Source organism: Sceloporus undulatus, chromosome 3 (genome assembly GCF_019175285.1).
Source record: "Sceloporus undulatus isolate JIND9_A2432 ecotype Alabama chromosome 3, SceUnd_v1.1, whole genome shotgun sequence".
NCBI lineage: Eukaryota > Metazoa > Chordata > Lepidosauria > Squamata > Phrynosomatidae > Sceloporus > Sceloporus undulatus.
The window spans coordinates 114,728,764-114,800,852 of record NC_056524.1 but is presented as its reverse complement, the minus strand read 5'-3'; the positions used below and the strand labels follow the sequence as shown (position 1 = coordinate 114,800,852).

The 72,089-nt window shown below is 41.1% G+C and overlaps 1 protein-coding gene across 1 annotated transcript; it reads left to right on the top strand.

The window, feature by feature from the left end:
* The first annotated feature begins 31,368 nt into the window (after positions 1–31,368).
* EDNRB (endothelin receptor type B) lies at positions 31,369–62,882 on the top strand. Its single transcript, XM_042458662.1, has 8 exons — positions 31,369–31,538; positions 34,114–34,460; positions 43,678–43,790; positions 46,073–46,277; positions 47,848–47,997; positions 49,341–49,474; positions 51,496–51,604; positions 57,793–62,882. The coding sequence occupies exons 2-8, from the start codon at positions 34,122–34,124 to the stop codon at positions 57,922–57,924; spliced, it is 1,182 nt and encodes a 393-aa protein (XP_042314596.1). The 5' UTR covers positions 31,369–31,538; positions 34,114–34,121; the 3' UTR covers positions 57,925–62,882.
* Positions 62,883–72,089: the final 9,207 nt, after the last annotated feature.

Below are 72,089 nucleotides of genomic sequence, written 5' to 3'. Positions count from 1 at the left end.
TGTTTTTTGTGGGTTTTTTGGGCTATGTGGCCATGTTCTAGAAGAGTTTCTTCCTGACGTTTTGCCAGCATCTGTGGCTGGCATCTTCAGAGAATGCTTGCCTGGAAAGTACTTCTAGAACATGGCCACATAGCCTGAAAACCCCACAAAAAAAACTATGGATGCCGGCCATGAAAGCCTTCGACTTCATATTCTCCTATTGATCGGGGCAGAGCACACTGATGTTTCCACTCCCCTCCTGTCAGGGATCTCCTGTGCAAGGAAGAATTGCAATAGGGATCCTGGTTCTGATTGTCACACTGAAGAACACTGGAGGGAGTGTGGTAGAAACATCAGTATGTTACTCCCTGATGGACAGGAGAACTGGCCTCTGTCACTCACAGCAGCAGATGCTGGGTAAAGAAGGATTAGGGGGTGGATTGGCCAGGAAATGCTGCTTAGACTTCATCCACACTGCATAAATAATATGACCCCATTTTAATTGTCATGGCTCAGTGCTATGAAATTCTGGGAACTGTAGTTTTGAGACATTTAGCCATCTCTGTCAAGAGAGCTCTGGTGCCACAACACACTATAATTCTCAGAATTCCATAGCACTGAACCATGGCAGTTAAAGTGGGCTCAAACTGGATTATTTCTGCAGTGTGGATGCATCTTTAATTAGGTATACTAAGGGCCAGTACACACTGGCATGAATACCCAGCTTCCAGCCTGCTTGGGGGTGTGGAGTATGCGCAATACACGTCCCCATGATGCCTGGAAGCTGGCTTCACACTACCCAGCTCAGCAGCTGGTTTCTGGGTGCTCCGGTAGTGCGGCATTTAGATGCCACATGCTGCCAGAATGCCATAAAGCTGCAGTGGGGCGGAAAAAGCCGGATTTTTGCCAGCGCAAATAAAAAAGTGGCATTTTGCCACTTCTTTTTGGGCAGACAAAAGGTTGGATTGGGGCTGCAGCATGCAGTTGCCACAGCCCCAATCTGGCTTTCCCAGGGGCAGCTTCAAGCCACCACATTTGGGTGGTCTGTTTCAGCTTTCAGTTTACTAAGTACCTGATCTAGGGTACTTTGTACTTTTAGTAGACCAAACATGATAATTTGATGGCAAACAAAATTATATAATTGTATTATGTTATGTATATAATTCATTTTACTTTCTTAGAATAACGAAAGTGCTTTTTCATCTGTAAAGGATGCTAATAACACCTTTCAAAAAAAATTCTGAAAATATTATTTTTTCTCCAAACTTCTTCCCCCATAAAGTCCCCTCCCCTGGCTTCAAAATTTCTGGAAATTTAACATTTCTAACGACAACTCTCATCTCCAGCCAGTATAGCCATGTTGGCTGAGGATGCTGGGTGCCATACTGCAATACACTTAGAGGGCAGCAGATTGGAGAAAGTTGGGTTATTGTATAGGCAAAAGTGGTAAACCTTGTTTGGTGTTCACATTAGATACAATTCCAAAGAAATTATCACAGCCAAGTTCTAATGGTGGCAGGGCCAAAGGATGGGGCCAGAAATACCTTTATATTTTGTTTTAAAGATATTACTACCAGCAGCTAAGCTTCAGGAGAGCCATTTCAACATTTGAGCATGAGATGAACTTATGAAAAAGTTGTGATGGTATTGTAGGCAAGGGGATGCATCCATCTCAAGGTCTAGAGGTCCAGATATCAAGCCCAGAAGGCCCAGATTCTACCCCAAGACCTAAGGCTTCAAACCTCATGTATACAGCTTCTAACCAGCCAATAGAGAGCCTGAGTGGTTTGCATGTTGGACTACAATGTTGGCAATCAGGTTTGGATGCCCTGGTCAGCCATGGAAACCCATTGAGTGTTACTTTGGGCAAGTCACACAATCTTAGCCCCAGAAAACCCTTAGGGCTTCCACAAGTCAGAGGCTGCTGCCACAGTGCAGAATTAATGCAGTTTGGCATTACTTTAACTGTCATGGGTCAATGCTATGGCATCCTGGGATTTGTAGCTTGTTGTGGCACTAGAGCTCTCTGACAAAGAAACCTAACTCACAAAATTACCAACCCCAGAATTCCATAGCATTGAGCCATGGCAGTTAAAGCTGTGTCTAACTGGAGTCTACAGTGTAGATCAGCTGCAAGTGACCTGAAGGCTAATAACAACAACAACAACAACAACCAGCCAATACTTTACAGGTTGAATCAGTGAAGCCAAAACTTATATGAACTGGCTTTGTTATCACATGTAACATGTTAATTGCATTTTGAATTCTTTCAATTGGATTTCCAGGATCCCATTTTGAATACAAAATTATAGTACTATAATTTCACTTTAACTCTCATGTACCCATCCTGGGAATCCTGAGATATGCAGGGAATCCTGGGAAAGCAGCGGATATTCAGAATGCTCAGCCAGGGAGTTCCTCCAGTGATTCACCAAACTGCAGACCTCAAGACTCCATAGGACACAGCCAGGTCAGTTAGAGCAGAATGACAGCATCATCATTCTGTCATGTGAATAGGACCTGAGTCTCTTTTTGAGGCAACAGTGTAGCTTCACAGCAGTGGAGAATGGAAACCAAATGATCACTCTACTACAATGTATTGGTCTATGACTGCGATACAGTATTTACATACTTATATTGTACTACAAAGGTGAGCAATCTGAGGGCCACATGTATCCTTTGAACAAACCTCATGTAGCTCTCAGCAAAGTAATCACTTGAGACCTCTGTGTGAGAGCAATCTCTTCCCCAGCATGCTTGCTAGGTAGAGTGGAAGGTAAAGAAGGGGGAAAGGGAATGGGAGAGAAAGGGAAATGGGATAGGGAGTCCTTATGTGTCTGGCCTTGTGGAGCACATGCCATGCATACAGAAGTGCCCAGATTTACCCTGGAAGGTTTCAGATAGTGTGTGATGTGAAAGACTCATTGCCTGGAATCCTGTCAGAGTAGACCATACTGGACTAGATAGACAAATAGTCAGACCTTGTAAAAGCAGAGCTTGGGAAAGGTATTTTTTGGACTAATACTTTCACAGTTCCCCAATCAGCATGTCCATTCCTCAGATTGATAGATTTGTGAAGTTGTAGTCAAACATCTCTGGAAATAGTGCACATGCGTGCACACCAACACACACATACCATAATATGCTGCCTTTCTTATTTTAAAAATGCTGGTGTCCTGAATGGGACCAAGATTTGGGAAACTACCAGTCTTTCCCAAAATATTGGTAGGCTCTTAGATCTTGATCCCTTGCAGGAGAGGAGCATTATTTAAATAAGGAAGGTAATATATGATGTTGTAACTTTTTCTCTGGTCATCTGTATTTTCCCCTAGACAGAGTAGAGGGGCAAAACAGGGAAGCTAATATCTTAGCAAATCATGAGCTGTCATCATGTTGAGTGATCAGGGAAGTGTAGGAAAACAATGCAATTTATCAACTTACAGTAAGGACTTCATATTCAATCCATCTTCCTGTGCAAAAGCCTTCTTGTTCTCACTACCCTTCTGCCAGCCACTTTGCCTGCCTGCCCTGATTTATTACCAACGTCACACTTACAAAAATAAAGGTCTGTAATTTCAGGGCTTGTGAATGACCCCAAAGATGATAACCTCAGGCTTCTCTCACCGATTCAAAGTGGCCAAGTGATACAGTTACAGTCCCAAAGTACAATGGCAGGAATTAAGTTAGTAAAGAACAGAGCCTTTATTTCCCTAGAGATATACAGAGAAATATCATGGGAAGTGCAGTGACGTCCTTTGAGCTGTATTTATAACTGCTGTGTGAGTCACACCCTTATCTGCATTGTTTCAAGTGCTGTTACTCTTTCCTTGTTTTTTTAATGCCCTACATAAAGCTAAAGTAGCTTATTTGTGAAAATTTTGTTTGGTTTGTATTACCAATATGGTGTCCATGCAAACAAGTGTCATTTTCATGTATGCAAGTTTCTTTAGGGCAATTCCCCCCCCCTCCCCAATGTGGTGTGTTCCAGCCAGTTGTCACCTCAACATTAGGTAAAACATCCTGACAGTAAGGGCTGTCTGACAGTGGAACACATTCCCTCAGAGTGTAGTGGAATCTCCCTCCTTGGAGGTCTTTAAACAGAGAGTGGATGACCATCTGTCGGGGATGCTTTGATTTGGATTTCCTGCATGGCAGGGGGATGGCCCTTGCAGTCTCTTCCAACTCTATGATTCTATGGAGATTATATGTGTTGTAGTCTAGCACATCTGGAAAGCAGGTTGGGCAAGGCTGCACTAGGCTGATGCATTTAAACTTTTTAGTAGTCTTTAGCAGTGTTATATGTGAGGTATGATTTTACATGTTTTGTAAAATCATACCTCACATGTGTTTGCCTCTTTTAGCTCCTGAGAAAATAAGCCGAAAGTTGTGGCATAAACTTTAAACCACTGGCAACCGCGGGGTTGTTGGTTCCTCAGCTTTCTTTTCTCTGGGATTTGAGGGCCAAAACCTGGACCCAGGAGACCCTTGTAATGCAACAAAGGCCTTCTGCAACAGTTGCAAAAGCATGGCCTAAACCCTATTGTTACTGCCAAGATTTATTGAGAGATTTATTGTTGCCTTCCTTTAATGCTGAGAGGGTGTGACTTGGCCAAGGTTACCCAGTGTATTGCCATGGCTGAGTTGAGATTTAAACCCTGGCCTCCTGGCATCTTGGTCCAAAACTCAAACCACTGCATTACACTGGCTGAATAAAGCAGTGCCCCCCGCCTTTCTCCAAATGGCACAATGGGCCCAAATACCTGCATCTTCTGTCTCACTCCACGGTTCTCTACCATCCTCTTGCTCCTGGCCTTCTGGTAGTGCACAGATGCAGGACACTGGCCAATATCTTCACATGGAGCCAATGAGCCATAGTGTCAATGCAGTGTGGAGAGGAGATGGGCAAAATTTGCCTTCCTCCTAAGAAACCTAGAGAAACATAGCAATTTCCTGAGACATCAGCCTAAGACATGATAACTGTAGAATGCTCTGAGGTATTGAATGTAGCCCCATTTAAGCATGCATAGGAATTACAGCCTGCAGGATTATCCTTACATGAACATTGTAATGTGGGGTCTTTGTTGTGTGTGGATCCTTCCTGTGCTGCAAGCATACTGTAAGATCAAAGCTTTGAAAAGTTACTTTTTGGACTACAGTTTACAGCATCTCCCTGGAAATATGCAGAGGAAGGTTGGGAGTTCTAGTCCAAAAGATAACTTCTAAAAGCTCTAGGTAAGATGCCCAAACCATGTGGGAGGAGGCCAGAGTGGCTCTTTTCCATGTTAGCTTAAGATTTTTGAAGATACTGGGACAGCAATGGCATTGGGAAGAACTGAACTGGGGAGCTAAGAGCTGCTAATGTTACACTGAAGTAACAGTTAAGTGGGTTCCCTGATGCATGTGCGGAAGAACCTATTGACCTGGGAGTTTAGCACACAGCTAAATAATCCGGCTTACTTTTCCCAGTTTGTATCCTCTTCCAGGTTGCAGCCAGATATTATCATATGCATATTGCCGCCAATGCCACCTCCTGCCTAAAATCCAGTTCCCAGCTGTGCTCAGCCAGCTGATTTGCAAAGTCAGGGATGTTTATCACACTGAGGTTTTTGGAGGTTTTTGTGGCTCAGATCCGGATTGACTGCGGGTCCAATATGCGAATTCACGTCATAATGTGAATGTGTTATCAGACACATTTCCTTTCTATGGGCACTCCTTCCACGGCACTTCCGCAGTGATTCCAAAGTGACTCCTCATTTTGATGAATTCGAGGAAAAAGTGACTTCACAGAATTCACTTCCAAGCTCACTTCGATTTCACTCTGAATTGGTCTGGTGTGGAATGCAACTTTGATTCCGTCCCAGTACACCCCCCCCAAACCTCCAAGGTCCCACATTTCCCATGATGCTGTGCTGCAATTTTGCCCCATTTGCTGCCGGTACTCCCCCCCCCCAATCCCATTGCTGCCAAGGGGAAATGCTGGTGAGGAGGGGGAAAGCAGCTGTTTCCAATGCTGCTGGGGAAGGCTGCTTGTGTCACTGGAAAAAATGGAGCATATATCCCAGAGAAAGAGTGCTAGTTTGGGTGCCAAGACAGACTCTAAAGCCCATAGAATATGAAGCAATCTTTCACGTGAGGCTAGCATTCAGATCCAAAGGATTTACTTTCAAGTAAATGTGCAGTTTCTACACTGATTATTTTGCAGTGAATAATAATAATAATAATAATAATTCCATTAATCATCATCATCATCATCATCATCATCATCATCAATGGATGGGGGCTCTGATACAGAGGATAGATATAGATGTGGCTGAAATAGATGAGGAGAATGACAGGAGGATAGATGTAGATATAGCTGAAATGGATGAGGAGAATGACATCAGGATAGATGTAGATACAGCTGAAATGGATGAGGAGAATGACAGACTAGATGTAGATATAGCTGAAATAGATGAGGAGAATGACAGAAGAATAGATGTAGATGTGGCTGAAATGGATGGGAGCTCAGACATGGAGGACCCGTTTGAATTTGGCTGCCAGGAATGGGAAAATAGAAGGGAGTCGTTCATGTGAGGCTGTCATTCAGGTGAAAGTGGAACCAGGCTCCCTTCTTCACCCCGGAAGTGCAAAGGTTCAGGATGCGTTCAGACCCCCACTGAGTATGTGCAAGGGTCCCAATTTGAATCAAGTTGAATCTGCATGGTATGTACTGGTGTGGTAATACAATGTGCACTCACTCCACTTTGCATGAATCTACACCACGTGACTTGCCTTGGAATTGATTCCCCCTCGATTTGGAAGGGCAACCAGGTGCAATAAAACACGTTATAACATGAATTTGCACAGCTGAACAAGGAGTTACCCCAGATCTGAGCTGCATAAACCTCAGTGTGATAAACACCAGGAGCTTTCCAGCTTTGCAAATTGGCCAACCGACCATGGATTTTAGCTGGGATTTAGGTGGATTATAGGCAGGAGGCAGCATCAGTGGCAAAATGCACATGATAATATTCAGCTGCATCCTTGAAGAGGATTTAAACCAGGCAAGGTAAACCAGATTATTTAGCTGTGCGCTAAACTCCTTGGATAACTTGGACCAGAGTGCTCACTTGTTTTCCACCTTCTATTACTTCTGCCTCTTTAAGAAACATATCTATGTTAGTCTGGAATATCAATATGCAAAGGGACCAGGTAGCACCTTTGAGGCTAACTGGGCAAAAGAAGTTATAACATAAGCTTTTGTTGACTTGGTCTATTTCCTCAGATGCATAGAGTGAACCAGTGTCCAGGAAGTTTATGAAAGCTTATGTTACAACTTCTTTCACCTAATTTCAGAGGTGCCTTGTACCTCTTTCTTTTTGTTCCCCAATTAATTGGTATTGTAAGGCTTATTGCCTTTGATATAGCCAATACAATCAGTAGTCACTGATAGCCCCCATCCTTCATCGATCCCCATTTCAATTAATCTAAGTTGGTAAGCATCAGTGCATCTTGTGTTAGCAAATTCCATAGCTTATCTGTGTGATATGCAAAGAAATTCTTCCCCTTGACCTGAATCCTACCATTATGCTTCATTGGATGATTCTGGTATTATGCATAGAAGGCCTTCTTTCTATCCCTTTTATCCTTATCTTCAATAATTTTGCATTTCTCTTCAGTGTGGATGATTTCTGGGCCCACAGCAACTTAAACTCCCACCATGTGCTCATTTTAATGACAGTTGAGGGCAATTAGTACCTCCACAATCCAGCTTTGGGCTATCAGCAACAGTCATAGACCACACAAGATTGCCTAGTTTTATGAGTTTTGCTTGGCAAACTGTGTTGCCAGATATTTGGCTTAGTATATACTGTGAGCCAAGCTGCTGCTGCTGATTATTTTGTCTGTGGGCTGGGCTGGATTATAGTTCTTCTGTGTTTAGATACAGTTGTGGCTACCAAGCAGTCAAAATGTGCTTGTCTCAGAAGTGAAATACTGAGCTGAAGAGGGAGAGTGAATTCCTTTCTGCCGGTTGAATGAAAGCCAGACCATAGAAGCTCGTTTTAAACATGTTCTTTAATCTAGGATGCATCAATTTGGAATCATTCAGAGGTTGGTTGAATGAGACACCACCCTTCCTCTCCTTCAGAAAAAAAGAGAATTGCTTGGCTTTTATTGTTCATGTCTTCCAAATATCATCTCATTTCTACATATATAGGGGAAGGAAGGAAAGTTAATGAGTCTGTCTATATTAACATGTGTTCTTTTGAGACCAGTATAATGTAAGTGCCCTGGATTCTGACTCAGATCCCTAGGAATTATGGCTAGGTATGAGAAGAGAAGCTCAATGGCAGCATAAGAATTCAAAAAACTTACTACTGTGGTCTACAACTTACAGATTCTACTTCCAGTATGGTTCAATCTCTTGTATTTTAGATTTAAATATGGGAAGACTCCTATCTGAAAACTGAAACCATAAAGATTGAACTATGTAAGTCAAAGCACTGACGTAAGTCACTTTCTTATGTGGGGATTATAAGAAATCCATAAGAGAGACCAGCAAGCCCTCTCTTTGATGACAGTTTCTAGGGTTCCCCGTGAAAAACAAAATATCCCAAATACAGTTGCACTCTATACTGACTTTGTTCTTCATTTATTGTCTCTAGTGGAATCCTGCTCCACAGAGCAAACATATTATCTGAGGAAGGCCAGCAAAAGCTCCTCTCTCCGGGTCAGACTTAGTACATGAGAGCAAAATCTAACAAGCTGTTCTCCCCATCTGCCACTAAAAATACAGTAACAACATTTCCCCCTCCTTTTTGAGACCCCAGATCTGCTACCTGAGGGGGGCTACCTCAGTCTAGGGAGTTACCTCAGTCTAGGGAGCAGTAGGGCTAATTCTGTCATAAGACAAGGGCCCAAAACAGATGGGCCAAATAGAGCGGCTTCCGGACACTTTGGGGACATGCCGTTTATACGACGCATGACCCTGAAGTGGCCAGAAGCCACTCTGAAACCAGCTAAGGCGACCTGAAGCCATTCGCAAAAGGAGCAGATTAAATCCTCTGGCCATTCCTTTTTGCCCATCTACTTCAGTTTAGTTTACCACATTGCCCCTCTCCTCCCCCTGCTCCTCTTCCTCCTTGTGAGAAAGTGGGCAATGGAGCAGCCTTGAGAGGGGAGTCTTCATTCCCCCCTCCACTGCTCAGCTTCCTCCTCCCAGAGAGAACTCGGCAGCACAGAAGGGGTTGGCACCAGGTGCAGCAACACTGGTGCACATACATCCCACCCCCCCCCCCCCCCCCCCCCCCCGAGGGAGAACGGCCTGACTGGATGTCAGTTTTCCTCTGAAGTGTCATCCAAGGAGGTCCACACTTCCTGCACACCATCCGTGATCCCACTGCCAGTATCACTGGCTCTTTCCTCTGTGTGAAGGGCTGACTAGTTCAATTCTGGTTGGAGGGAGGAAGGAAAAGGATCAGAGCACTGACGTAGTTTGATCACAGGTCACTAGGGCTCAGTCTACACTAGTGTTTTATCTCCCTCTTGTGATGTCCGGCTCATTTACCTGTCACATGGTACACACCCCGACAGAGGCTATAATTTATCTTCAATATCCTGATGCCCTTTCAGTGACTCTGATTTCTGTGCACTTCGAAGTCATGTGAGCTTTATTTATTTAATTTATATCCTGCCTTTATCTTGACGTAGGATTCAGTCTTGTACTGTTTTCATTCTTATGGATGGGTGTACTTTTATAGCAAAGGTGGGCAACAGGTGGATTCCCCCAATCCATTTTTGCAGCCCCCGTCCCCCACACTGTTTATAAGGCTGGTAGCTTCTGTGTCAGTGGGGTGGTAAATCTGCTTCACATTTTAGTCCAAATTTTAAAAGAGCTATTCAGGGTGCTGAACTATGGGCCCGAACAGACAAGCCAAAATAAAGCTGCTTTGGGTCATTTTGGAGGTATGCTGTTTAAAAGATGCATACATCCTAAGAGGCCAGAAGCCACACCAAAGCCACGCTCCAGTCCTATGGACTGGAGCGTAGCTTTGGCGCAGCTTCTGGACTCTTAGGATGTGTGTGTCATTTAAACAGCATACCTCCAAAGTGACCTGAAACAGCTTTATTTTGGCCTGTCAGTTTGGGCCCTATGTCACTTTTGGGATGTTTTATAAAAAGTGAGTGATTAAAGGATGGGAATTTCACACTATTGCTCGCTCTCCCGCCCAAAAGAAAAGCTAGTCTGGAGGCAATCAGTATCTCAAATTGACATCATATTAAATAAAATCTTTCTTCTTACACTGCTTGGAGTAGACTGTTTCATGTGCTATGCTGAATATCTGTATAACTTCCAATATTAAGGGGATTCCAAATAGATTAAGAGCTATCAAAACACTAGAGTCTTTAATGTGCAATTTAGAAGCAGCAGCAGCAATTCCAATTCATAACATTTGAGATACTGCTAAGATCAGTGTTCACATACTTTGTATGAAAAGCAGCTGGAAAACACATAAACGTCTTTCCTCTGGAATCTGCCATCTGTGTGTTTCCTCCAGGGCTGAATTTAGGTCCTGCAAAAGGAGAAAACTAACAGAATATGAGCCATGGCTGTAGTGTAAGCCTCCAGAATGGACACTGCAGAAGCCAGATGTATAAACTCCTTCAACACCATTATCAAAGCTGTCATTGATGTTTTACATTTTTTTAAATCTCCACAATTCCCTGTTTGAGTTATAACCTGCTCTCTTTGATCATGCATCCAGTAGACATTTCATACAACATAGAATGCCTAAAATATTAGGTCTTATTCTGAGACAAGCCATTTATGATGGGATTAATTGTGATGGGCAATAGTTTGAAAGACAAGAACCAACAAACCTGCAGACATATGTCAGATGCATTTTCATACAGCACTTATTTAAGAAATGTTATTCTATCAAATCACTTTAAGAGACCTATGTGCTTGCATCCCAAAAATGCTTAAAGTGTTGGCATCCTGGAAAAGCAAGCCAATTTACTAATGCTTATCACACAGAGAGCATTAAAAGCACATTACTTAGACAAGAAAGTGGGTCAAAAGTGAATTTGGGTTTCAGACAGATGAGGAAAAATCCTGTTACAAGCTTGGAAATAACCTTTTTGTGCATGCTCCAAACTGTCATTTCCACAAGTGCATACACACACTTGCTCCAGAGAGGGAAGGAAAACAGGGAGGAAAATCCTCTTTGCCCCAGAAATTGTTTCAGAAGAAGGTAGGCTGAAGTTTCCCTTTGCAAACTTCCATAAACACACACACACACACACGAGAGAGAGAGAGAGAGAGAGAGAGAGAGAAAGAGGACAGGGCTGGTCTATAAGCCTGCCCGGTTTCAGCGAGGGCTGAAACTCCCAGATGCCCTCCTTTTCCAGGACATATCCTCCACGTCTCCCTCCTGTACAGGAGGAATTCCAAAATGTCCTCTCTCTCTGCCTTCTCCCACCAGCTGTTCCCTTTCAGAGACTGCTTAGAGGCTCCATTAGAGGAGAAGAGTAGCTGGAAAGAGAAGTGTGTGTGTGTATTCCTTTAACAACAAGGCTGCCTCTTCTCCTTGCTAAATCAAGGAACCCTGAGAAATCGGGGAACAGGGTGAATCAGGGACATGATTTTAACACTGCTGCAATTACATGAAGAAAGCGAATTTGTGAATGAACTGGAAATGAAAAAATTGTATTTTTGCAAAAATCCTGATTCACCTCGCTTTCTGTCTAGATTCTGACCAATTTGTGCACAGTGTTGTCTGAAAAGCAATTGTGAAATTGTCCCTAATGCCCTGGATGTCCCTGCATTGTGACCACTATAACCTTCCAATTTTCCCCGTCTGAAAAAGTGAAGAAGGAACAAGAAGGGAATGAGCTATAATCACAGCACCATACGAACTTCCCTGAATAATAAAGTAGTAAAATCCAAATGGGTCAAATGAGTTAGGACATGAGAATATTGGTTGCTATGCTTACTACTACTTTAAAAAAAATCCAAGTGACATCTTCCTGATCCTAGGATGCTTTGGACTTTCACCCCTCCCATTCAAAAGTATTCCCAATTATTATCCACTAACTGCCTCATGCTTTGTACTGACATTAATTTTCTGCATGTAGCAGGGTACAGATATGAGACTAAGGCACATACAGAATACCCAACATGTGTTTTATACAGACTAAGGTCTACCCATCCACATTCGTGTACACTTAGTCACATAATCTGTGACCACAGTAAGTACAAAGGGTTATAACTTGTGCATTATTTGTTTTCATTTCTTGAATCATTAAGATAAGCATCACAATATCATTTTCCTCTCACTACACATGCTGTGCTTTGTAACAGTAACAACAATGAAACATTTTTCCAAGCAAAATGCAAGCACAGAATGGAAAGGATAAGGCAGAGCAAATATTGCCTAACATCTTCCTGAATATATCTTCCTCCTTTTATTCTTTGCCAGTAAAGTTTAAGACCTGAATCCAGATATATTCATACTCTGAGTAAACCTACTAAAAGCAAGGGGCATTAAATCCATTCTTAATTGTCTAAGTTTGGCTTTAATTCTAATTCAGGAGAAATGGAGCCCTGGTGGCGCAGTGGTTAAATGCCTGTACTGCAGCCATTCACTCAAAACCACAAGGTTGCGAGTTCAAGACCAGAAAAAGGGCCCAAGCTCAACTCAGGCTTGCATCCTTCCGAGGTCGCTAAAATGAGTACCCAGACTGTTGGGGGCAAATTAGCTTACTTGCTAATTAGCTTACTTGCTGTTCACCGCTATGATCTTTGGAATAGCGGTATATAAATAAAACAAATTATTAATTATTATTATTATTAAGGTTAAAAAGAGAGAAAACTGCTCATGATAACTACTGCCGGAGATGACAAATAAGCATATATGTATGTGATAGCATGAAGGATTTGGTGCTATCAGGGTTTTTTTTTTATGGCACACATGCACACACAAAACTTTGGAGGAAAAACTTAAGTGTACAAATGAATTTTGTACTGAGAGTGAGCTATAATCATCACGCAACAGGTATTCACAAATAGCAATGGAGTTCAACTTGTAGACTCCTCCATTCTAGTGGCAACTGTTGACTCAAAAGACAATAGAACAATGAGTCTCTTCTGGGTGTTTGTCTGAAGCTTAAAGGAGCAGTCCAAGATGTTCCATCCTATCTCCAGAATAGGATCAACACTCCAGATAACTGCTTCCAAGTATGGACTAAAACCCAGAGACAATTCATCCTTCTAATGACACTGGCACAACCAACAGCCAGTGCCCCAGTCCTATGCTGCAATATGGAACAAGAGGGCATTGAAAAGTAGACGGAATACTGAGGTCAAGAAGGGGAAACTAAACACCAGACTGAGGTATTTTGTCCCTTCTTCAAATCATCTAAAAGCAGAATAAGAGAATGTGTGACCCTTCAGATGTTACTGAATGGCAAATCCCTTCAGTCCTTGCCAACAAAGCCAATGATGAGGGACAGTGGGAGCTGCAATCCAACACCATCTGGATGGGCACACATTCCCCATCTCTGACCTTAGAGGCCGCCATCCTGTCCAAAGTAGATATTACTGTCTATTTACAAGAGGGAGATGAAGCTTTATAGCTAAAGGCACCCAGTTGTCTGTTCTTCTCCTGCTTCCCAGTTTCCCCGCTATGTCTCATCCAACAGTGTGTTTTTCTCTTTCTTCAAAATTGTTGTTAAGGTCTTTATCACTGGACCTTGAAAATATTCCAAACACTGCATTCCAAAACATCACATTCTTCAATGTGATGGTGTCCAAGCATAGCTGTTTCTTCTCAGTTCTTCTTGCCTTTTGTAGCCTTCGGATCTGTGCTTGTTTGTTTGTTTTCTCCTTTTTCCCCATCACAGAAGTATGAAAGTCAGACATCTAAGGGCCACAAAGCCCTGAGAAGGGGCACATATAACTGATAGCTCCAAAGATCACAGCCAGTGTACTCGTTTCCTGAATAATTCAGTTAGCTGGGACATTCCCTTTAAAAGGAAACATCTAGAATGGAAGAGGGAAACAAACCAGCCCCATCCTCCCAACCTCTATTCCAGTCAGTTCCTCCTTCCTAATCATCCATAGGGATGTTTATAGAAAGAAATCTGCCCTCGACATGTAAACTCCCCTGCCCCCCCCACACATATACACACTGATGATCTTTATTATTATAAAACTACACATGCAACATCTTTGTAAGAAAAATATATGGATGCTTCCCTGCAGAGCAGTGCATATGACAACACAAATGCATTGATAAAGGCAAGATAGGTAGGTGTCTGCTTCTTATTCTATGTTATTTTGTACATATAGAGTGCAGAACTCACGTTCAGTAGTGCACTTTTCCTCCTGTAACAACATTGTGGATAGAGAATGCATGCAACAGTTAGAGATTCTGATTAAGAAGCAAAGGCACCAATGTCTTGAAGAAACAAACTAAAAGCATTGTTATAGGAACTTCATTTTCTGAGTGCTGATCTAATCTAGCTTCATTCTAGGGAAGAGCAGAAAGAGAACAGGTGAGAAGTGGAGAGGAAATCCCTAAGAGTATCAGTTTACATCATAGTAGCTGACCCCAATAAAATGTAACTTAACATTATCATATCATTAACCCTTTTTTTTTACCTGGAGAAATGGCCTTGTTTCATAATGCTGCCTTTACAGTATTTTTGCATCCTGATGGCCTGAAAAGAGGATTAGTCCAGCCTATAATTTAATGACTTGTCATTGGGATGTGACTGTATCTCATTTCATCTCCACAGGTTGGAAACTGATCAGGGTCAAAAAGGTGTTACTCTAAAATATTCACATAGGTATTACGATAGTTACTTGGGTTTTGTTTGGGCCTTGTGTATTTATACAGTACTCCAAGGTGGGTACCTCTTTTTCTGATACAAGGATTTGATTCTATCACACACACTTACTTACCAAACAGCAGTTTTGAGGGCCACATCCAAGGCCTTGCTCCAGTTGGGGATCCAGGGATGTAAGTTCAGGACCCATTCCTTCCAGATAGATGCTGTCTCCATGCCTGCTGCAATGGGGTATAACTCGAATCTTCTTTAAGCCATTGGTAGGTGGTATTCTGCATACAAGTCTTATGTTTGGCCATTCATGTTTGTTACCAATTTCTTTGTTTGTTTGTTTTGCCAGGTGAGAGGGGCCAGTTTCGCCACCATTCTGTTTTTATTTGCAGCCACAACATGGTGCATTGCACAACCCGTCAAGCCAGAAGGAATCCTGCGAACTCCCAGTTGGGCCTTTCTCAGGGGTGTTGGTTGAATAGTTGGATAAGAGGGCCTTTATGTGGAGCAACCCATTACCCTGGCTGTTTGAAAAGCACTGGTATGCTTGTTTCTCATTTGGGAAGAATAATTTAGGCCTAATGAAGGGAAAGGCCCTGATCATTCAGGTTCTTGCCGTTGTGGAGTTTACAGTAGTTAGATGGCTTAGGTTTATACTTGTCTAGTCAGCTATCCTGTCTCCCCAGGTTTCAGGGACGTAGCCGGGGGGGGGGTTCTGGGGGTCCGGACCCCCCCCCTTCCATTAGAAAAATGAATGGTGTGTGCTGCTGCGCCGCCGCACTCAAGCCCCATTATAATGGTGGCACTTAGTCTGGACCCCCCCCCCTTCCTAAAATCCTAGCTACGTCCCTGCAGGTTTGGTGAGGTGAAGGGGGGGCAGTTAACAGAGCAAGGCATAAAGTTAACAGGGAAATCAGGAACAGCATGGGGAAAGGTTTGGAAAGGAAAAGTTCCAGTTTTTATCAGGTGGATGGGTTCATCTTTCTGTGGAGGACAAGGAGATTTGGTTAACCAATCTGCAACAAGAATCATAGAACTGGAAGATATCACAAGGGTCATCCAGAACCCCCTGCCATTCAGGAACACAGAATCAAAGCACCTCTGACAGATGGCCATCCAATCTCTGTTTAAAAACCTCCAAAGAAGGAGACTCCACCACACTCTGAGGGAGTGTGTTCCACTGTTGAACAGCTCTTCCTGTCAGGAAGTTCCTCCTTATGTTTAGGTGGAATCTTTTTTCCTGTAGTTTGAATCTATTGCTCTGGGTCCTGTTCTTTGGAGCAGAAGAAAAGACAATTGCTCCATCCTCCATGTGACCTCCCTTCAAATATTTAAACAGGCCTAAGGTCTGTTTTCACTGGCCTAGTGGGAGTAAGCAGTAGGAGGAGAAAGCAGTAGTGGTTCAGCAATTGCCATCTGGCATCATTTGATGGAGAGAGAGAGCTCTCATGGATTCCCCCCTATGGTTATGGGGCTCATTAGAGTGATAGAGGATACCCCCCTTGGGGCATATTCTTTGTTTAAGTCTTATGACTGGGTGGAGGTATCCCAGGGGGGCCTTCCAAGCAGAGATGCTGGTTAGGTAGCAACCTAAGCAATTGAGATATTCCCAGGGCCTCAAGATGGTTGAGGAGGTGGTCTGTGGTAAGACACCAGACCTCAGCTTGACTCACACTAGGTTGTTCCTCCCAGATGCAATTTGGAAGTTCAAGTTAAATACTGTAGCTAAAATAAAGTGGCCCTATTAACCCAACATGTGTGTCTGGCCACATTATTTTGGCATGAGTGTGCAATTTCCCAGCCTTAAAAGGCCACTGTAAGGAGATCTGAGATGAAACATGCAAAAATGTTCAGAACTGTACTTGTTTCATTTCTTTAGGAGTAGCAAAAGCTGTATAAATAAAAAGATTCAGCCTTTCACTATCCTGTAGATTACACTGATAGGAATATATCCTGATCCTGTAGTATAGACCGATAGAAATATACCCACATGTTTTTCTCCTGAGCTGGGCAGGGGCTGGGTAAGCAGCTTAAAAGCAGATGTTATCACATGCTCCATGCCCAGCTCAGAGGCACCGTGTACCTGATCCAGACTTTGCAAAGAATGGGACTTTCCCATTCTTTGCAAAGTCTGGGAGCGGTCCGGATCAGATATGCAATGTCTTCAAGTCGGGCATGGAGGCACGCAATAACATCCATTTTTAAGCGGTTTACACCCATAGCCAGCCCATGCCCAGCTCAGGAGAAAAACATGTGCGATAATCTCCTTAGACAGCCATTATCAAATTCACTCTCTAAAACAGACATTTGTTTATCCAGTAAATATCTGACTGGCCCCTGCCTAAGATATATTCTAAAGAGATTAACTTTGCTCTAATTTTGAGAAAATAAGAAAAGGTGATGGAAAAACACAAATCGTTTGGAATAGGTAACTCATTTTCTTCAAATGTTTCATACTACGACAACCATCCAACCTCATCAATATAGCCAAGAGTAAGGAGAATAGGAGCTATATTGTAAAATATCCAGACAGCATTGACTACTCCAGGTTGCTTTGCCATGCCTCCAAATTCCCATAAATCCCTGTTACCTGGCTTGCCCACATTAGAAGGTTCTAATTAGAGCAAGACAAACTACTTTGTAATTCAATCTAGGTTCCATGCAAGAATTTGCCATTCAGTTGTTTATTTTTGAGTTTATATTTGGTCCTTTCTCCAAAAAGCTCCAGAAAAGCATATGCAATTCTTTGTTTCCCTCACATTTAACAACTCGGTGAGATAGCTCAGCTACAATTGAAAATTACACAGTATTTAACTCCATTCAGGATGAAAGATGAAGCCAAACTCAAGGGCATGTTCACACATTAAAGAAACTTGGAATTTATAGACTGAAAGTATATTTGGAAAGGGAGGGACAGTTGGCTCCATAAAGTGTATCCAAAGTGCACACTTTTATACACAAGCTTTTCCATACTTTTCACAACTTGGATGGCAATGTAATTTTGTTTTTCGTTTACATGGTAAAAAAAAGTGGCATCTAATGTTGGCCATTTTTATTTATTCTAATTGTGCTAAACAAGTTCATTACCCCATTACCAAAATCCCAGAAAACTCAATATTACTGAAGATGAAGTTGATCATTTAATGTTCATCACACCATACAGAATTAGATGTGTGTTATTTTTATTTCCAATCATTTTAAAGTTGGAGGAGGGGTGTGTGATTTTAATTTCTGGGTGGGGAAGAAGTCTGGGGAAAACCAGTCTTGCTTACCAAGCATAAACACATTTTACTGCTTCAACAACATAAAGTGCATAATTTATATCTTAGCATACAAATATGTACTACTTGGCACATTTATGAAATTTATTTGAAAATAAGGCCCATGGTGTTTAGTCAAACATATTCCCAGATAGGGATTACTCCCAGATATGATTGCAAGTCTGTACATGTCTACTCAGATGTAAAACCATTGGATTTGCTTCCAAACAATAGTGTATAAAATTACAGCCTTAGTTTTACACAAAAAACATTGTAACTACTACCATACTAAAGAGAGTTACAAACCACTTTACCATGAATTTGTGTTTTTCCTCATTTGAGGCACAGAGAAAAAAATAAAAATTAAAAGCAGAAACTACACAATACTAAGAAACAGCAGCAAATTTTGATGTTCAGTTAAATGAGGAAACAATTCGATTTATAAAACATTTTATTCAGTCTAAAAAGGGAAATATAACATAAGTTGTGTTTTCCCCATTTAATGTTCCCCAACATTTGAAATCTGGAAAGCAAACTCTTAGAGAGAAATGGGGGGAAGTACATCCCCAACACACACACCATTTTTCTGTTATTTTTCAGACCTTCACTAATCTCAACACAATCTCTACTCTGAGAAACCATGCACTGTAATTCTAATAAATCAACATAACCAGTGTTGCCAATTTCCAGGGAATTCCCCGGAATCCAGGGAATTTAATTAATTTCTTTCCAGGGTTTTTGACTGAATAATAATAAATATTATGGAATTCTGGGGATTTGGGATTTTGGTAAAACATTCCAGGGAATATCTTCGAGGCTTATGTATCAACACTGAACATAACATTTCTAGCAGCAAGGATCAGGCTCCAGTGGGGTAGCTGCTTTGAATTTCACTGCTTCTTTCAGAGGAATTGAGACCTTCTTCTACTCTCTGCAGCCCTTTGAGAAACTTTTCCAGATGGTTTCCTAGCACTTTACAGTACATTTTTAGGAACATGGAAGGGAAGAGGGTCGCCCCTCCAATTTCTACAGCAGAATTCATCAGATGTATACCACTGAATCCTGGGCAGGATCCCTGTTTTTTCCAGTCACTCTAGGGAAGTACTGTTCATTTTACTCTGCAAGATGGAGTGTATTCAGTAGTAAGGGGAAAGCACTCTATGCATCTTGCCTAAAATGGCATAAAAGAGTGGTTTTCTAGGGCTGAGAAATGCCTTAGGATGCAGCTACACTGTGGAAATAAAGCAGTTTGACACCACTTTAACTGCCATGGCTCTATCTTACAGAATCCTGGTATTCATAGCATTGTGAGGCTACGATGTGTCAGGTATCAGAGAAGGCTAAAGACCTTGTAAAACTACAAATCCTGGGATTCCATAGGATGGAGCCACAATCACATAAAGTGGTGTCAAAGTGAATTATTTCAGCTGTGTAGATGCACCCTCAGAATAAAATTGTGGAAGGGTAAGAAGGAAACTCTTTTTAGAATGACTGCTGAAGCATCCTCCAGACAGGTTCCTGACATGGATAAAATTGATTCAGTTTCAGCAACTTCTCCAGCTCTGATTTAAGCTGTTTTTGTATTACCACCACCCAGCATCAAGACTCAACCCTGCAGCCACAGGATAGGGACCACAGCACCAGAGAACAGAAACTGCATGTCCCACAACCTGAATGAATGACCACCAAGCTCTCTCTCTCTCTCTCTCTCTCTCTCTCTCACACACACACACACACACACACACACACAGCTTCTCAGCACATATCCTTGATTACAGGATGCAATTTGTACTTGAAACCTACCACTACATAGCCAGTGTGAACATCAACACTCTCATATGTACATACATACATACATACATACATACATCTACATGCATATATTGAGTGGAAGCATGATGTGAATAGGGAAGACAGGCAAACAAGGAAAGGACAAAAAGAGGATGTTCCCTCCCAACCATGTCTCTCATGCCTATGCCACTCTCACTCCTCACTCACACCCCCTTTATTAGGCCTCCAGTTGGGGGAAGCTTGACCGATAGTGTCAACCAGCCTTAACGAGCTTTCAGCAGGCATCAACTACCATTTTCCTGCCCAGGACAAGAGTTATACAGGATGAGCCTCCCATATTCAGAATTCTGAAAATGGAAATATTCCAAAAAATCAGCGCTTTGTTCATGGGTGGGAGAGACAGTGACACTTTTGCTTTCTGATGGTCCGGTGTACACAAATTATGTTTCATGCACAAACCTATTAAAAATATTATGTATAAAATTGCCTTCAGGCTATGTGTATAAGGTGTATGTGCAATATAAATGAATTTTGTTTTTAGACTTAGGTTCCATCTCCAAGATATCTCATTATATACTTATATGTAAATACAAGTATTCCAAAATCCCAAACACTTCTGGTCCCGAAAATTTTGGATAAGGGAGGCTTGGCCTGTACAGCAAATCATCTGCAGAGGCATGAGGTTGGGAAGGCTGCTGCCCACCAGTGGCTCCCTGAGGCCATAGATGACAGAAATATCTCCCAAGCAGATCTCAGACAGCTGCATTGCTTGTGGAGCAGTCCAGATAGCAGCTCCCATGAAAGGACTGGTGGAGGTCTTAAGCTGCTGCTTCCAACTAATACCACAACCATCATCAACAACCACCCTCTGGTTGTTGTTGTTTTTTTAAAATATTTTTTTAATTTTTTACCTGTATATCATCTGCAAGGGGATAAAAGAGCCTGGCATATTTTATGATCGTGGAGTGTACTAAGCACATCTGTGATGTTAAAACAAACACACACACACACACACACACACCCATTTGTAGTTGGATACTGTGTATCTGTAATGCAACTTGGTTTTTTAAAAATAACAAATGAAGCTGAGGTTGTCATAGAAATGTGAATACTGACCAGGATTTAGAACTTGCCTTCAGGGGTCATTTTATACAAAAACATTATTTGGAGACAGAATTCCTGTTCCAATTTGGCTCAGTATGTGTTGTCCCTTTTGTACTAAATATAGAAGTGTGTAAAACACACACACTTGCAGCTTCGGCCTTTACCATACAAGGGGAAAAGTAGGTGTAACACTTTTACTGTGTTTTTTGCCTTTTTTAAAAAAAAATCTAGATTGTTTTATAAACTCCTTTAATCCTAATGGCCATTCACAGCCCTGCTTCAAATTCTGTACTGTAGAAAATTATAAGTATGCAGACATTCCCTTTTAAACCTAGATATTGTTGTTATTAACTGCCATCAAGTGGACATCAACCTATGGCAAGAATGAGAGACCTCTAAATCCCACTATCTGAAACCTCCTTGCTCAGATCTTGCAGACTCTGTGGCTTGCTTGATTAAGTCTATCCATCTGTAAAGAGGTCTTTCTTTTTTCCTGCTGCCTTATACCTTATCAAGCAGTATTTTTCTAGTGAGTCATGCCTTCTCATTATATGTCCAAAGTATGAAAGTCTCAAGTTAGTCATCTTGGGTTCTTGGGAAACCTCAGGCTTGACTTGCTCCAAAACTCATATTTGTCTGTTTAGCAGTCCACGGTTTTCTCAGAACTCTTCTCCAGCACCACTTTTCAAATGAGCTGATTTTCTTCCTATCAGCTTTCTTCACTATCCAATTTTCACAACTATACATAGAAATGGGAAATATGATGGCATGGACAATCCTAATTTTATTATTCAATTACATATCTTTACACTGAGGATCATGTCTACTTCCCTCACAGCTGCCCTTCCAAGTACTAATCTTCTGATTTCTGGACTGCAGACTCCACTCTGGTCAATGACTGAGCCAAGATATGGAAAATCTTCAACTATTTCAATGTCTTCATCATCTGCTTTAAAGTTATACAAATAATCTGTGATTATTATTTTTATTTTCTTACTGTTCAGCTATAAGCCTGCCTTTGCATTTCTCCCTTGACTTTGTTCAGTAATCAGTCCATGTGTTTGCTATAGCATGGTATCATCTGCATATCTTAAATTGTTGATATTCTTTCCTTCAGTTTTCACACTTCCTTCCCCTGAGTCTAATCCTGATTCATGTATAATATGTTCAGCATATAAATTAAACAAATTGGGTGATAAAATGCAGCCTTGCTTAACCCTTTTGACAATTGGAAACCATTCAGTTTCTCCATACTGTACTCTGTCCTGATGGCAGCCTCTTGTCCTGAGTATAGGCTATGCATCAGGACAATCAAGCATTGTGGTACACCCATTTCTTTAAGAGTGACTCATATTTCTCATGATTTACACATTCAAAGGCTTTCCTATAGTCTATAAAGCATAGGCTGATTTTCTTCTGAAATCCTTTGGTACAGTCCATTATCCAAAGCATGTTATGCAATATGATTCCTAGTTCATGTTCCCTCTGAAGATGCCAGCCACAGATGCTGGTGAAACATCAGGAAGAAACTCTTCTAGAACATGGCCACATAGCCCAAAAACCCCACAAAAAACTATGATCTCTAGTGTTTCTTTCTTTCCTGAACCCAGCTTGCATAGCTGGTATTTCTTTTAAAAATTGTTGTAGTGTTTTGACCATCACTTTCTTTGCGTAGGAAATTAGTATGATTGTCCTGACATTACCGCAATCCCTGGTGTCCCTCTTCTTGAAGACTGGAATTAAATTGAGGATCTCCAATCTGTGGGCAATTGTTTTGTTTCCCCTATTTGTTGGCAGATTTTAGTTAGAGCTAGAGTAGATTCTGTCTGTGTAGACTGAAGTAGCTCTGTTGGTATGCCATGTGTTCCTGCTGATTTATTTCTCCCAAGTGCTCTAAATACAGCTACCACTTTACTTTCTTGTAGGCTCTTCCTTGAATGAATCTATCCCTTTTTCATCTCTTTTATATAGATCTTCAGTGTATTGTTTCCATCATCTCTTTTTTCTACATGGTCATGTAGTGCGTTCCACTGCTGGTCATAGAACATCCCCTCTGTGGGTTTAAATTTTGCGTTGATTTCTTGCATCTTGAGGAAAAGGTCTCTTGTTCTTCCTTTTTGTTGTCATTTTCTGTTTCTTTCCATTGGTTATTCTAGTAGTTCTCCTTGTCCTTGTGCACAAGTCACTGAGTTGCTTTCAGGATTCTGACCCTAGTTCTCTCCCCTTTTGCTTCACATTCTGCCCTTAACTGCTTGAAGAGTTTCATAGAAATTCTTCAAGCAATAAAGGGGCTTCACAGTGTCCCACTGCCCCTTTCCCTGCTGGATAGGGGACATGGCATCCACCCACCAAACCCCCAACCTGGCAGGTCCATGGTGCAAAAAGAAGCCTCAAAAAGCAGCTTCTTTTTGCACCATGGAAAGGGCACCATAGCCGCCAGCTCCATGGCCTTTCGGCACTCCTTTAGTGCAGCATGTGTACACACTGAGCCAAGGAAGTACCGTGATGCCTCTCGCCATGCGCTGGGGCACACAACATCATGGTGGCATGGGGTTAGTCAGGGGCATAGCGTGTGGTCATCTCTCACCCCCCCACACACACTCTGCCCCGATGCCAGCATTTATTGCTGGTCTGTTCAGAGTCTCAGACGCCTGTTTCTTAGTGTTCCCTAACAAAGTCCCCGGCTTCAGTCCTGTCCCTTCTAGCTCCCAGTCAATTAGGTTTAATGGTGCACATCCACTTTTTACATTTTAAAAATTCTACAAGGATGTTCTTCAGATTGTATTTTCACACAATGATTGATTCAGTGTTCCTCTTTAGCTTTATTATTTTCAATTTAAGCAGTTTGTGGCCTGTGCCACAATCTAGTCCTGGTCTTGTTTTGCAGAAAGAATGGAGCTTCTCCACCTTCCACTTCCAATCATGTACTCTGTTTCATTTCTTTATTGGCTATCAGGTGATGTCCATGTATACAATCACCTCTTGGGTTACTTAAAGAATGTGTTTGCAATGAACAAACTGCTGGCTTCGCAAAATTCAGTCAATCAATCTCTTGCATCATTTCTTGACCCGAGGTCAAATTTTCCTACACTCTTTGCTTCTGCTCTGTTTCCTACTTTTGCATTCTCTGTTGCTGTTGCTAACCATCCTTGAGTTGATCTCAACCCATGGCAACCCTGTGGATGAGACATCTTCAAGACTCCCTATCCTGTTTAATAGAGTCCATCCATCTAGCATGTAGCCTTCCTCTCTTTCTACTTCCCTCCACCTCTCCTAGCATTATTGTTTTTTCCAATTAGTCATACCTTCTCATGATGTGTCCAAAGTATGACAGCCTCAGCTTTGTCATCTTGGCATCCAGGGAGATATCTGGTTTGATCTGTTTTAGAACCCATTTGTTTATCTTTTTGGGTGTCCACTGAATTTTCAGCACTTTTCTCCAGCACTACATCTCAAATTAACTGATTTCCTTTTTTTTCACACTCAGAACACAATAATGCATTAAAGGCTCATAACTAAAGTGAGAAATAGAGTAGAATACGCATTTGGTTTTCACATAGATGTGTGTAAATCCCATTGATGGTTTGAGAATCACGTTTTTGAGCATGCATACAGAACAATTATTTGATTCACCAGACATCACCAGAACACAAATGGCAGCAAACAAAATCACCCAGAGAAATAAACAATTTTCTTTACACAATTTTCTTTATAAAAATATACTGTACCGTCCTTTACTTTCCCAGAAATGGTATCCAACCTAAGTAAAAAGAACAAAATATTACACAAAAGATAGGAAGTTTTTTTAAAAGGCATAAAAGGCTGCTTTCCTCTCGGCACCCGGGCACAACAAATCAGCACCGGAAGTAAACTCACCCCAAAGAACCATGGGAAATCTGGCAACAAGTACAAAAACTGTGAAAATCCTGTGAATAAACCGCAAATAGCTTTCACACTAGAGCAATTTCACAAAAAAGCGATATCGTGAATGAAACATAAATGAATTCACAATATTTCCCTGAAAATGACTAATTGCTGGTTCATGTCTCTTTCTGTCACATTCTTAATAATTTGCACACAACATCATGTGAAAACCAATCATGCAATTGTGCCTAATACCCTTTTAAACTTCCAATTTTCCCCGTGTGATAAACTCCTTAGTAATTGTTCCAGGTCTGGGAGGCTTTCTGCTAGTATTATGGTGTCATCTATGTATCTTAGATTGTTGATATTCCTTCCTCCTATTTTCATTCCTCCTTCTGTGCCGAAGCCTGCTTTCCTTACAATATCTTCTGCATATAGCTTGAACAGGTAGGGCGATAAGACTCAGCCTTGTCCAAACTCTTTGCCAATTGGGAAGCATTCTGTTTTTCTGTGTTCTGTTCTGACAGTAGCCTCTTGTCCTAAGTACAGGTTTCTCATCAGGACTATCAGATACGTTGGTACTCCTATGTCTTTAAGGGTGTTCCATAGCCTTTCATGATCTATGTCGTGAAAGGCTTTGCTATAGTCTATAAAGCAGATGCTGATTTTCTTTTGGAATTCCCTGTATGCTCCATTAGCCATTGTCTGTTTGCAATGTAGTCCCTAGTGCCTCTTCCTTTCCTGAACCCCACCTGGTGATTAATAGGAAGTAGTCTTTGGGTGTGTGATCAATTTCCACCTGGACTCCAGCATATTATCTTTCAAATTCTTCTTCTTCTTCTGCCTCTGAGGTTGGAGCATAACCTAGATTCTGGTTATACCTACAGTCATATTGATATTATCAGACTTTGCATTACATTGTCTCCTTGCTTTTGCTACACCCCATTTCTTCTTTGATTTTCATTTCCTGAATAAAACACTGCATAATTATCTGACTCAAAATGTACCATTCCTATTCACTGTAGTTCACTTACCCCAACTATTACAATGTTTATACATTCCATTTCTTCTTTTATTATGTCTAGCTTCCCCAATTCCAACTTCTCACATTCCATGTTCCTATGTGTTATACAGTTCTGGACTGTCCTTTTGCCTCTGAGCATGTCAACAGTTTAGGTAAAATACCTTTTCTATTTTTTTTTTACTTAGGGAAACTATTACTCCATTTGTCAAAGCATGAGAAAAAATCAGCTTTACGTTGCACTTAACACTTGAAGATTGCAAGCATTTCTAAAGATTTTCCTAGACAAAGTTGTACATACAACTAAGATGTTTGCCTGGCATTGCCCAGTTTGATGTTGATTATTTTACTTATGATCTGCATGAGTTTGTCTCATCTCATCTATGATCCTTACAAATTATTTCCCAAGTTCTGTACAAAATAGATCAAAACCAGCAATTTATCCCCAAAAGCCAAAGTTTGCCAATCAGTTCTGAACTTGCACAAAAATGTTTGGGATGCCAACCTAAATCTAACTGTCAAGTCTGGTCAAAACCAGTTCATAAATCTGCATTCCAGAAAGAGAAAAAAATATAGAAATCCAAAGTGTTTGATCGGCAAATACCTGCAGTAGTTGGTGGATGGAGGCAAAAACAATACTAGTCTTTGTTTTAGTCCCTTTAGAAAACACACCAGCTTCATTGACTCTATGATCAAACATGTAGATTAGCATAGCAAAACATACAGGCAAATACTTGAAATTATAGTATAGATTAGTAGTTAAGTGGAATTACAAAAGGCCTCCACCTGCCATTTAATTTTCTACACTGTACCTGCACCACTTTCAACTACATTCTGCCAACTTCCACAGTAGATAATATACTCAGCAAAGCTTGGCTCCAAAAATAAAAGATCACATAAAAGATTTACTGAAACTTTCCCTTACTGCATGAGAGTTATTGAAGATATTCAAAATGCTGCTGAGAATGAAGTAAAGGCTATATATCTCGGGGAGTACTTTTTGTTCATATGCTAGATTTGTATCCGTTATCCTCAAAAAAGAGAGACTCGTGGTGGTTAAACTTAAATCAAATAAAAGAAATGCAATTATAATATAAAACAGATTAATTTAAGACACTGACCAAATCAAACATGACTAAGGCGCGACACATACCGGCAAAATGTAGTGTGGCAGCGGTGGCAGTAGGGTTAGAGAGCGCACACCATTCATATGCTCCCTAACCCTAGTATGTACTAGGGTTAGCCTATTACGTACTGGCAGCGAAAAATGGCCCTCGATGCACTAGCTCTCCTATTGGAAAGGCTGAGAGTCTATGTACCTTCAAGTTTCCTGTCAATTTATGGTGGTCCCATGAATTTCATAGGGTTTTCTTAGGAATACTCAGAGGTGGTTTTGTCAGTTTCGTCGAAATACTGTATAGCCTTTAGCACCAGGTAGTCATTGCGGTCTCCCATTCAATATCTAACAGAAAGACTACTACAGAATATGCCACACTCTGCATCCCAGCATCAGGTTATTCGTTTACTTTACATTTCCATCCCATCACTCTTCCAACTTTATCCAGGCATTATACATGGCTCCCCAGTTCCCTACTTCACATTCACAATAACTCTTTGAGGTAGATCAGGAAAAAGGAAAATGAGTAAAAATAATAGTAATACCAGTATTTATTCTTAGCTCACCTCTCCCTGCGGATCGAGGTGGGTTAAAATAAAAATAATAAAAATACATAATACAGTATGGTAATAATAATAATAATATAATATAATAAAAAATACATAATATAGTATACACCACCAACATAAAATATAACAGTTAATTACAGATTCAAAAAAGGACAATCAAATTACATATTCAAGTTAAAATTAATTAAAACAGTTAAAAGATAGGCAGATGATAAAAAAATAACTATGGGCAGATGGGGCTATCTTTTATTTTGGGAGGTCAGTCAAGGTCAGCCAGTGAATTCCATGGCTCAGTGGTTTACCTCGTGCAGTGGAAATATGACTGTGCAAAAGGCCGCCCAGTTAATTTAATGACCACTTAGACCCAAATCTCAGTCCAATCATTTTGTCAACCAGCCCAAAGAATTTAACACAAATCAGTGACCAAGGTGATGGGATGTTGGGGAGGGACGCACGGCAAAGGGGGACTAATCTGTACTGCAAAACACCGCTTTAACTGCCTTGGCTCAATGCTATGGAATTCTGGGATTTATAGCTTTGTGAGTTATTTAGCATTCTCTGGCAGAGAGCTTTTTGGAATATATATATATATATCTTTAATCCATGGATATGGAGTGCCAACTGTATAAAAAAGCTTCTTAACGACACGGACTGAAGCCCCTAGTCCAAACAATTAGAAATGTTTGGTTATCAGAGAAGAATAAGAGCTGTTTCCCATACCATTGTGACAATGTCTATGGAAAGCAATCATACATGCCAGGTAACTGAGGTGCTTCAATCCCACAGCAGGTAAAGTGTGCATCTAACAGATGATGTATGGGAAACTGGTCTTGCAATACAGAGGTCTTGTCATTGTTCAGGGCTTAGCCACACACACTGTGGCTTCAATTAACAGATTTCCTGTGAGCTGATAATGAGCAGGTGCAATATAACTAGGAAAAATGAATCACTTATCACAGCTACTTTGTTCACACACACACATCCTGTGCTATTGGAATCCTGGAAACTAGATTCTCCTAATGATGACTGAAATGGGGATTTTAAAACAAAGTTCTTTTAACAAAACAGGAAATTCTCTCCCACTGTGGCTTTTGAAAAGACACTACAGTGTTCTGCACCAACACCTTTGAATCTCTGATGCACTCACTCCCAATGGCACCCATAACTAAGGTCCGGGCGGCACGTTAACCACCCGGTTGGATATCACTTAATCTGGCAGTTTCACTTTCTGCTGTAAACTGGGGGATTTTTCTGTCCTGAATGTGGGGAAATGTGAATTTCTATTTTACAGTCTACAAGGCATTACTGAAAATTCAGATTCAAGGTCTTAGAATCTAGAAAGGGAGGTATTGTCAGATGACACAATGAGGTATCCTCAGACAAGGCTCCAAATAAGGCTGTTTTTTATCATTATTATTTATTATTATTATTATTATTAACCTTTATTTATGAAGCGCTGTAAATTTACACAGCGCTGTACATACAATCTTTTTAGTTAGACGATTCCCTGCTCTCGGGCTTACAATCTAAAAAGACATGACACAGAAGGAGAAGAGAGTGATATCATATCTATGTGATTTCATTCAGATGTTTTGTCAGTCTGTTTGGAATTCTTCCCAGAGCACCTATCACTACTCGAACCACAACTGTCTTCTTCATTCAGAGTGTCAATTTGTAGGTCTCTGGAATGAGGAAGAGAAGGGGGAGAAGAATCTGTGTGAACTTTTTGAAATACATAGTTCTTATAAAATATGTTTGGGAGTTAAACATTTGGAAATAAAGGTGCAGCACAGACCACCCAAAAAGGGTGGCCTCCCTGTGCCTGTTTTTCCACCAGCGGCAGCCATAACCGCCAAACCATGCAGCTTCCCACCAGTGCAAAAAGAACCCACGAAAAGTGGGTTCTTCTAAAGCCATGGCGGCGGTGTAACTAGTGCAGCAGTGGTGCACTAGTTACGTAAGCGCTGCACAGCACCGTGAGGATGCCATGCGGTGCTTACGTAACAATGGCGGCGCCCATGTATACAGGGCACCACCATTGTTGTGCCTTTGTCACATGCAAGGGTTGTGGGGTGTGTGGGTGCTCCTCCCCCAAGGAACCCTAGCACATGACGAAGGTGTCACAAAGGGCCCGTATGTACCGGGCCATAGAGTTTGGAAGAGTTGTATTTTGGACTATGGCTCCCAGAATCCCCCAACTGGCATCACAACTAGCCATACTGACTAGTGAATTCAGTCAAGTAATGGGTTCAAGGGATGAATGGGAAGATCTGAACCTAGAACTCTGAACCTAGTGATCCACACTCTGGTCATCTCACAACTAGATTATTGTAACCTCCTTCTGGCAGGGCTTCTTCTCTCTCACCTCCGTCCTATAATTTCTGTCCAGCATTCAGCTGCATGCATTATTACATCTGCCCACCGCTCCGACCATATCTCTCCTTTATTATCATCCTTTCACTGCCTCCCCTTCCCCTTCTGTATTCAGCATAAGCTCCTGTTGCTGACTTTTAAAGCCCTCCATGGGCTGGCCCCTCCTTATTTATCAGACCTTCTTTCTCCTCACCTTCCCGCTCAGGTCCTCCATTCTGGTAGTCAAGGTTTTCTGTCTCACTCCAAGATTTTCTCTGCCCCGTCCTACATTCATTCTTTTCACTTGCTGCCCCTCACTCCTGGAACCTCCTCCCCACCACAAGCACAGGTCATAACTTCTTTAACTAGTTTCAAAACTGAGTTGAAGACTATCTTGTTCACCGAAGTGTTCCCAGGCATTGCGTGACTATTATTTGCTATTTGACGTTTTTAATTTGTTGCCTGTTTTATTGAACCCTTTCCTGTATTGTTATGTATTATTTATATGTATTATGCTATTATTTCTTAGATTGTATGCCACGGGCAGATTTACTCTTATCTGTTTTATTGTTTGTATGTACAGTACAGTGCTGTGCAAATCTACAGCACTATATAAAGCATAATAATAATAATAATAATAATAATAATAATAATAATAATAATAATAGAGCTCACACTCACCTACCAGTCCTAATCTGACACTCTAACCCAGCCCTCCCTTACTTGGGAGCTTGCCTCCACCCCCTCCCCATAGGGGTGTATAAAAAGAATATGCCAGTGGCAGGTACCACTGTTTTAAACTGTTGTACAGCGGCCCTTCCCTTATGTGGGGTATCCATTCTGCATATGCTCAAGCGCCATTCAAAAGACTCTTCCAAACTTCCGGGTGCACCAAGCATTCTCCCAGCACAGCTTTTCAGCATATACTGAAAGCCACGTAAGTTGCGCCCACATATAATGAGGGCACACTGTACTTCTCAAGCACCAACATTGCAATAAAACAATGTTAAATGTCAAAATGTGTTGGTCGGAGGGTGTTTCTGAGTTTTTTGGAGGGGGGTGTCATTAAGCCGCTGTATCCAGTCCTATATACTGTTGTCCCAGTTTTGTGGAAGAACATTATGGCAACCCTATCCAAGTGGCTTAAGCTTGGAACACCGTTCCCTGGAATGAAGGGCATTCTAGTTGACCCATCTGGAGGGCACCTGGTTGTGGGAGGCTCCTCTAAATATTACACCACACTTGCTCTCAAGAATATGCATACATCTGTATAATGCCGCTGATGATGTTGCACATCCATGCACATTGCTCTTGTCACACGCCTCCACCAGCAAAAGTATTTCTGCTGATGCTCTCCAGACCTAACTGGCTGGAGGGGAAGCTGTTGCTCTGTTGGAAGGAGTGGGTGGGGCTTGACAGTGATTGATGGGAAAGATGGGAGGGTGGGTGTTTTGAGAAACCGAGGGGGAGGCTTCATTTGCTAGATGATCAGCGCATAACAGTATTCAACTCACACATCTCTGCCATCACTTCCAGCTGCTTGATCACCCTGTACAGCAAAGGCTCCAGCCAAGGACCCTACAATCTGCCCATCAAGAAGGGACTTTGTAGCCACCAAGGACTTAACCAACTACTTTGCTGCTTGGAGAGTTTTCAAGGTAAGAGCAATTAAACCCATTAAAGAAGAATGTGGGGTTTACTGGGGGATGGAGGGGGGAGCATGCCACTTTTCAGTGTAATGCTCATTTTGTTTTATTTTCCTTAAGCCATCAGTTTCAACTAGCTCTTAGCTGGAAGCAGAGTTAATGAAATCAGTGAGACTTGACCGACTGCCTAATGAAAAAGAGTTGAGGGGGAAATAATTCCTAAAAACAAAACCATAGAAGGGCTCAAGACACACCACAGGACAAATATGTGTTGCCTCAACAGGTGTGCGAAAGCTTCGAGCACCTTTTTTGATGGAAAGGCCACAGTTTAATTAATTAACATTAGTTAATGCAAAAAGATTAAAGATTAATTAATTAATTAATTAATTAAAATAAATGAATGCAGTGGAAGAAAAGACTGCAGCCTTTGATGGTGCTTAAGTTCTTCCAAACTGAGTAACACAGGAGTATTTCTCTCAATCTCGCATGGTTTTTAATTCATCCAGATACTGAAATGATACTGGATGCAGATAATGATTTTTTTTTTTACTTTTTTTTAATGCCGGAGAATCCTTTTTCTGCTCCATTGAGTTTTACATACTTTGAAATAAATAACTAGGCACAGGAAAGAAAAAGCAGCAATAGGGATCTTAACAAGCAACCAACACCTATGCTAGAACTCAAACACAAAGCATTCCTACAATCGATATATTTAAGTACAGTCATACCCCAAATCCACCTAACAGTGATATCTTTATTAGACTGACCACAATAAAGGCATCACTGTTTTGTGGGTTTGAGATGTTATTGTGCTTTGCTATATGGCCAACAACCCCCAAATATGTTTCCTAGATACATTTAGAGATCCTTCATCACACCTAGTTTTCTTTCTTTAAGGCTACAATGTCGGGTGTCTAAGGCTACATCCGCACTGGGGAAATAATCCAGTTTGACGCCACTTTAACTACCTTGGCTCCATGCTATGGAATCTTGGGAATTGTACTTTGTTGTGGCACCAGAGCTCTTGGACAGGAAACTGTAAATCTCAGACTTCCATTGCATGGAGCCATCATGGCAGTTAAAGCAGTATCAACATGGATGAGTTCTGGAGTGTGGACGCAGCTGTTGTGCGCCTTCAATTCCTTCCCAACTTCGGGTGACCCCCTGAGGCAGATCCATCCTGGGGTTTCTTGGCAAGTTTCTTCAGAGAGAGTTTGCCATTGCCATCCCCTGAGGCTGAGAGAGTGTGACTTCTTGCCCATTTGTTGTGGTTGTGTGCCTCTAAGGATTTTCCGGTGTGTAGTGACCCTGAGGTGAACCTATAATGGGTTTTTCTTGGCAAGATTTGTCCAGAGGAGGTTTGCCATGGCCTCCCCCTGAGGCTGAGAGAGTGTGACTTGCCCTAGGTCACCCAGTGGGCTTCCATGGCCCAGCTGGGAATCACAGCCTGGTCTCCAGAGTTCTAGTCCAACAGGCCAGGCTAGCTAAAGCCCAACTAGAGCAAACCATTTCAGTCTTGGCCATGTGAGGAAATCCCTTTCCTTCAATGGATCGCCTCCAGCCGGGGACAAAGGACTGTCTTTTGAACCCTGTCTTAGGTTTTGTTTGGTGGGTTGTTAGGCTGGAGGGAGAAGGGAAGGTCTCAAAGGCCAGCCTGGAGTTCCAAGTGCTGGGTTATGACTCTGGAGACCAGGATTCCAATCCCTGCTTTGCTATGACCAAAACCTTGGGTGACCTTTGGCAAATCACACTCTCTCAGCCTCAGGGGAGAAGACCATGGCAACACCCCCCCTTCGAACAAACCCTGCCAACAAAAACCCCATGCAAGGGTCCCACTGGAAGACACACAACCACAACAACAACAACAAGAGGTCTCTCTGTCGGTCTGGGGCTTTTCTCCCAAAAGGGGGCCCAAGGCGGCTTACCAAGGCGAGAGGAGTGGGGCCAGGGCAGAGGAACCAGATGTCCTCTCCCAGGTAAAAAAAGAAGTGGGGGGATAACAAAACCATTGTTATTGTGAGCCGCCTTGGGTCCCTTCGGGGAGAAAGGCGGGCTAGAAATGAAATGAAATAAATCAGCTAAAAATACAAACGTGGATATAAAAAATTAGAGAGCCAGCCTGGCGTAGCGGGTGGAGCACTGGGCTCCGGAGACCCGGGTTCGAATCCTGGCCCTGGAAACCCACGATGGAGGGGGTGGGAGAACCTTGAGCGAGTCACACTCTCTCAGCCTCACAGGGCAACCCTCTTTGGAACGAACCTTGCCACGGGAGGGTGGCCAGACGCCTGGATCAGTGTGAAGGGATGCTTCATCGGCCGCCTTGAGTCCCTGTCTTGGGAGAAAGGCGGGCTATACGAAAATGATGATGATGATGATGATGATGATGATGATGATGATGATGATGATCCAGATGGGATGACTTTTTGGAATCCCTCCTGGGGGAGGAGAGGGGAAGTCCTGGAAATGGAGGACGGGTCTGGTCACTTGGATTGAGAGTGTTAGACCCCTCCTCTTTCCTCTCCTATCAGGCTGCTGCTCTGGAGGGCTGCCTTCCATTCATTCATTCATTCATTCATTCCTTCTCCAGGTGCGATCATGGCTGTGCAGCTGCTACTGCTGGGGCTGCTGCTGGGATGCTCTTGCTCGAGGGCTGAGTCCCCAGGCAATGCCTCCCAGGGGGGCCCTGCTCCTGCTGCCCCTGGTGCCCCTCTGCCCATGTGCCCGAGCCGCCCAGCCATCGCCCGGACCTTCAAGGCCATCAACACTGCGGTGGCGGCGGGGGTCTTCGTGGTGGGCCTCCTGGGCAACGCCACCCTCCTCCGCATCATCTACAAGAACAAGTGCATGCGCAACGGGCCCAACCTCCTCATCGCCAGCCTGGCCCTCGGGGACCTCCTCCTCATCGTCATCGACATCCCCATCCACCTCTACAAGGTCAGCCCCTAGAATGGCACTGGCACTGGGTTGGGTTGGGGGGACTACTACAACACCCCTGGTGCTTTGCTCCAAGGGATGCTGGTACTTGGAGTCCCTCGAAAGGACAAGCTGGGGGGCTTGGGGGAGGGACTTGTTTAATAAAAAATTTATTATTAGTATTAGTATTATATTTATTATTATTATTATTATTATATTTAAATTGATTTTTAATTTATTTTTATTATATTATAATACATTTTAGATTGCTTGAGCATCAGTGTGACTGATGTTTGTGTGAATCAGCTTATGCCAACCTTGAATTCTATGGGACCCAGTTTGGACTTAGGTTGGACCCAGCCTCTCCGGTTGGGAGGGTTGTTGCCAGTGTGGCTTGAAACTAAAATGAATGGGAAAGAATTAAAGATTTGGCTTCAGTGATCAAAGGAGCTACTGTTATAGCCCCTGCCCTGGAGCCTGTTTTTGTCTTTTCCCAGATTGGTTGAGATAGGCTGCATTTAGCAGTGAGGAGGAAGAACTCTGGGTATTGGCACAGCATGGATTCTAGGTCTGAATTCACAGCTTTAAAAATTAGTTTTTGAGGCCTTTTCAGTAGCCTGAGGCTACATTTTTAAGCATAGAGACCTTCAGGTGAACCTATCAAGGGGGGGGGGGCTTTCTTGGCAGAATTTGGTGGGGAGGGTTGCTATTGCCATCCCCAGAAGCTGAGAGAGTGTAACCTGCCCAAGGTCACCCAGTGGGCTTATATAACCGAGACAGGACTTGAACCCTGGTCTCCAGAGTTCTAGTCCGATGCTCAAACTGGCTCCCAAAAAGTGCTAACCAGATGATCTGTTTCTTGTGCAGCAGCTTCATACTTTCCAAACCAAACTGGAAGGAGCGGTTCAAAAAGTTGCCCTTGCCTTATGTGTGCATGTTTTGCTGTTGTTGAATCCCCAGACTTTCCAGCCACTTTTGCTTGATGGCTAATATTTATGCTTTGTCAAATAAAATTAACATTCCCATTACTGCACATGTACGCATATGTGCCTGAGCCGCCTGTGACGCCCTAGCATTTAGTGCCAGATTTCCTGTACAAAGCAGTGGGAGCTCTCTGGCTTAGCTCATGAATGCTGTCCCCCACCCCACCCCATGGGCTTCCTTTTGCTGCAAAGCTCATGCAGAAGTCAACCAACCATCATGCCTTCATCTTTGCACACTCAGCCTTCTGATTTTAAACTTTTGCCAGGCGGGGGGGGGGGGGGGGGGAGTGATGACACACTGAACAGGTAGTTTCAGTACATGGAACATTTACTCTTTGAGGATTACATCTTCCAAAATCTCTTCCACCACCAAGGCCAGTAGCCCCACTAGCTTGGGGATTCTGGGAGTTATAATCCCCCAAAAAGGAATGTTTCCAAGCCTTGGGTGTTTTATTCCAGTCTGTTGGAGAGGGGGTTGTTTGCTATATTGATATAAAACAGATGTACCACTCTGTAGGCCTTACCACTGCGGGGTAGCAAAGTAGCTTCCAGTTGCAGAGGTCCCCAACTTTGCACTGTTTCCCACCACCACCTTTTCTTCTGGGAGGGGTGGCTTCAGAAAGAGGTGATTGGAGAACTTGTGCAACCCAGACTAAGGTTGTCTGGTACAGTCAGTTGCGGAATCTGGTATAATTATGCCCATAGCTAAGAGTTCTCCTTCACTGCTGTGTGGAATGCAGACCACCCTGTGTTCAACTTACAACGGTTACTCAGGATCTCTAAAGATAGTGGAGTCTCATTCATTAGAGATTTTTAAGGGGAGGCTGCATAGCCATCTGTCAGTGAAAGTGCAGCAGCAGATTTCTTGCTTCAGAAGAAAGTTGAACCAGGTGATCTCTGATTCAACTTCCAGCTCATTGTTTCTGTTCTGCTGTGTGATCATCTCTTCTTCTGGCTTTCCCCTTATCAGAAAGAATTGAGGAGAAAACACCTTGAATTGCAGGAAAATAAGAGATGTGCTTTGCTCTTGTTTTGGAACAACGTTGATAAGCCTTGCTGTTGTTAAAAAGGCTTTTCATCTGGTGATGTGTTTTGGGAAGATGCTTCTTCAAACGCTATAAAATTATAAAGTTACAAAGTTTATACATTTATTAACAAATGTTACATGTACCTATTAAAAAAAAATTCGTGAAAGATTTTATGTGTGAAAGGCTTAGCAAACCATCGAAAAACACTTTCTGCTCATTATTCTTCATTTGCCTTTTTAGAGTACTTTTTCACATGACATTTGATGCTTTGTACTATAAGAAACCTCTTCTTCTATGTGTAATATGGACAAGCTCAAAGCAAACTCTGCACAAAACTTTAAACAATGTTGATGTTAAGCAATCTTCTGAATTACATTTATTCATTTGACTAAAGAGGTAATCCGTTATTCACAAAACCATACCGGAACACATCTCTTATTTCCCCTTAGCAGGTACTTATTCTCCAACCTATGCATCCATTTCAAAGTCAAAAATACAGAAACCAATCAGAAAAGCACACTACTAAAATCTCATCACCAAGTGTACACATAAGTGTATTATGTGGATTGTTGCAGATTTTTACACATTTGCATCGATGGGTGTCTTCATTTCCTGGCAAATTCACATCTATTCTCCTCTTCCCTCTGCAGAAAATGCTCAGCTATCAAAATGCATGTGAAACAAATGGAAAGCCTCAGATATGATAATACGCATATTGGTGGTAAAAAATGGAAAGTCATTTTTTTCTGTGGAGTTTAAGGAGTTTTTCAGGAGCAGCCCCACAAAAAGCCCAAACTCCTACAAATCACATGTGGCTATATTACATTCTATTCGACTGGTATGAAGAGTATTTTAATACTGCAGGCAATCCCTTTGAGTCATTTCCTAAAAGTCTCTTAGAACAGAAAGGTTTCCACCTGCCAGTAGAAGGTAGAAGCCATCCTAGCTTCTCTAAGGATAGATTGAGTTCCATTGAATGTAGCCGGACATAATTTCGGAGTGGACATACAGAGGCATATGCTTGGTAACTGGCTATTTACTTTCTGCCCAGTAACATGGACACTTCATAGCCATACATTTCCTATTAAAGATCACTTGTATGCAAAATGAGTCTTCCAATTATGTCACGAACAAACTATCATTGTTTCCAGTGAAGGGACATGTTACCCATGACAGTGGAAGCTGGTGGTTTCCATGTCAAGTGGGGGGATTTAACATAGGACTTTAGTTTGAACCTTAAAAGAACTATCCAACCCATTTCAGCACCTTGGTTAGCCCCCTAACATTCAGACAAACACTCAGAAGATATTCACTACTCCACTGAAAAGGAAGCCCTGACCCATGGTTATGAAAGCAAGACCCAGATATTCTCAAGAGTTATGAGCAGGGAGTAAAAAGGAAGGAACGCTGCTCACTTTAAAATTTGCCCCTTCCGTAGTTATTGTTTTATATGTATTTTGTTTTCCATGTACAGACAGGCCTTTCTGGAAAGGGAGGCAGGTCTTTGTTCACTGAAGGATGACACTAAAGGGAATGGGGCAACCCCTCATTTTTCATGAAGTTTTATAAGTCTGCTTCTTTTTGATGTCTTTCTCCACCTCCCCCATTCACAGAAGTGCTCTCATCTGAGACGTGTATCTTAACTTAATCAGTTACCTTGAGGAGTCTTGGAAAAGATTATTTTTCTCTTCAATTTGCTCACTATCATAAATGTTGAGCACCAGTACTTTAGGATATTGTAGAGGCTAGCTATTCCTGGTCTCACTAGATTGTCAGTTTTGGAGTGCCTTGATAATTTAACCTTTCCTTTAAACTACTGGGATCTTTTCACAGCCAAGATCTCTTTAAATCAGTGGTTCTCAACCTATGGGTCACAACTCCTTTGGGGGTTGAATGACCCTTTCACAGGGGTCGCCTAAGACCATCAGAAAACTCATATTTCTGATGGTCTTAGGAACCGAGACACCACAATTTTATGATTTGGAGGTCACCACAACATGAGGAACTGTATTAAAGGGTTGCAGCATTAGGCAGGTTGAGAACCACTGCTTTAAATACTATTCCCTCTCTTGAACTTGAAATGATCTGACTTACCTTACAATTAAAATACAGAAAAGTTTAACGGAAAAGTAATAAATACAATGTGTAATATTGGAATAAAGTAGAGAAGGGAAGAGTAATAAAAGAATATTTCCTAAGGGGGAAAAATACAGTGCACCCTCCCCTTGGACGGGGATCCGTTGCGGATCCCTCTGCGTAAGGGGAATTCTGCATGTGCTGGAGCCACACGAGTGCTGGAGCCACATGTGTGCTATGGCATGCGCCCCATTACTTCTTCTGGGGCACGCAAGGGGCTTTTCCCATGCAGCTTTCAGTATATGCTGAAAGCTGCATATGCTGCGCCCATGTTTTACACAGGCACACTGTATAACTATCCTGTTGACCCACCAAATAATCCCAGGTGCTCTGGACAATACTTCAGAGGAGGGAACTGGCAAAACCACTTCTGAGTATCCTTTGCCTAAGAAAGCACTATGATATTCATGGGGTCACTATAAGTTGACAGGCAATGTGAAGGCACAGACACTTCAAACTGACATAAAGGTGATAATTTAAAACTGGTTGATTGAATCCTGGCAAATACTGGGGGAGTGGCAAGTGACATTTCTGTTTTGAACCCATGTACTGGGGAGGAGAGTTTACTCCTACAGAGTCTGGACTGCTTATTGTTCTATACATAGATTACAGCCATTGAAAAACCAGCATTTGCTGTTGCATAGGCAATGCTTAGCATTTGTAATGGCTTTGTAGGTCTTATCCTTGCTCATAAATCTTTCTGTATCTCTTACAACACTCCACATAAGCTTATCTGTTATCAGTCCCCTTCTGTCTCCTACTTCAACCCTATCTCCATGCCTTCTGCCATTTGCGGTCAGCAGCAGCACTAACCACTACATTCTCTGCCTCTTTCACTCCACTCCTCAAGACCCATCCCTCTCCTACAAATACAGATATTCTTCAGCACACAAAGTCTTGTACAATGGACTTAGACTTGTCCTGTCTTTCTGCTTCTCTGCTGCCAAATTTTTCCCTTTCCCATTTCCACTAGAGATTGATCAGTTCCCTCCCAATGTCCGCCTCTCATTTCCATTTGGATCTGTCTAACAGTTAGGTAAACCCTTCTGAACACTAACTAGATCCAAAGTCTGAAAAAGATATAAACTCTCAGACGTGGCTATGCTGGCTGTGGCTTCTGGGATCTGTAATCAAAAAGTGTTGCTGTTGTTTTATGTTCTGATTGCATTATTGTTATGTATGTCAGATTAACTGTGTAAAACAATGTTTATTCCTGGGGAGGGGCAGCATTCCAGTAACCCAGGCTGCAAGACATCCCATTTTCTCTTAGAACAACACCATGCAACAATTCTAGGCTAACTGGTTTGATGACTGCTATTATTGACATTTTTAATAAGGTGGTGATTGAGTTATAAGCTATGCAATTAGTATGATTATGATTTGGTTTGCATAACTTACACACTCTCTCCGTTGTTGCAGTGACAGTTTGCATGTTGTCAATTATACGAAATGTCTGCATCAACCATCTGGCTTTAAAAGATTATGCAATTGTAACATTGTTAGATGGCTTGGATCGCTGTATTATTTGTTTGTTTTATTTGTGTTGTGCCTTCTCCATAAACTTGGGCTGCATCTACATAGCATAAATAATCTGGTTTGACAATGCTTTAACTGCCATGGGTCAATGCTATGGTATCCTGGGATTTGTAGTTTGTTGTAGCATCAGAATTCTATGACAGTGAAGGCAATATATCTCACAGAATTTACTAATCCCAGAATTCCATACCATTGAGCCATGACAGTTAAAGTGATGACAGACTGCATTATTTCAGCAGTTCAAATACAGTTTCAGGTGGCTTATAAGAAAGTTAACTGAAAAGGTGTTGATAAGAGCATCAAAACTTATTTTATGAAAACACAGTTCAATTGATAATATTAAAACACAGTTAAAATAAAAGTGCATTGGTAAAATAGTGCATTACCCAGCTTCTGCTCATGTTATCCTCTGGTGGATGAAAAGACAAGAATTTTATCAGCCAAGCCTACTTGGAGGTTTTCCATTTGGATACTTCAGTGAGAAGGGCCTAGTTGATCCTCCTGTGTGTTGCCATCATCATTCCACGTCAAATGGAAGAAATATAGCCACTTGCTTGGGCCTCTTGCCTTGTCTTATTGCACATAGGCGGCAGATTTCCAAAAGACATGGTTTTCATTATTATCTTTTGTATGTTTTTATCTATGTGGTGTGGTGTTATTATTTGCCATCAAATTTACTTTGGCTTATGGCGACCCTACTAATGAGAGACCTCCAAGAGCCTCTGTTATCAACTGTTCTGCTTGTAAACTGAGGGCTGTGGCTTCAGTTTGAGTCAATCCACCTGTAGTGTGGTCTTACTCTTTTCCTACTGCTTTCTATCTTACATCAATGTCTTTTCTAGGGAGTCATGCCATCTCATGATATGGTCATGTTTGTTTAAACATATTGGCTTCTAGGGAGAGGTCAATTGTGATTTGCTCTTGGACTCATTTATTTGCCTTTTTGGGAGTCCAAGGTATCCATAGAACTCTTCTCCAGCTGCACAGTTCAAATAAGTTGGTTTTCTTTCTGTCAGCTTTCTTCACTGTTCAGCTTTCACAACCATACCTGAGAATGGAAATATGTTGGCATGGGTGGTTCTCATTTTGGTGTTTAATGATATGTCTATGCTTGAGAATCTTATCTAGTTCCTTCAAGGCCGCCTTTCCAAGTCTTACTCTTTTCCTCTTTGACTGCAGTCTCCATTTTCATTAGCCAAGGTCTATAGAGAGTACAGTCAGCCCTTCACACTCATGGGTTGGTTATTCACAGGCTTGTCAGGAGGACAGTGAGCAGACAGGCAACTGGGTGGATGGACACAGGAGATATCAGATTTATCTGTGTAAGACTGTGCAATCTCAGTTTTATTCTTTCCATTCTTCAACTAGTTCATGGTGGTATACAAGAGATTGTCCCCTTTTATTTGTTGTTAATGTTTAATTACTAAGACAGAGGTAAGCAACTTTGTCAATTCCAGGAGCGAATCTGCCCACCCCACCCCACCCCACCCCAAAAAACCACATGATCCTCACATTATGGTTGCCAGATTGTCCCTTTTTTTTGAGGGCCAGAAAGTTTATAACTTCTAGGACTGGCAGATGCCCCTTATTATAAGGAATGCCTCCTATTTGAGAGCTGGAATACTTTCCCTTCTATACAGGCTGAACAGGATGCCAAAAAAAATCTAATATTTTTAGATGTTAGGCCTTCTTACACACAGAAATTTGTGCATCATACACTTTATGAATGTGGACAATATTACAGTTGCAAAGTTAACTGAAATCAATACTTTCATTTGATATTTAAGTAGAACCCAGACTTTCTATTACCTACTTCCCAGTTGTCAACCCTGCATGCCATGAATTTTGACTTATTCCCCTTATTGCTATTTGGAAAACCTGGCAATGCGACCGTTCACAAACTTGCATAATTACTGCTGGGTGTGATCAACCTCAGTGACAGGATTACTTTGAAATTAAGATTTTGCCAAAACAGCACATGCAAGGAGGGTTATAAAGGAAAAAGGAAAGTGTTATAAACGAAAATTGCTATCCCTAGGTCCTTCTGGGACCACAGTTCTTCATTTGAGCAAATCCAAAGAAAATGCTGTTTTAATATAATTTTGCACCTAAATTTTGTCACGCAGGAGGCAATGGTAGCTCATGACTTCCATGTCAGTGGGCAGTGGATCCACTTTAGTCCAGTGTTTTAAGGATGATGCTGAAGCATATCTCCAAAATAGGTTTAGCACCATAGACAGAACTTAAAAAAACCCCGAGTGGATTCCCCACTTAACTGACAAGGAAGTCAGCAGGTGCCACTGTCAGGAAATGCTATGAGACACCAAGGGTTGCAAAACTAAGGTGGAGCTGCATGTGATTTTCATGCCCTATATTTTCCATCTCATTCATAGGGGAATATCATAAGTACCAAGCACAGAGCATCCTCCTGACTGAGAGTTGTTGATATTTTTCTCTTCTATTTAATGATCTGGTCTTCAAACTTTTGCTTTCCTTGCTAAGGCCGAGCTTATATAATGGACTTAAACCAGTGGCCATAGTTAAATCACATTAAGATTTACAGAATGGGACTTGGCAGATTTACTTACTCAGATGTGGTATTTCTATGAATGCTGGTAGACTTGGTGTATTAGCACATCCATGTCACATACACAGTATAATCTCTAACACATAGAGCTAAACATATGTAGGCTCAGTTCCATGATCCCTGCCCTTTAAAACAGGGAGAAAAGTAAGCAAATTGGGCTAAAACATATATGATTTATGCACATTGTTCCCGTAGCCCACTTATGTTCACCACATATATAGGATCCCTATTCAATTGAATTTGTAAGGCAGTCAATGGGATGCATGTTAGTCAATCAGAGGTGACATGAGTTTCATGGATTTCAGTGGGATTAAACCTTTGCTGGGTCAGGTCCAATTTCTGTATTTTAAATTTCAAAAATGTAATTTTTTAAGAGTGGGGACAGTGTGGTGTAGAGCTTGAGTATTGGACTATGGCTCTGGAGACCAGGGTTCAAATCCTCACTTGGCCATGAAAGCCCACTGGGTGGCCTTGGGCAAATCTCTTTCAGTCTCAGAGGAAGGCAATGGCAAATCTCCTCTGAACAAATTTTGCCAAGAAAAGCCCATGATAGGTTTGCCTGACAGTAACCATGAATCAGAAATGACTTGAAACACACAACAACAATTTTTTAAAGAACTTGGTATTTTACAGTGGAATCCATGGCCCAAATCACGTTAGTAAACTAAAGTAGGTGCATTGAATCACTGGGATTTGTTTAACTATGGACTCACTCTTCAAGAGTTGAGGCAATGGGTCTTCTGTAGTTGGGACCAGCAATTAGATTTAAGCCTAAGCATTTTCTCACAGTTTTCCCCAAAACATTCTTATGTGGCCTGGTTTCAGCTGCCAGATTTAAGATGTCAGGAATTTGAGATATATAGTAGAAGATGCAGTCTGGTTTCCTTGGCCTGTGTATTCTAAGGATCCAAATCCCATGAGGAATTGCAGTATGCAGTTTTTAACCATTGGCTGTTTACTCTCCACAGCTTCATGCAGAAAATTGGCCTTTTGGAGTTGAAATATGTAAATTGTTCCCCTTCATTCAAAAAACTTCGGTGGGCATCACAGTCTTAAGTTTATGTGCTCTCAGCATCGACAGGTGAGAAACCAATTCTTGTTTCTTCTTCTTAAAATATGCATATGTGGTGTGGTGTAGTTAGGGTTGCCATAAATCAGGACCTCGAAACTGGGGGAAATGTAGGACAAAATTATGAAATGTAGGACACTTTTTTTTTAAATGGAGGCTCCATTTAAAAAAAATGTGTCCTACATTTCAAAATTAAATCGCTGGCGGCCCCACACGCTCCTTCCCAGCCTCTGCGGAGGCCTCGGTCTCCTCGGAGGCTGGGAAAGAGGGCGAGGCGCCACTGGCGATCGCCAGGGCCTTCCCTCCTTCTTGGAGGAGGAGGAGGTGGTGGGTGGCGCGGCTGCGCGGGGAGGTGAGGGAAGGTGGGGAGGCGCCACGCGGGCCCCGGGCTGGGGGCCAAACTGGTCCGGGACCGGGAGGGGCCCCCCAAAAGCGGGTTTCTCCTGGGGGCCGCTGGGTTATGGCATCCCTAGGTGTAGTGTAAGGTAAAGAAAGCTTCCAGAAAGCTCTGAGGAATATCAAAGCAGGGACTGAAAGAAGGAGGTTGGTATGCAGAAAATGAAAGCAAGAAAAAATTCCTTTCAAAGTAAAGTGGAAGAAAGAATAAAGCAGAGTTTGGATTATCGCAGGATCTTTGTATCCTACCATTTTCTTACCAGGTCTCTAAGAGCTCCGCTCAGATTAACTAGAGTCAACTCTCCACATCCTTTCCCAGGATTCTTGCTTGTTTAAAGAGCCATTCACATGAAAAGCATCCTTTCTCCTCTTGAGATGCATGCTTTGCCATGTGAGAAAAGAAATGGAAGAGGGCAGAGGTAGACATTCTCCTAGCTCTTCTGCAGAAAGAAAGCACAGTGAATGTAGTTCTCCAGATGCTGATCTATGACACAGACCAGATCAGGCCCTTCTATCTCCAGTGTCATTCTTCATAGCCAGTTCAGTGAATGTCCTGTGATTTGGGTCTTTTACCAACATTTTCATTATTGAACAGCAACAGAACTAGAAATGAAGAAGAGTGCTAAGAGGCAGGCAGATGCTTTATATTTCTAGTGTTTCATATGTCCCATATGTCTTGGTCTTCAGCAATGGGGAAGCTCCCTGGGACAGAATGGGTTCCTGCAAGAGATGGGATAAAGGAAGGTAGAGTCAGGTAAACTGGAAGCCACAAAGAAATTTTTCACAACCTTCTCAGCATGGGTCCTCCTTGTGGCACTCTGGTAACATAATACTAGAAGCATGAAGTCATATGAATGGAGTCCATAGCACATCTTCTCATGCCACTGTTAAATTGGGAAAGAACCACATCACATGCTTCACTCACAAGAGTGGGAGATGTGCAAGAAGGGCATGTATTGCAACAGCCTTTGCTCAATAGTGTTAATATTCATTTGTTTATTTAGGCCATTTCCACCCACCCCCATTCTTAGCCAAAAAGTAAAGGGCTTTCAGGATGGCTTAGAAAGATAAGGAGTGAGACTGTCCCTGTCTTCAGCTGACAAAAGACAAAACAGAAAATGGGAAGAGTATGGGAATGGGAAGATGGAAAATTCTCAGGCTGAAGCATTAGTTCTTAGTTACAGAATTCTGACCATGAACATCTGGTAAGCAATTAACAGGAGTGGCCCACCTCCACTAGGTTTTGCTTGCCCTCCAACTGTGATCCAACACCAGTTCCATCTGAGTGCACTGGAAGGAAAAGTAGGAAGCATGATCATTCTCTCAGCATGGCTGAGAGACCAGGAAGCAGGGAATGAGCTTCACTTCAAAGCAAAGAGGAGCTAAAATTGACTCATTTCCTGCTCCCTGGTGTCTCAGTGGTCATGCTTCCTATCTTTCCTTTCAATGCAGTCAGATGGAATATGTGTTGTTTTGTAGTTGGAAGGCAAGCAAAACCTGGAGGAGCTGGGCTGCTCTTGGTTTTTTGCTTAGGTTCAGAGAGAGAGGACCTCCTATTATTAGCCTGTATATTATTAGCACAAACAGTACCATCTCTTTAATCTCCACACTACCAACATTTCTTTAGTGGATCTGTTCTGTTTGAATGGATACAAGTAGTAACATGCCAGCCATATAAGCCTATGACATCATAGAAATGTACACTCATGTCAATCACAAAGCTTTTCCCATATTTCCCCAATACTGTATCCTCCAGCTGTTTCTGACTGCAACTCTCATTACCCCAGCTGACATGGCCAATGATAAAGGAGGGTGGGAGTTGTAGCCCAAACCATATGGAGGGCACACATGGGGAAGTCCACCACAATATCTGATCAGTGTCCAATTTTTGTATTTAGGTATCGAGCAGTAGCTTCATGGAGCCGGATCAAGGGCATTGGAGTGCCAAAGTGGACAGCAGTTGAAATTGTATTGATCTGGGTCATGTCTCTTGTTTTAGCTATTCCTGAAGCCATAGGCTTTGATATGATTACTGTGAATTACAAAGGAGAGAAACTTAGGGTTTGTCTGCTTAACCCCCAGCAGGAAACATATTTCATGCAGGTAAGGTGTACTGTACTAGATTCTTTTTGTTTGATACTTAGTGTACTTATTTTCTTAATAAATTTGTGCCCTTTGTCAAAAATACAAATCCTAAAAGGAATCAAATGAAGGGAGAGGGGGTTAGACCCTGCATCTCTTTCCTCCCCTACATTATTTCATTGTCTGAGAGACTGGTGAAGGAGCCATGGCTCCTATTTGACTGGCTTTAACTATCTGTCAGCAGGCTTTCTGAACTCTCCATGCCTCCCTTCCTTTCCTTATAAAGCAGCCAAATCACTCTCTTCCATGGGTGGTATACTCCTTGCTTCAGCAATGCTATAACATTTCCCAGTGACCTTGGTGCTGATGCCCCTCTAGCTCCATTGCCAGGGTGACCAGGATGCTATCATCTTGCAAGATGTGGAGGGGAGGTTTTCTCCTATCAAGCACCACTTTTCTTCTGACAGAACTGCTAGACTGCAGGGACTCTAAACTACACAATTATAGCACTATAATTCCACTTCCATGGCAATGTCCTCTGGAATCCTGGCCTTTGTAGTCTAGAGCTCTCTGGCTGAGAATTCTAAATATCACTCTCTAAACTGCAAATCCCAGGATTCCATAGGATGGAGTCATGACAATTAAAGTGGAACCATAGTGCTATAATTGTGCAGTATGAATGGGCCCCGGGTCCACTTCCTGGAGGTGGACCTTTTAAAATAACAACAAAGCCACAACAGTACTGTGAATTATTTTGGCATGTGATCTCCTATCACAGCATGGCAGGGGGTTGGACTGGATTGCCCTTGTGGTCTCTTCCAACTCTATGATTCAATGACTCTCTCTTATCAGTAATTCCAAAATCTGAAATATTCCAAAAACCAAATGTCTTTCATAGGTAGTTGAGATAGTGACCCCTTGGCTTTCAGATTCTTCATTGTACACAAAATTTGATTCATGCACAAAATTATTTAAAATATTGCATAAAATTTCCTTATGTGTATAAGGTGTATATGAAACATTAATGAATTTTGTGTTGAGACTTGGGTCCCTTCCCCATGATATCTCATTATGTATATATGTACAACTACAGGTATTCCAAAATCCCAAAAAAAATCTGAACTCAAAAGGCTTCAGGTCCCAAGCATTTTGGATAAGAGAGACTCAACCTGTACTACCTCCATTGTGGTTTCTTAGAATTCTGACTCAAGGTAGCTTACAGAAATTAAAACAGATCCAGATAAAAAAATCTATCAATAAAACATACAAAGTTAAAGCATATCTAAACAATCAATAGAATTAAGAGAAGTGTAATAGGTAAAAAAAACCTGTGTAGCACATTGTTCAAAGTCCTTTCCTTACCAAAAATTCCCAAAGGTTTTAGAGAAGTCTTCACCTGCTGACTGAAGAAAAGCAGGGAAGAAGCCAGTCTCGCCTGTCTGGGAATACTTGTAACAGTCACTAAGAAGGTTCTCTCCTGTGTTTCCACCAGAATCCTTTGTGTATCAGACTGACCTGCATGTTTCCTTGATTGCCACTTTTTAAAAAAAGCTGAAATAATGTTATTTTTTCCTGTCTCTTTCTCTCTTAGCTTTACAAGGAAGTTAAAGATTGGTGGCTTTTTAGTTTTTATTTCTGCTTGCCACTGGCAGTTACTGCTCTTTTCTATACACTGATGACCTGTGAGATGTTGAGAAAGAAGAGTGGGATGCAAATTGCTTTAAATGACCACTTGAAACAGGTAAGCACATTGATGAAATATCTGTCCTTTCTGAAAGGGGCAAAATGTTAGTACCATTAGTACTGAGTACATCAAGGGTAAGGAAGCTTTTGCCCTCAAGATGTTTTGGATGACAACTCCCACAATCTATTATTATTGGCCATGCTGACTGGAACTGATGGGGTTTGGAAGATACAATAAATATGACTTTTTCTGCAGAGTGCAATTTCCCACCGTTTCCAGCTTTAACATGACTCTCTAAAATGGGATAGGGAACCTTTAGTTTGGTCCCGGGGTTGACTTTAGAATTTAGAAAGGAACTCTGGGCTTGCATTCCAATAGTGGGCAGGGCTAAAGAAACAGGGCAAAATCAAATCAAAGAGCATAGGAGCAAATGTAATTCTTACCAAATTTAGATAAATTCCTGTTAGTGATGCAAAGCATAGCTTAAATCTGTGCATGTTTATTCAGGAGTAAGCGCCAGTGCAACACTCCAGTACAAATAAAGCACACCTGTTACTATGAGACACATTTGCAACAGGATGACAAAGTAGGACAAAGTAAAGAGCCTTTAGCTTGTTGAGGTGCTTGCACCCAGCACCTTTAAAACATCTGCATGGGAAACATTCCTCCAAATGTTTTAGACTAAATATCCACAAGACCCACCCAGGACATAACATTATCCCTTTGCATCACATTGTGTTGCTCCTGTCCAATATCTTTAGGACCCACTCCCTAAAAATAAATGCACAATATGAAGGAAATAGCTGACCAAGCATGGAGATGGTGTGCCATATGGGGCACAGGAAAGCATTAAAATGCAAGCTTCACACTTGTTAGGCCAACACTGTACCAATGACTAGCTCTTCCTTAATCACCATTACTCTCCCAGTGCCAGTTTTTATAGTAATGATATATATGCAACCAAGTAAAACCAGAAGGTTTGGCTGGTGTTAATCAGCCATGTACAAGCATTCTTGGATTGCATAAATTTTGTCTGGATGCTATCAGACACATTTCCATCCTTTTGTTAGTTTCTGAACTGGAGCAATTTAAAGTAGATCAAAGAACTATGCCTAACAAAATACACAAACAGAAATCCCTTTTGAAGCATCAGTGAGACCAGAAGTCAATTCCACTACCCACTCACAGCATCTTTGATATTTTGCCTAATCCTCTTGGCTTTTCATAGCATTAATCCTAAAATAGGAGTGTAAAGTATTCTTAAATATATAGAATAAACACAGTGAATCTAAGAATCATCAGGGATAATTTTCAAATTGGAAAGTTCATCTACTTTGATTGTAACTCTCATGCATATTTTTACTCTCCCACCCCCGTCCCTGTGTTTCTTTTGCTTTCAGAGACGAGAAGTGGCCAAAACAGTCTTCTGCTTAGTGCTCGTTTTTGCCTTATGTTGGCTGCCTCTTCATCTAAGTGGGATATTGAAGTTCACTCTTTACAATGAGCGTGACCCAAACAGATGTGAACTTTTGAGGTAAGAAATTGTTACGATGGAATACCACCACTGCTATTAGCTTTTTAACTATAGTTCTATGGAGAATACTGCCATTTTGATTTTTTCCCCTTCCCAACTGGCACATTTATCATAGGAATACACAAAGCCATACTGTTAAGGGTCAGATGGAGAATACAGAACTGCCAGTGAAGTTGCACTTAAGTTAGGATTACATTGAATGCACGTTGTCTATTCCATTTCCCAGTCCATTATGTGGTTGTATGATGAATCCCTATGTTGATCATACAGTATATTCAGGAGTGACCACCTGCCATGGTTTGGGGGGCACAATGCCAAATGTAACCCTGAAGAGGGCAAAATAATGTAATATAATTGTATGTCCCCTTACACACACACACTCAAATACTGGGCAAGAAAAATGTGCTGATGCTTATGACAGTTCCCATAGTCACTTTGAAAATGAAGACAACTCTTTTGAACCCTTTCACACACACAAAGAGCAGTAGTACATAGGATACTGTCCACTTCATTAAGATCAGCTAGCAGGTAGAGAATACTGAAATGACCTATCCATCCCAAAAATACATTTCAATAAACATAAATCACAACAATATATTGTTGCTAGGGAAATACACATACACACTCGACATTTACTGTAAAGATTTCATCTAATTTCAGGGGAAACAGGAAGCCTGTGGATAAGAGTAGGTGATTCGTTGCCCTTGCTAATACAGCAGACAATGGAAAGAAGATAACATATTTCTGGCTAAGAGCCTGAGAAGACTCTTCCTTTGTCCTACATTTATTCTCCACTACCAAACAATACTCCTGTCTTTCTCCCATCTTTTGTGTCAGATTTCTGGATAGTCTGTTTTCTCCCTCCTCTTGATTTTCTTGTCTCAACATCCCCTACTGTCCTAGGTCCTTTCTGTAATCCAGCTTTGTTATTGCTGGTAATATTCCAAAGGCCCTTCTGAACTGTGAGTCCCCTCACCCACTCTATAGGAAACTTTGGTTATACCTTGTAGGAAAATGACTTGGGCATTTGGAGGGGTTTTTTCCCAAGAAAAGACATGGGAGGTATCTTCTGTAATAGTCACATTGCAGAAAAAAGATCAATTAGCAATCTGTTTTTATAAACAATGAAACACAGGCATTAAAAATTACAGTGACAGCTGCATAGTACTATTAATTTTAATGCATACTCTCCCCAAGGAACTGAGAACTGCCTTTATTGTTGTTATCCACTGTTTGATCTTCACAACAACCCTTTGAGATAGGCAAGGCGGGGGAAAGTGAGTGTCCAAGATCACCCAATGAGTTGGCTGAGAGGGGATTTGAATGTGGCTTTCCCTAGTCTTAGGGCCTTTTCAGTCTTAGGGCCTTATGGCTATGGATCCACTTTCAATGCCTATGGGATCCTGAGGTTTGTAGTTTGGTGAGCTCTTTGGCTAAGACTTCTAAATGCCCCTCCCTTAACTACATATCCCAGAAATCCATAGCATGCTGCCATGGCAGCTAAAATCATAGCACTATGACTAGCTTTAGTCTGGCCATCTCATACGTCTGAAGAAGAAATTTGCATTAGCAGAAGGTTGGAGGGGAGGGGTTGTTTGTTTTACAATATTTAGTCTGTAAGAATTTTAAGAAAGACACATATGTATCTTTCAGATTACTATCATCAGTTTCTTTGTGCATCTGATTCTTATTTACACACAAATAAATATGCATGACCCATGTATTTGAAAAATGTGCACAAGCCCGCTTTAGTCAGTGTGTAAATTTATATATTAATAACCACATGTAAAAAAAAAGGGGGGAGGGGTCTACATTGAAGAAAAGTACATAGCCAAAATACACACAAATATCTGTGGAGGAAAAGTAGTCTCGCAACCTGATAGAGAACTTGGATAGAAAAAAAAATGCTGGTGAGCATCTGAGCAATGGAAAGTGAATAAGACTAACAGATTTTTCACATCTATTCCCTGATAGTACTACTTTACCTAACATATTTTGATTCTGCCCCTTTTTTCATGCAGCTTCTTACTAGTGTTGAACCATATTGGCATCAACATGGCATCACTGAATTCTTGCATTAATCCCATTGCTCTCTACTTGGTGAGCAAAAGATTCAAGAACTGCTTTAAGGTAGGACATTTTCATTCCAGGTTTGTTATCTAAAAATGGAGCTAGAAATGATCTGAAATCTCTATGCTACAAAGAATTTATAGTACAGAACAAACGGATGATTTGAACTATTTTGGAATTAATGGTTAATAAGAGTTTTGCGGGGTGAGCATTGAATGGATGTAATTTTTTTTCTGTAAAGAAGTGTAATATAACAATTGGCAATATTATTACTTTTTTTTTTACAAAAGTAACAAAATTTCCCAAAACTTTTTTTGGGGGAAAACACAAATTTTTCCTATCCCAAGCAAAGTTTTAGGAGTAATAGATAACCATTACTCCTAAAACATTGCTTAGCATGGGGAAATTTTGTGTCCCTCCCATCCCCCAAAAATTGGGGAAATTTTTGATAATCCTGGACTCTAGAATATATTTTTTTAATTTAAAAGTAAAACTAACATGGCAGTAACACATTACCAATGTGCTTGCTTATGTAAATCTACAGCGCTATATAAATGAATAATAATAATAATAATAATAATAATAATAATATTTTAAGGAACTGTAACAAGTTACTTTGCAAAAATAACAAGCAATTATTATACGACAATAACGAGTAACAAATTACTTTTGCAAAAACAATGTGTTGTACTTCTGAGGAAAGGCAGAAGAAGAGAGCAAAGCACAGACAGAAGCCATCATTCACAATGGGAAGCAAAAGGAAACCAAAGTAAATGAGCTGTTCCAGAGAAAAATGACAGGAAAGATCTGACTGTCTGCAGAACTCACCTGCTGGATTGCAGCTGTTGGAGGGGAGGAATGTCACTCCTGCTTAGTGAATTTGCCCATGATACACCAAACATTTAAGCTGTTGTCTTCTCAAGATGAAGAATTGCTCATTTTCCAGTCCACAGGATGGCTCAGCAGGCTTCAGTACATATTTTACAATTCACAGCACATTGTCCACAATGCAGAAACAACATGATTAAGCATGAACTGTAAACTAAGTTGTGTGCCATTGGATGCAATTCACAGGTGTCTTTATGATTTCTGTATTAAGAAATGCAGTACAGTTGGCCCTCCATTTCCACAGATTTTTTTAATCCACAGATTCAACTATCCACAGCTTGAAAATATTAAGGAAATGTATAAATTCCAATAAGCAAACCTTGATTTTGCCATTTTATATAAGGGGCACCATTTTACTATGCCATTGTATTTAATAGGACTTAAGCATCCATGGATTTTGGTATCCATGGGAGGGGGTGGTCCTGATACCAAATCCCAGCCATTATCAATGGTTCACTGTATTTTGTCTAACAATGCAATAGGATTTATATTTATTTTATTTTATTTATGTACTGTTTGCTTGCTTGCACTTTTAGACCCCCATTGAATAACCTCCTCTGGGCAGTTATTTATTTAAGTATTTCTATATTGTCTCTCAGACCACAAGGGCTCCTTAAACATTGAACAAATATAAATACATTAAAACAGTACAAAGATAAAACATTTTTTAACTCGTTTTTGGGGGTTTTCGGGCTATGTGGCCATTTATCTAGAAGAGTTTTATCCTGACGTTTCACCACGCATCTGTGGCTGGCATGCTTCAGAGAATGTTGGCAAGAGAGCGGGGGAGAAGATCGATAGATAGATAGATATAATAGATAGATAGATAGATAGCTAGATAGTAGATAGATAGATACCTCCTTTAGAGAGCTGGGAGATAGTAGATAGATAGAACGATAGATAGATAGGATAGATAGATAGCTAGATTAGATAGATAGATAGATTGTGACCCTGGGCCTGGAGGAAATTCCATGTTAATCTGTGTATTGTTCTGTTGTAGATAGGAGGGCCTGGGGTGGGAGGATATGCAAAGGAGGATTAGAGTCTGCTAATTGGTGATCATTCGCTGCTGGGAAAGCCCCTGACCCTGGGTAGTTTCTCATTTGCATTTGCTGTGTCCTCATTTTGATATTCTTCAGGACTGGTAGCCTTAGGGTTTCTTCTTTCCGGTTGAAATTATCCCGATGTTTATGGATTTCAATGGCTTCCCGGTGCATTCTGACCTGATAGTTGTTGGCATAGTCCAGAATTCCATTGTTATCAAACAATATTTTTATCAGTTTCATTGTAATCAAACCATCCTGGGCATAAAATACTGTTTGATCATAATCTCTCTGGCATTTATTACTGCTCCTTTGTCATCTCATGGTCTGCCAGCTTCCTTGGCCAGTTTCCTGCTTCTGACACAGAGAAATGTATATTGTTGGTTGTTGGGTTTAGCCTTGCAAATTTTGTTTTTGCTTCCTTTATCCTCCTCTTTCATTTCTTCTGTCAGAGTTTGTACTTCCTTTGTAGTGATATTCATCTGGGCAAGAATAAAGAACACTTCCATTTTCTGAGCAAAGTCTTTTCTTCTTCTTCTTCTTTCTTCTTTTTCTTGGCTTCTTCTAGTTTCTCTTGACTCTGCTTCACAATCATGCTGATATCCTTTTGGACTTGATTCTACCTTAGTGCATTGTGGTCAAATGTCAGCCATCATGATTCTCCCTTTCAATTTTATTTTAACTACATAGAACCTGAGCAGAATAAGGTACACCTGACACCAAAATATCTACTGTGTAAGCACCAGCATGTGTTTGTTTATTTGTTTGTTTGTTTTTGGATAAAGAATTCCTTGAGGACATCATAACAACCAAGTAGTTTCTCTTTCTGTTCAACCCTCACTTTCCATCACAAAGAATGGTAGTATTACAAGAGGAATCTGTGATGATAATCTCAGTGATCAAGGAGACTGGTAACAGGAAAAGTTGCTCCTCGCCCCTAAGTGGTGGGATTTTGAAGGTCAGTATTAGTATATTGATCAGGAGCCACTGATCAGTCAAGATATGATCTGGCTGCCCCATCCCAGTTTACATCTTAGCAGCTGTATTTTGAACAAATTGTAGCTTCTATCTTCAAAGCCATCCCTAACACAGAATTTTGCAGTAGCCCAGCCAGGAAGATAGAGCATGCATAACAATCACAGGTTATGTTGGTTTGTTTTTTAAAAAAAAATGGGCCATAGTCAAGAAACTACATGACATTGTGAATAAAACAGGAGTAAAAATGTTAAGACCACATAAGAGATAGGTAAAATTAAAACACCTTGGCAATAAGAACATTGTCAGTGTTTTAAACCTACTATCCCTTGAGTCATTTAAGCCTCTCTACTCTTGTTTTATTTAGTGTGTATTTCTTGTCTTTTAATTTTTGTACCCTTAGTGTTATCAGTAGATTTATTGCTGTTGTTGTTTCTTTTGAGGCATACCATTCTGGACTTTTCCATAGCTCTCTATTTACATATACTCTGGAGTTCATAGTACTGTTAGCACTGTTCTCCATTGGTTTGGTAAATCCATTGGTCATGCACTAGGCTCCGGAAATTCAGGGTCACATCCTCTCTAAATTGTTCTATGACCTACTGTTAAACCTAGTCTTTGATACCATCATCCCATTCACACATCAAAATGACATAATTGTACTTATCTTGCTAGCCCTGCACATGGAACGAGGAGCAACACTCTACAAAGGAACATCCAACACAAGATTTCCATTTCTGACCTAGCAACTTAATTTTTTCTTCCAGGATTCCATGGCTACCATTTCCAATGTTGTTGGTGTTGATGTGCACCACAGCTATTGACTCTTTGCCCCAGTTAATCTACATGGTGCATGATGGCTACAACCTACACACCAGGCAAGCAACTCATCATGGGATTAGCACATTCATCATAAATTCATCTTTGTAGGCTCTTCTACATTTAAGTCATCCATGTCATCAGCATGAGAGGGTCCATTCTAAACAATTGTTTCTCTCTTCCTCTGGATGTTCTCTTCCTTCCCTGAAGCTCTCATTCATTCTCCATGACAACAAACAAATTCCAAACCTGAGAGATTTCTGTTACACATCCATAAGGAGCTCATCTGCATAGCTTTCTTAGCTTGCCTTGCTTAGCTTACGCAAATTTACTTGGATCATTGGCACACACACAGTATCATGTTACTAGACAGATATATGGCTGGATAGTGCCTGCAGTGTCATGGCTTTCTCACTTCATAACTGCTTGTGTCAGTAAAATTTCTCTGTATGAAAATCTAAGTTTTTATTCATATTGAATGAGTTGGATGAATAAAGAGCTGGTCTACTCATCCTGTTGGTAAATTCAGGCCTGAAACAGATGAGCCAAAAGTGCCAACTTCAAACTTATTTGGGGGCATGGCATTCAGATGACGCATGCCCCCAGATCAAGCCAAAGCTGTGCTGCAGGTGGTCCAAACCCAGTGGCAAAAGGAGCAGGAAAAAACACCCCATTCCTGCGGTCTGTTGTGGCCCGCGGTGGTGGCCATACTTGGGACTGTGGCATCTGGTTGCTGCAATCCCGCACCAAACAAGGAGCAACTGGGGCTGGAGTGGCCAGAGGCCACTTGAAGTTGCTGGTCTGCTTGACCCCTCTGTTTTCTGTTTCCTTGTCATTTTGCTACTGGTGCGATTTCTTTTGTAAGCTAGAGCTTCCTGACAAGGTAACCTCATACTTATGCTCCTAGTTAACTGCCTTAGATTTCTGTCATAGCCAACTATGTCAAGAGTTCCTAGTTGCAAAAAGTGTGTGACTTAACTTCTGCAATCAAAATTCTTTGCTGATTTCTTTTCTCTACCCTTGCCTTCTTTCCATTTTCCATTTGCAACACTCAATTTTTGTCCTCACACCTACCTGTTTCATTTCTTTATCTCTGTGTAAGGAAATGAAGCAAAAATGCACACTCCAAGTTGTTAGAGCATGTTCTTTGTGTAATGCAGCTCCATTCTCCTTAATACATGTGCTATTCCTCCTAAAACCCTACCTTCATGAGTCAAGACAATTTCATTAATTTTTTGGAATGCTTTTACATTTTAATTTCAGTTGTTTTAATATGATAATCTGTTTAACTGTATTAATATTATAACTTATTGTGGTCTCATTATATCTGATTTTGAATCATGTGATCAGCCTTGAGTTACAACATTGGGAGAAAACTAGGTAGTTACATAAATAAATACATTTTCATATACAGTATGCATAATTCCTCCACAAATTGTGGGCCACCTCTTTCACTTATTCCATTATTCCTGCTTATACATTGGCTCTGCTACAGTACCATAAAAGAGGGGCTCAGGGGAAACCTAAGATGGAGCTGGGCTCTGCACTCATGAAGTACTCAGGTTTAATTTCTGCCATTGGAAAGCCAGTGCAGTATAGTGGTTTAAGTGTTCAACTAGGGCTCTGGGTGACCTTGGTTTGAATCTTGTCTCAGCCATGGACACCCACTGGGTGATCTTGGACAAGTGACTCTCCAAGCCTCAAATGAAGACAATGGCAACCCTCCTCTGAATAATTCTTGCCAAGAAAACCCTACAATAGGGACACCATAAGTCAAAGCTGAAGACACTTAACAAAAATATCAACAGCCATTGACAGGGAAAAAAAGTGTCTGGGTATCTTTGTGAATCAGTATATGGGGCACATTCACTAGAAACAAGCACTGGACCTGGATGTCAGAAAGAGAGACAACAGTAGACACTGTCTCCAAAAGACTAAGATCTCTTTAAAGACCTAAAAGCTTCTGAGACAGAATCTAGCAAATAGGTCATCTGAACTGTGCCCTTCTTTCCCTGCATGGTTTTGCATAACTGACCATGAAAGAAATTCTGAACTAGACACAACCCTCAGGTCCTTGTTATAAGGACTAACACTCAGGCTGCTTTCAGTATGTGGATATAACCATAAGATCCATAACCCTTGAGGTCCATGTGTTAGAGAAAGCAATGTAAGGTACAGTGATTTTCTTTTTGATTCCTCAGTGTTGTCAACCAAAGTAGATGGTTTACTGAATACAGCCCTATTAAGACATACTTAATTAATGCAGTCTTATGAGATAATAAGGTTCAAGTTAGGATATTAGAAAAAAAATATGCCCCCCACCTTCTAGCAGTTGGCATATGATTCTGCAGTTTCTCTGATTCATACTTTGAGAACTAATGAAACAGACCATGACCATAGATATCTTCCTTCTAATGAACTGAAAATGGTTCTGGATTCACTCCCTGAAACAGGTAACAATAATTCTGAGTTTTACTGTTATGCTTTAATCCTTCTAATACAAATTATCTTCTCTTTCAACAGTCATGCCTATGTTGTTGGTGCCAGTCCAAAGATATGCTCTCCCTGGAAGAAAAACAGTCCTGCTTAAAGTTCAGAGCCAATGATCATGGATATGACAATTTCCGCTCCAGCAACAAGTATAGTTCATCTTAAGGAAGAAACTTTACTCTTAGTTCTCACGGTTATTTTTTCCCAGTGTATGGATGACAAAGGACTGTTATAGTAAGGACAGCAAATTTTGGTGGGAAGGGGATGAACTTGGGGGTTGCACAAAATTCAGATCACTTACAGTCTGTTCAAGTTACAATTAGCCACAGTGCTCATAACTATTTAACACACAAAAATCCCTGCAAGAAGCATTAAGAGCCTTGTCAAAGCACTTAAACCCAGAATGAGCACTTCCAGATCATCTTCCAGTATTGTAAAATGAAATAGCCATGTATGACCCTGAGAGCCTGAGTAATAATTCTCAGTGTATATAGTATTCTATGACTGTTGTTGGGGACGAAGCCAGCTAGATCTATAAATCACTGTAACCTTTTCTTTGGGGGGTTTGGGGGGGCAGGGAGGCAGGGAAGTCTGCTAGTCTAACCTATATAATCCCATCTTGGATAAAGAGTTTGTATTGTGATACATCAGGCATGTTGCTTCATGTCACAGAAGGAAAAACAAGCAAAAATTAGTAAGAATGTTATCTGTAGAGATGAGAGAAAATTAATGAACACAGACAAACACAAACCAGGTAGTTCTTAAGTAAGCAAAGACAAACATGCTATCGGGGCTGAAAAAATAGAAGATAATAATACACTTTTGCAGAGTTTGGCAGTTACTTTTTTGGAGTGGAAGTCCCAGCAAATTTGCTTAATTCAAATTTTTGTGTCCCCCCCCCCCCCGCCCTTCTGGCATCTGATTCTGAGTGCTCAAGTATAGCATTTTTCCTTACCCCCAACTTTTAAAGAGTAGTACTATACTTAGTAAACTGCCTCCTTTTTTAAGATTTTTGTCTTCTATAATATAAATAAGAGTATCACTCTTTTTCTCAGATATGATTTCCTACCAGTAACAAGAGGTTACACTTACTGCCCTATGGCAGGGAAAGTATCCTTCTGTTCACAGAGCACTAGCTATCATAGATGACCTTTGTAGTTGTAGATATGAAAGAGTGGGGGTCGCAGCCTTCACCTTTATGTTTCTTCAAAGGAGCCTGTAGTTCTGCTTTTGTAAATATTCTGGTTGAGACATAACTGAGCCTGGTATAGTAGGTCATAAAATACGGGCTGGTCCCATTGTCATTGTCTATGTGAATAACAGATTGAGAGAGAGAATAAGCTTACGACACACATGATGTGAACTGCCAGGAGCATTCACATTTTGTGTGTGCATCTCCAACAGAGATCTATTTCAAAAATAATACTTAAACACAGGTTTAAGCTTATTGCCAGTACTAATAAGAGAGCCAGCATAGTGTAGTGATTTGAGTGTTGGACTAGGGCCTTGGCAGACCAGGGCTTCAATCCCTGCACAGTAATGGAAGCCCACTAGGTGAACAAATCTTGCCAAGAGAACCCTAGGATATGATTGCCATAAGTCAGAGTTGATCTGAAGGTTCATAACAACAAACAAACAAAAACTACTATTTTTGTTCTGAGCCATACTGAGTCTGAATGGAAATGCTTATAGAACTATCCTTGAAAATCTTTTCTGAAAAGAATGGCCCAGGTGAGCCCTGAGACTGCATGTGCCCTGTAAAATTGCTTTTGTAAACACCAGCCTCCCTCCCCCCCCCCATGCTGACAAAAGGTGAATTTCCACTCCTGAAAACATTCAGGAGTAAGAATTCATCTTTTAAAAGATTGTAGGATTCCTTGCACTGCTTGTCATTGCTCCAAAAAATTATAATTAAATAATTATGTGTATTTCAAAACTAGGCATAGACTTCTAACCACTTCTAGGTAGTGGCTGTTTTTCATTTGTGGGGATTCTTGGCAGACTGTTCAGCCCTGGGGATATCCAGTTATCAAAATGTTAATATTACAGTTTGCTCATGGTGGTAGTGGTACAGAATTTTGATTCTGCTTCTCAGCTACCATCTGTCTTGGACTGCCCCAGCAATAAGACTTCAGTCCGTAAAGTGCCTTTAAAATTTTGAATCACTGTTTTCATTAGTTCCAGTGGCGTGATGCTAATGTATAGTCTTGAGGAGAGAATCACTGAGGGTGCAATTTCAAAATACTGTACTTCTTAGGGAGTAAGCCCTCGCTGATCAGAGTTGAACTCACTTCTCTCTGCATTTCTATGGGATCTCTCTATTAAAAATAATCCACTAGGAACTGCTGCACATTAATTCATCAAGAATAAGGAGATAGTCCTGATGGATTTGATCTCTCATGTACCTCACCATGCAGCTGAATTTTTGCACCATGATATACTTGTTCATATCGTTTTAATCTCAAAACTCAATGTTTTGTAGCATTTAATAAACCCATTATGAAATAACTGTAAGGTATTTTTGAATTAATCTTTAGATTAGCTATTTCTGGCCTTTAAACAGTATTAACACTATTATAATATTTAACTCCACTTGGAATTATATTTTTGTTTGCTTGTGTTTATTACCAACAATACAACTGCAAAGTTTAATGCCCTTAAAACTGACCGTAAATGATAGAGTAACAGAATATCTATTTATCTGTCGGTGTGCCTGCACACATATAAATGTCCTGAGAAAAGAGGGCTTTTTGTTTTTATCATGGGAGGGGGGGACCACATTTTTTTAGATAGAATGTAAGATATAAAAGTTTGAGAACCACTGACTTGGAGGGCATGTATCAACACTATTAAAGAATGGCATCCATGCAAATGCACAAAAACACAGCTTTTCACCTAAATGTTTTTATGCTATTCAGCAGTTAGTAGTTTGACTGAGGTGCAACTATTGATGCCAGTGGCCTTTCCAGTTTCTTGAAATATGGGGAAAACCAAACACATTGTCCAGCTAAATGTGCTCACTATTATTGCCATGAATGATAACATTTAAGTACTGTATGTATATTTTACTATTAATACCATTTAAAGTGCAGTTTCCATAATTATGATGTATTATATGGGTTTGGGGAGATTTATGAACTCATTGTTATGTAGATTGTTATGTTATTATGTAGAGACCTCACAAGGCAGGAGTGGGCAACTCTGGGAGACCAAGAGGTAACAACAGAAAGTGGCCAGAATTCATTTCCTGATTATTTCCTTTTTTAATGTTTCATTTTGTCCCAAAATGGCCTCCAGACATGGCAAAAATGACCCCATGACACTTCTCACACTCCTGTCTTAAAGGCTGTTTCACTTATTATTTCATGGAAATCACTAGATCCTAACGTGATAAAGTGCATAGGGTGTGTGTTGTGAACAAATTGCCTTCTTTGTAGGAATTTAGTCACATGTGTTGTCACTTAGCCACATATATAATTGTAAACAGAAAGAGCAAATATATATATGCTGCCTACTTTTATAGATAGTAGTGCTTACCAAGTATATAATTATCACTTTTTCCAATATTTGTAAGAATAACTGATATTGACAGAACTCTTGACCAAACAATAATTTAGTCTCACCAAACTTCCAAAAATCAAACCTTGATTTTGCCTTTTTATATAAAGGATGCCAATTTACAATTCCATTGTACTGTATATAATGGGTCTGGAGCATCCATGGATTTTGGTATCCAGGGGGATCCTGGAAGCAAACCACAGTGGATACCAAGGGCCCACTAGCCATGCTCCTGTGCCTTTGGAAGTAGTTTGAGCTACAGACATTAGCAGGAAACTCATGGTTGATCTGCATGTTGCCAAAAAGCTTCACTGGATTTCTGCTGATCCAGGCAATTGGCTAGGATGTTTTTTGTTTTGTTTTTCTAGTGAACAGGCAACCCTAATGCTGATTGGAAGAGGAGCAATACTGTGAGCCAAGTAAGCTTTAAATGCAGAGGGAAACAGCAATAATAAGAACTTTTCATCTGCATATCAATATTTTTCTAAAATGAGGCAAACATAAGGTAACTCAACAGCTGAATAAACAATCACAAGAAGATCTTTGGGTTTTTAAATTTTTGGTCTATTTAAATGTTCCCAGCTTTCGTTTTCCAGTTCTACCAGAACCACTGACATGTTTATGCTCATTTGGCATCCTTCGGTTGAATTATGTAAAATTTTCATTACCATTTAACCTTGTCTGTATGTATGCATGCGTGGTGTTTGTGCACACTCACACACATACAAAACACCCCTAAGGAAATACTCCAGTGTACAAAATACTCTTCCTTAATTAATTTATTAGTCTTTAAAGTTTGTTGGTTTTTCTGCCACAGACTAACATGACTGCTCCCTAGAAACTATGAGCTGATCCTGGCTTAGTCATACCTAAAGATTCAGTGAATGAATGGGACATATTCCTCATGACTAATTATGTGCCATACCATTTTTAATGGATCTACTAAATGGGTCTTTTAAATTCTATATCTAGATTCTAGGTTGCAGCTCCTGTGTTCACTCACCATTGGTTATACTAGTTAGGGCTGATGGGAGTTGAAGTCAACAATTTCTGGATGGGCAATAGCTGCCACCCGTTGTCTCTTTTAAGTATTACTAAGCCAACAAATAACTTGAACTTGTTGTTTTTGAGTTGTGGCCTAGATGTTTAAATGCAGAACTATTTATTGCATAAATAATGTCATATAAAGTGCAGGTTGTGGTGCATGAAAGCATTTCATCTTTTTAATGAATAACACAGAGAGAAAGGGTTGAATTCTGCTTTCCAGCCTTTGAGAGAAATCAGTCACCATTTTGTTACCTCAACAGAGTCAAGTATGTTCTTGGATAGATTTGTACTGCTTCTCATAACAGTATTAGCTTCAATTTGCATCTCATAACAGTGCCAGGTGGATTAAGAGAGGCAAATCAGCCAGTTTATTGTAGCTGATCTTTTTTATGATTGTTTTATGAACTTGTAAAATATTTGTATTTTTTTTTCTTTTTATGACCACTTAAAATTGACTGTAACTTTTACCACAATGTTAGCAAACTGAATTGTCAATAAAGATGCTTATAGTTTCTTTAGGTCACGAATCTCTAGTAGTTTTTTTTTTTTACCCCTGCACTTACCATGCTGAAGATTACATCTAGAAGAGTATAATGCATTATGGGATGTGGAGTTCAGCACATTGGATAGCTTCCTTACAGTTTAGACTGAAACCTAGCATAGATACACTGTTCCGCTGGCATGGAATCCCCCAGCTACTTTTTGTTATGGCTGTAGATTACCTCCAGGTTCAGAAGTGATGTGTTTCTACATACCAATTGCTTGGCAACATGAAAGGGGGTGCGATTTCACAATATGAATTCTTGTGGACTTCCCTTTGTAATTGTCTTACAGATTATAAACCGCTTAGAGAGTGCCTAGTTCACTATGAAGTGGTATAGAAGTGTAAATGCTATTGCTGTTCCCTTATATGATCACTATGAACAGAATGATGGACTAGATACGCCTTCGGGTAGATTTTGCATGGCCCTGCTTAATGTTCTTATTAATTAGATTCATGCTGAAAAGGACACCTTAGAAGAATTCAGTATATTAAGCAAATACATGGTAATATGAAATAATGAAAGTGTTGGAAACCCTATTATGTTTTACAGAAAAGAGACAATATGTTTCTTAGTAAAGTACATATATCCAATCTTTCTGGGTCCCATTTTGGACATCACAGTTTATAATGGAAGAAGCTGAATACTTTTAGCCTGAAGACTGAGATGTAGTATAATAGGACTGTAACCTGGGAGGTGGAGCAAGCTGGTTTCCTGCTGCTACAGAAACTAGGGCTCAAGGTAGTTGAAGTACAAGAAAGAATATTCCCAATGAACATTAGGAAGAATATCCTAATAGTAAGAGCTGTTGCCTTGGAAACTGGTGCCCCCCCCATTAATGGGATGTTTTTAAACAGAGACTGGTTAGCCCTCTGTCAGTGGACATATGAATTCCTGCATTGGGGCAGGGTTTGAAGTCTAGATTAGTTTAGGGATCGCTTCCAGCTCTACAGCTCAATAATCCTATGATTCCTTCATCTTGGGAGTTTAAATTAAATTTGATTTTTTTCAAGCCTTTCCAATATGATTCCACCACGTAAGTCCTTGCATGGATAGTGTAAATATTGCATATTGGCTTAATTTATTGTTTCATATTACGTGTTTTATTATTGTACATGGCTTTAAATGTAATCTTCAAATGTAAACTGTTTATAAACATTTATAATTCAAAAAGTGAGCATAAATCGAGTTCTCTGGTAATTTCCCATCCAAGTAAGGAAGAAACACATTTATGCTTAGCTTCAGCAAAACAGTTGCCTAGTGTGCCCAGAATCAGTGCAGGATTATGCACAAATAGCATGAATTGCACTTTAGGGTCTCAGCTTATGAGAGCTGTAGAAGACAAAAAAAAAAATTAAAGATTTAAAATTATTAATTTGGGGAGATGATATGCTCTTTAGGGGCTTTGGCATGTCTTAATCTGTCCCTGCACTCAGTCCAGCCCTTTAATATGAAAAATTCTCCTTCCAAGAAAATGTCAGCTTTCAATATCAAACTGTCTCCTTTTGTTACAATAAGAATATTTGAAAACCTGGTAACCCCTTGGTTTCAGCACTTTACTGAAGAGAAACAATCATATCAAGAAAATAATGATGAAGTGATCATTCTTCTGACTTTGAAGGATAGCCATTTTATTCTCATCACAACTTGTTTCCTGCAAAAATGTAATCTGACATGGCTGTAAATACCTTCTCTTCTCTTTCCTCCCCCTGTCCCATTCCTCTCAACCAGCTTCAGATATTTAGTAATACTATATTCTAAGAAATACATAGAGAACTATTGCTAATCTCATCTCTGTTGCAGCAATCAGCTAGTCCTAAACTAGACATAACAATCTAATTTCTGATTTAATGTCTGAATTATTTTGTTTGACCAAAAAAATCATAACATATTATACTTAAGTAGCCCTAACCCACATGCTGTAAGCTGTGTTCCAGAGGAAGGAACATGCAAAACCACCTCTGAGTGTTCCTTGCCTAAGAAAATGCTATGGAATTCATGGGGCCACCATAAGTCAACAGGTGACGTAAAGGCACACAGACACACAAGTGCTGACATAGGAAAACAACTTTTCAAGAAACCAGTCCTCTTCTTCCCTTCCCCAGCTTTTATTCCTCAGAAACATGGAGTGGTATCACAGCATCCATAGAATATTTCTCCATGAGTCTGTAGCTAAAGATTGATCCCTTTCATGACTGAGAAAAATGAGAAATATCTAATGTGAATCTAATTCGGGATTTTGAGATCCACAACTATTAGCTATGCATGTTTTAAAAATTACTTTGGAGATTATCATACTGAGGGTAAGGACAGGAACAAAGTGGATTGCTCTGCTCCTGTCCTTATCCCGTACCATTTGTGTGATCAGGGCAAAGATTATCATGCCCCGCATGTTTCTCCCATTTTCCCGTCAGTGAAGTGTAATGGATCCGTCATTTGGTATTAATAGGAGTTTCCATTAATACCAAATGATGTGTCCATTGCACTGAGTTTCCGTTAATATCAAATGGTGTGTCCATTACATTTCACTGAAGGGAGAAGAATGGAGAAGCACTCAAGCACTCAAGCCCTGACCGCATGAATGGGACAGGATAAGGACAGGAGCAATCCACTTTGCTCCTGTCCTTACCCTCACTGTGAGAATCTCCACTGAGTAAAACATGTCAGATATCATACTCCTCAACATTTCACAGGTGAAAACCGGGACAGATGTGGCCAAGCAACATCAGAATGTGGTAAAGATGGCAAACATTACTGGGGAAGAACAGATAAACTAGGTGAGGATGCAGCAGTTTCCTTTTGCCTGAGTCTACAAGAAAGTGCAAGGTTCTGCCTCCTCCTCTCCCCCCCCCCCATTAATCAGGTGCAAACTTTTTCACTTTGAACTTCATTTGCAGCAATTGAAGTAAGCTGGTGATAAATGGGGAAAGTAGAAGGAGAAGAGTCACTGGGACATTTTAAAAGCAGCTGAAAGTGAGATGACAGGGGATTGATTGAGACTTTCCCTGCCTAACTGGGACAGTTGGAGGATATGAGATCTACAAGCAAAAGTCCACAAAAGCTATTCCCAATACCAAGCAGATGACCAGATGCCTTTTATGTTTCATACCACCTTGAGTCTTGCCATGCTTCTTCCAGAGAAAAAGGTGACAGTTCCCCATCATATTTGTCACAAATAGCTACTAAAAGCACAGATACCTTGGGCTGCCACTCACAGGTGAACAAACTGAAGAGGCAGACTGCTTAGGTGTGTTTCCACAGATGAGATGGCAACAGCTTACACACACAAGTAAACAGGATCAACCCTACCATTAGGAAGAGCAAGGCAGCTGCTTCAAGCAACCAATCCAGAGGTTTAGGACGGCACCAAGGTGTTGCAGGAAAGAAGTGTGTGAGTCCTGTACCCTCTAAGGGAGTCTGCTTGCTTCAGGTGCAGTGGAGGGTGCTGTCTCATCACCAAGTGAGATTTATTTGTCATTTGTTTTTTATCATAAAGTTGTCAGAAGATACAACAAATAGGCAGGAAATTGTCATTGAACTACCTCACAAGTGAGGCATCTGGGCTGAAAATGCTTCAGATCTTTACATTCTTACTTCAGTAGGAACTAGGTTTTTGTCACTGAAAACAGAAGTGTGATAAACATCTTCCAGAAAATATCCATAAAAATTCTCAAGCAAGAGACAGCTCTGTTTAACAGAAAAGGAAAGTGCATCAACTGCAACCAGCCAAGCCAGATTTATCTCAGCCTCTCTATCTCCAATATGATCTGCGCTGTCTTATGTGGCTTGAATTATTGTCCTTTTGATTTCCTGAAATCTCTTAATGGGATTCTAGACATTACAAAACACCAGCAAGGAACCAAGGACTGAATCTATTAGAGATCAAGTACTATGACTCTTTTGAAAAGGCAACCAAAATCAAACGGGAGGAATATGATTGAGTTGTATGAATCCCCCCCCCCCGCCATAGAAAGTTCAATAGATAAATGTATAAATAAGGAGGAAGAATGGACATTTCTAGCAGCCAAATTTAGACGTCCCTTTTAATGACACATACCAAAATACTTTAGTCAATAAAGCCTCTAAAAAGAAGCTCATTTTTACAAAGCCTTTTTGTATCTGCTCAGCCCCTCTTTTGCTCCTTGTACTCTCTCTAGCTGAAAGGTTTTGGCATCATTGGCAACAGGGGGATGGTGAAGGAGGGCTGGAGAAACACAGGTTTTCAGAGGCTGCATGTACACTGCAGAATGAGTGCAGTTGGACACCACTCTTAACTGCCATGGCTCATTGCTATGGAATTCTAGGATTTGTGTACTATTTAGCCTTCCTCTTCTAGAGAGCTCTGGTGCCACACAAACTACAAATCCCAATATTCAATAGGACAGAGCCATGACAGTTAAAGCAGTGTCAAACTGCATTAATTCTGCAGTGTGGCAGCCACCAGACAGGTTTCAGCGGAATGTCTGCAGTAAAAAATGCAGTAAAGCTTAAGATGGAAAAGAATAGGGTTCTACTATACTGAATCTACTGTGGCTGTGTGTGCCTGATAACAACTGGCAAGGTAAACAGTAACTGTCTTCAGGATCCTTTATTTTGTGTGTGAACAGCAAAATTGAGATAAAAGCCCTTGAGTTGACCTCAACTCATGGTGACCCTATGGATGAGACATCTCCAAGCATCTTTATCTTCTACTGTTCTGCTTAGGTCCTGTAGATTCAGGCCCGGGGCCTCCCTGATTGAACCTATCCATCCATCTGGTGTCTTCCTCTCTTTCAAGTGCCTTCTACCTTTCCCAGCATTATTGTATTTTCTAGTGAGTCATGCCTTCTCATGATGTGGCCTCAATTTGATAATCTTGGCCTCCAGGGAGAGTTCAGGCTTGATTTGTTCAAGGACTCATATGTTTGTCTTTTTGGCTATCCATGCTATTCTCAACACTCTTCTCCAGCACCACTACTGGCATCTTTAAAAAGTGCAGATCTCTAACTTTGCTCACAAAAATGGAAATCATAAGAAAAGAGGAGGCTGGTGAATGAAAAACAAAACAAAACAAAACCTAAACATCCCTGGATGCATTTTGGAAGAAGGTTTCAAGTTGACTCTAGAAGATTCAAAATGTTTTTATTTACTTATACAAGGCTTATCTGACCTGGCTGTTACATTTGACATGTGCATATTGTTACTTTGGGATAAAAAGTTTGCCAAAACATGTTAACTGCTCTTCTTCTTTTTTTGATAAATGAACCTATCCCTGTTCTTTCCATTCTGTTTCTGGCTCTTGTACCAAATCTTCTGTTAAAGAGGTGATGTCCAGGAGCACATCTGCTTCATTAGCTGAGGTATACTTCTATTTGATAATGTTATTACTTTTTCCCCTTTGAAGTAACACCAGACTCCAAAGCACAAAGGAATGTCCAAACTTGGGGGCTCTTCAAGAAACATTAAAAACATTTGCAGCTGCCATCTTATGAATCCCATTTTGCTCAATGGGCCTTACTATTGTATAGACATGAAAAGAGTTGCACTATTGAACCCCTTGGTTTTGTGTGGGAAATATAGAGCTATCCTGTTGAATTCCATGGATTATTAAAATGCTTCACTTTGGTAGGATGATGAAATGATCAATGACAGCAGTCTTGCTGAACAAACAACTATTTTGTTAGGGCACAAGCAAAGACTGATACGCTATCTAAACACATCAGCCAGAAGACAATAGTAGCAGATGAACAGAAAATGCAAAGGACAGTATTCCATGAAAGAGAAACTTCCTATTGGGGGAAGGCTTAGCTCTATTGCTGTGGCTTTTTTTCTCTCATCAAATTTTATGCACTAGGGATGGGAAACCTCTAATTCTTGTGAAAGTAAAACCCTTTTACTGGCTACACTTGGCAAGTATTACCTATGCAGCATCTAAATGTTTTTCCAGATATAACAGTACAGAGACACTTCAAAATTATCTGCCTAAGAAAGGAGCAGTTAGCTTTGCATGGGTCAGGGACAGACAGATCAAAGAAAGTTAAATTTCTGTTGGTAATGGAGTTGAAATTTTACTACCTGTTTTTATTGCACTTTGTCCCTGGTCCTCACATAGTCAAGAGGAGGACTGGCCTCTGCCTGCACTGAAATCCCTCAGTACCATTTTAACTGTCAAGAGTAATATCTGAGATAGAATGTAGGCCTATGACTCTAACATCTTGATTTTTTTTCCTCCTGTATGTTTTTTAACATCTTTTTTTCTGATGGAGAAGCCAGTGAAACTTCTAAAGTTTGCATGATGCATTTTTGTTAGTTTTTGTGTTGTTGTTGTTGTTGTATTTTGCTGTAATTCTCTAGATCAGAGCTACTCAAAGTAGTGGCCCATAGACCAATGCCAGTCTGTGAGATATTGGCTGCTGGCCCACAATGAGTTTCCAGGAAAGAAAGATGAAGTTGTAGACAACTGGCAGCAATATGGTGCTGGTCCCTGGAACATTGGGGAGAAAAAACTCTTTCATTTCCCTTCATCAGATAGCTGAAGAACCACTGCTTTAGTTTATCTTAGGAGTGGCCTGCAGCCACCTCCATCTTCACCAGATTGGAGCCACGGCAACTATATGCCACAGCCTCAATCTGGCCTTTTCGCAGCGCAAAAAGGACCCACAAAAAGTAGCACCTTTTTGTGCCCTGGAACCAGCATCCTAGCCGCTGGCACTGTGACTTTACGGTGCTCCTTTGGCACTGTAATCTAGACACAGCACCAAAGGAGCATCATGACGCCGCGCATCATGTGATACAGTGTGCGGTGTCATACCAGCCTGGGGCAGAGTTGGGGCATGTGTCATGTAGATGCCATGCCCCAACTCCGCCCCCAGGCTGACCAAAGAGGCCTGTCTGCACAGCTCCTTAGTCTACAACTCTGGCCCAACCAACATGACCAATGTCTAAAACATTCTGTCTAGTCTTATGATGCTACATTCTGGTGCTGGTGTCTTTAAGTAACTAAAAGCAGTGATTTAATTGCTTTTAAGAAAGAGGAAAGCTATGGCCCGTTACAGACAGGCCTGAAAATACAGACTGGGTCCGTATTAGGGTTAGAAAGGGACATCACTTCCTGACGCCCCTAATCCTAATACGGACCCAGTCCGTACAAAATGGCAGCGATCGTTCCACATGGCCGCCATTACGACATCACGACCGCACTGCCTCCAAACGAGGCGGTGCGGACGTGACATCTTTGTGCCACGCAAGGGCGCCTAGAGCGCCCTTTCCACGGCAGAAGGAACGGAGCTCCTTCTGGGGTTTGCGTCGCTGGCTGCAGCCTTTACAAGCGGCCCCTTTCTCCTCCTCCCCCCCGTCACCGGGTGTCCTTGGGGCTTGAAGCCCCAAGGACACCGCTTTCCAGGCCGCAGGGAAGCAGCCTTTTGCTGCTTCCCCGCGGCCTGCAAAGCGGCAGATTGGGGCCTCAGAGGCTGCCGGTCTGGCAGCTGAGGCCCCGATACAGCAGGGAAAGGGCGGTCTGTAACCCGCCTACATGTTTTTAATACAACTGTAACATATAGTGGTATCTTATATACTTTCTTTGGACTTTAAACTATAACTGAAACTACTGTATATACTCGTGTAAAAGTCAACCTCATGTATAAGTTGAGGAGGGAAGCTTTTAGGGCCAAAATCATGGATTTTGATATGACCCATGGATACGTCAAGGGCAAAACTTAGGGGGATGTAACAAAGGATATAAAGGGGAAACACCACTTCCTTCCCTCCTTCTCCTTCTCTGGACCTCTCCCGACCACCTAACACGACTTCCCTGGTGTTGAAGGAGAAGGTTTTAACATCAGATTGGGAAGGGAAGGAAGTGGAGTCAAATTGGGTGTTTGGTGGAGAGAGAAGGTTTTAACATCGGACTAAGACGGTTAATCATCTCTTTCACACACACTCCTTGCCTGGGCAGCTCTTTCAGAAATCACTGCTGAGGCACAGAGAGTGGGGCATCAGGGCAGAACTTCTTTCAGGACCTTTCAAAGCAGTATTACTGTATTGACCCATATAGAAGTTGACTCAGGATTTTAGGGTCAATTTTTGGACATACATTTTTGGATTTATAGTTGAATATATACGGTAATTACTCTGTAAAGTATCCAAGCTCTAAGACAACAATTTTTCAGCACATATTAGATGTGGGACTTTGCTGCTTTCCAAAATGTCTGTGTGGTTTTAAAGTTTATTCTTAACACTGCAAGACTTGAGTCACAGACTGGGTTTAAATACTGTAAACAGTGGTGTATACAAGCAAATTCAGTTGAATCAGATTCAATTTCTTTCCATTTTAGGTAAAGAAGAGCCAGATGTCTAGGTTCTGAGGTATATATTACATCTAAGGTTAATAAATCATAGGGTGAGTATGTTGATTAAGTCAAAACATAAACCTGAGTGTGTTGGTTAAGTCAACTCACAACATTTCTTGCTCAGAAACTACCTATAAGGTTCCTTTTCACACGAATAAAAGCACCCAGGCTGAAGTTGAGATCCTATATCAACTTACCTGGAAGAAATGATCACTGCATTCAGTAGGCCCTACTTTCAAGTACATATTTGTAGTCTTGCACTTAGTTGCACCTAAGGCCGATGAACGTTATACTAAAAGTTAGTCATACCTAGCAAAGACCTATAATGATTACAGAAGAAAGTAAAGGAAGAAAGTACAAAGGCAAGTTTACAGCTGAACATTAAGAAAAAAATAATGACCACAGATGATTTACATAACTTTAAAGTAGATGGTGAAGACAAAGAAATAGTTGAAGTTTTTCCATACCTTGATGCAGTCATTAATCAGAATGGAGACTATGGTAAAAAAATCAGAGGGCTAGGACTTGGAAGGGCATCTATGGTGCGTTACAGACCGCCGAAAAGCGGTGGCCTGCACCTGCCCCTTTCCCCGCTGGATTGGGGCCTCAGTGGCCAGAGCAGCAGCCGCTGAGGCCCTGATCCACCACTTTCCAGGCCGCGGGGAAGCCCCAAGGACACCCCGCGGCGGTGGGGAGGAGAAAGGGGACACTTGGCCCCTTTCTCCTCTGCATCGCTGGGCACAGCCATCTAAAGGCTGCGCCAGCGACCCATGACCAGGAAGGAGCTCCGTTTCTGAGCTCCTTCCTGCACCCACGAAAGGGCGCACTAAGTGCCCTCGCACAGCGCGACAGTGTC

Coding starts and splice junctions, on each gene's coding strand:
- EDNRB (XM_042458662.1), top strand. CDS start 34,122: ATGGCTGTGCAGCTGCTACTGCTGGGGCTGCTGCTGGGATGCTCTTGC. Junction 34,461..43,677: donor TCCCCATCCACCTCTACAAG/GTCAGCCCCTAG, acceptor TACTCTCCACAG/CTTCATGCAGAAAATTGGCC. Junction 46,278..47,847: donor AGGAAACATATTTCATGCAG/GTAAGGTGTACT, acceptor TTTCTCTCTTAG/CTTTACAAGGAAGTTAAAGA.